At 38.0% G+C, this 65,556-nt stretch overlaps 2 protein-coding genes and 1 long non-coding RNA gene across 4 annotated transcripts; all 3 read left to right on the top strand.

Annotated features, from left to right (window-relative positions):
• The first annotated feature begins 4,822 nt into the window (after positions 1 to 4,822).
• LOC130935840 (centromere protein C-like) lies at positions 4,823 to 9,651 on the top strand. Its single transcript, XM_057865746.1, has 11 exons — positions 4,823 to 4,975; positions 5,336 to 5,544; positions 5,627 to 5,715; positions 5,801 to 5,912; positions 6,020 to 6,180; positions 6,327 to 7,294; positions 7,375 to 7,447; positions 8,046 to 8,134; positions 8,525 to 8,633; positions 8,715 to 8,822; positions 9,268 to 9,651. The coding sequence occupies exons 1-11, from the start codon at positions 4,973 to 4,975 to the stop codon at positions 9,390 to 9,392; spliced, it is 2,046 nt and encodes a 681-aa protein (XP_057721729.1). The 5' UTR covers positions 4,823 to 4,972; the 3' UTR covers positions 9,393 to 9,651.
• An 18,819-nt stretch (positions 9,652 to 28,470) lies between these two features.
• Positions 28,471 to 34,402, top strand: LOC130935580 (U4/U6 small nuclear ribonucleoprotein Prp31 homolog). 2 transcript variants are annotated; one of them, XM_057865382.1, is made up of 8 exons: positions 28,471 to 28,645; positions 28,762 to 28,827; positions 28,912 to 29,068; positions 29,360 to 30,252; positions 30,358 to 30,428; positions 31,229 to 31,331; positions 31,478 to 31,553; positions 33,880 to 34,402. In XM_057865382.1, the coding sequence occupies exons 2-8, from the start codon at positions 28,796 to 28,798 to the stop codon at positions 33,985 to 33,987; spliced, it is 1,440 nt and encodes a 479-aa protein (XP_057721365.1). In that variant the 5' UTR covers positions 28,471 to 28,645; positions 28,762 to 28,795; the 3' UTR covers positions 33,988 to 34,402. The 2 variants fall into 2 exon arrangements, with proteins under 2 accessions (XP_057721365.1, XP_057721364.1); XM_057865381.1 differs by having other exon boundaries at positions 28,931 to 29,068; positions 33,880 to 34,400.
• A 2,614-nt stretch (positions 34,403 to 37,016) lies between these two features.
• LOC130935911 (uncharacterized) lies at positions 37,017 to 40,748 on the top strand. The gene is made up of 3 exons (XR_009067992.1): positions 37,017 to 37,266; positions 39,738 to 39,947; positions 40,373 to 40,748. It is a non-coding gene; the product is annotated as an uncharacterized LOC130935911 (long non-coding RNA).
• Positions 40,749 to 65,556: the final 24,808 nt, after the last annotated feature.

Below are 65,556 nucleotides of genomic sequence, written 5' to 3' on the forward strand. Positions count from 1 at the left end.
AATTAAAGCTCAAGAAACAGATGTGATATAAACGAAGATAATAGTATAATATAATATCATAAGAAACTGGCCACGGCTCGCGGAGTTTAAGCCGGCTAGCCAAATATACAAATAAGAGGAAACTAAAGTTTAAAATAGCTTATACAAGTTTAGTTCTCTCTTAATTACAAGCCTTTAGGCCAAAATAAAATACAAAAGTGAGAGATATATATAAATAAACAAAATAAATCAAAGAGACTCAAAAAGTATCCGGATCCTCTACTTCTGTCACCAACCAAACAACTCACCGAGGTGGGTTGCGACCTGTATCTGAAAACAACAACAGAAATATGGTATGAGAACTGGAGGTTCTCAGTATGGTAACAGTGCCCAGTGATGTAGGATATAAGACCCCGGGACACCAAAGGCCATCCTAGACTCCATATCCATCACAGGAATTTCAGCTTAAAGCATTCTAAACCAAATAAGCATAATAGGTAAAACCTTAACAAAACTTAAGCCATAGCACCATAAAAGAGTAATCTATCTTAGGAGATTTCTACTCTAATCAAACACTGCTGTCCCATAGCCTTCACCAACCGATCCGCCATGCGATCCCATCGCCACCGCCTTCCAAACCTCCTCAATCACAGTAAAAGCACAAGTATATACAATACAAGTAAAACACAAGTAGAATCATATATAGTAAATAATACAAATAGCAATTAGACATGTTATACGGATAGGGAAAACAATATCAAGTCGGCAAAGCATACAAACAGGTAGAAAATGCATATGATGAATGCTTGCCCTACTAGCTGTGATATCACATTGTCGGTTCAACTGCCAACCCGACACATCTCCATGGAGATGTTGCCCTTCGGATTCATGGTGTGGGAACCCCCGAGATATAGTGCTCTGATAACTATCCAGGATTTTGCGCCGGTACGCTCTGATGATCCGAAAGGATTCAAGCAGGATCTATTACCACCGACCTCACATCTAAGCGCAAGCGGGACGAACCACCACCTTTACGCCGCTGCCACTACCTCGACATGCGGGATTAACCACCGTCCCTGCCAGGCGCATAGCGTCTCAAAATCTCAGTAAAAATAATATATCAGTGGTTTTTAGAAAACATTTTCACTATACATGGATCCATCATCTCAATCCGAGTCCCCAACTCATCTCAACCACTGTCCATCCAGAATTCAGTTTTCGAACATCAACAATTCATAATTTCTCATCTCATACATCAATCACTCTTCATATAACATCAAACCATCCTCAACCCACCAGAAACCTAGGCCTTCATTTTCTAAGTTTTCAAAATACTATCATCTAAAACTTCTAAAATATTTTTCAATGTTTTAAATGTCTAAAACTAGGCCCAAGAGTCCTAAAATGGTGTTAGAGAAGCTTACAACCTTGTTAGGAAGATAGAATAGTTGGAATCAAAGTAAAATTTGAGAAACAGGGCGTGTGCGGCCGCACAGGGGTGTGCGCGCGCACGCTTCTGAAAGTTTTACAATGTGTGTATACGCACATGTGTCAAATCTTTACAAAAATCTGTTTACTCGCACAACCTGTGCTAGCACACCCAACAGACTGGCCTTCCCAACGGGTGCGTCCACACAAGCATGTGTGTTCGCACAGGTTGAAATTCTTCCTCTGATGTGCGCACGCACCAGCTGTGCTAGCGCTGCAACCAGTAGGCACATCCCTGCCTGTGCGTGCGCACAGATGTGTGCGTCCGCACAGATCAAAATTTTCACAGGGTTATGCGCCCGCACCAGGCTGTGCGTGCGCACATATCAGAAATCATAAAATTCTGCAACTTTGCATAATTTCAGATTTTTAACACCAATTTTAAATGATTATAACTCCCTCCATAAAATTCCAAATTCTTCAAACTTTATATTGATTTAAAGGGTTTTCAAAGATCTTTAATTATAAATAAATTTCAATCAATTTCAAAAAACGAGGCAAAAGTTATGATCGAACAAAGTTCACTAAAAATCCACTTTTACCAAAAGTTTCCAAATGACCAATTTTCCCAACTATCATATCTCAAACCAATCAAAACAATACCAATCCACTCCAAACTCCCTTTTTCATCAAAATTTACCCTTTGATTCATATCACACCAATCATACCATAATTTCCTTCACATTTCATTATTTCCAACCTCAATTATCAAATACACAACATATCCACCAATCATTATTATCTCACTACCAATTCTCATCATCTACTCAACCATGCTTCCTATTCATCATTAACAATACTCATCCATCCAAATCCATTATATTTCATATTTATCATTTAATCACAACAACACATCAATTCATTGTATTTCAGCAACACAAACAATCATCAACAACTTACAATTTCCAAACTTATCCTATGGGTCACTAGCCTAAGTGTCCATGAATATTATATACTACATAGAGGAAACTGAAACCATACCTTGGCCGATTCCCTATATGCGCCAAAACCCAAGATGAGCACCAACAAGCTCTCACTCCAAACCAAGCTTCAATTCCACTTCAACAAGAACCAATATGTTCCAAAAGCTCCCAAACTCACAACAATCAAACTATATACATATAAATCACCACAAATCAACCTAGGGTTCAACATAAATATAATCTCACAAGGGTTTAAGAGCTCTTACCTTTTCCAATAGATTTGATAGCATAAATCCAAAGTTAAGCAAGGATTAGAGCAAACCTAAACATCCAAAATCACAAAAACCCATTTAACAAAAAATCCTAATAAAATCCGAAATTTTGGAGAGCAGAAATGAGAAGATTTCGTGGTTACCTTACTACTTTCTTGGATGGGTTTTGTAGAGCTCTTCACAAGGAACGCGTAGTCGCGAAAAGAAGATTGAAGTGAATAGTGTTTCTTCTTCCTCTTCTCCCCTTTCTTTGCTGCTGAGTGTGTGTGTTTAATGGTGTGGTGGCTACATGGGTTCATTAAATGAACCCTTATATATGTTGGGCTTGGGTCCAACTTGGGCCCGATCCAACCCGTTAGCGTTTTTAACCCGTTTGGCCCAACTTCGAGCTAAACCTTTAACATTAACGCCCAGTTTTCCATTTCTAATATTTTTCTAAGGTTTTTAACTGTTTCCACTTTTTCTCGTGCGGTACCGGGTAGACTGAACCGGTTCAACTGCCGGTTCGCAGTTTTTCGCGATTTTTCACAGAATATAATTTTGTGACTTAGAAAAACCTACTGAGTCCAAAAATCATATTTAAATCCCCAAATTCTCATCATAACTTTTCGGAATTTAATTTGGGTATTTAAATAATTTTATTCATGAAAAATCCAGTTCTTACATCATGCGCATTAATGACGAGTGAAAGTACGCGCCCAAAAACCCTTCGTTACTTCGCGCTCATTATGAAAAAAAACGTTACTTCTTCTTCTTCTTCTTCTTCTTCTTCTTCTTCTTCTTCTTCTTCTTCTTCTTCTTCTTCTTCTTCTGCTCGCGTTATAGGCTTCACAATTCTCTTCTGCTCGTGTTTTCTTTCTTGTTCTTCTTTTTCTCTACTCGCATTCTTCGTTATGGATCTGGATTGACTTCAACGTAATTAGCTTTGTCGTTCTTCGTCTTCATTTTCTTCTTCGATCTGGACTTCTGAATTGAAACAATGAATGAATCAACTTCAAAATCAGTTGAATGAGTGCGATTTGGATTATTCTTCCGAAACGCATCACAATAATCTTAAACATTGAAGTAAAAGGAAGCCACCGAACCGAATAACATTCATTTGGTGAATCAAAATCACAAAGGTCACCGAACCAAACAATGTCCATGTGGTGAATAAATGGTGATCAACTTTCAATCAACAAGAATAATATTTCTCCATGCAAAAGAAGTACTGAACATAGTAACAACCAATTTCAAAGCCCTAGTTAAACTATCCACTGAACTGAAAAAGAAGAACATACGTGCGCGAATTTGAAAGAAGAAGGAGGAGAAGGAAGATGAGGAGAAATACTATTCTTGCTGATTGAAAGTTGATCACCATTTATTCACCACATGAACATTGTTCGGTTCGGTGGCCTTTGTGATTTTGATTCACCAAATGAATGTTGTTCGGTTCGGTGGCCTCTTTTTACTTTGTTCAATATTTAAGATTATTGTGATAGTATGCAACAATCATTTCCTAGCTGTCTCAACGTAATAACTTCATTCAATTGATTTGAAGTTGAATTATTCATTGTTTGCATTCATAAGTATAGATCGAAGAAGAAAACGAATAAGAAGAACAACGGAGCTTATTACGTTGAATTCAATGCAGATCAATAATAAAAAATGCGAACAGAGAAGAAAAATGCAAACAAAGGAGAACGACGAATTTTATTATATTGAAGAAGAAGAAGAACGAAAACGCAAGAAGAGAATAAGATTTACGTTGGGAAAGATTTACGAGGCGCCTATATAACAAATGTGTAAGGGGGTTGTGGAGGCGCGTCTTATTGAAGTTACTTAGATAGCTTGAATGAAAAAATTACATGGATGTAGAGCTTTTCCCTATATTGTTAACTAGCGAATTTGATTGGACTTATTACTAAAATTCAACGCAATTAAATTTTAAAATTTTTAAACTAGTTTTTTAATCGGTTCACTTACCGGTCTGTTTTTCGGTCAATCGTCTACCCTTTTGAACTTTGTTTGTGTTTGCGAGTTGTTACACTGTTTCGCGCTAGGGTTTGGCGCTTGGGTTCTGCTGCCACTGTTGCTAACTTGCTATCCTGAATCGATCAAATTTTGTGTTTATGAAAGGAAAGAATGAATGAAAATGGAGAAAGAAGGTTCGGTGTGTGAAGTGGAAGATCCTCTTGCCAACTATTGGGGTCTCTGAGTCTCTCCCTCTTTCCGCAAACAACGTCATCTTCTACTGTCACTGCTTCTTCCCCTTCGAAGCCCTACGATCCTAATCACGTTCTTGACTCCATCCACAACCACCTCCGATCCATGGTAAAATTCCACTTCAACTCCTTTCAGCTCCTTTTCATGTTTTTTTTTTTTTTATAATTCTTTTTCGCAAGTTTGGAACTTATTAACTAGGATTGCTTTACTTCCATCTTTTGCTTCTATTGTGTGGTTTTGTTCCAGCTAAGAGTGGCATTTTAGGTGTTTGAGTAAATCCCAAAGTGAATTGCATGCAGGCAATTTTTTTTTGGGCACCTATTTGAAGCATAAATACGGGGTGATGCATAGGCTTCAAATTTTGAGTTCATTGTTTGATTTGAGTCATGTGATAAAAAAAGAAGGGAATTAGAGTAGTTGTAACGGTTTTGCAACAATATTTTTAATTGTTATCCATGCCTCTCACAGGAAATGCAAAATCCTGCTAAACCTGAGGGCAAGTTGGCTGTGATATCTGAAGTTCCAGGACTGTTTGACTCTGAAATCTTGAGTGATATAGCATTTGATGAGGAGAATGACGTTGCTGCTGCTTCTGGAGAGGCTGTAGAGTTTCCTCGAAAACGGAGACCTGCTTTAGGCCTGAAGCGAGCTCGTTTTTCTTTAAAGCCAACTAAAACGTAAATTACCTTTTTCATTCTCCCCCAAATCCTTTTCCTTGCATTTTTTACACTGATTTCTATTTATATTTTTTTTTGACAGTCAATCTGTTGAGAGTTTGATTCCAACTCTGGACCTTGATAAACTGAAAGATCCAGTGGAATTCTTCTTGGCCCATGATCGGCTAGAAAGTAAGTCCCCTTATTTCTGTTCCTGGAACACATTGGATGATGTTTATAAGGTTTGCTCTTACTGGTGTTGCATTTGAATGGATAGATGCGAAAAGAGAGATACAGAAGCAGACAGGTGAGTTTCTTGAGTCAAATCTGTCTGATACTACCACTAAGATGCGACAACGTCGACCAGGACTTTCAGGGAATAATGAGCGGTACAATGCTAATTCTTGAATAATCAGCCTCCATTGCTTTGTTTATGATGTTTGTCATTCTTTTATTTTTTGGTTAGCTAACATTCATCAAATATCATATGGCTCAGGCGGGTCAGATACAAGCATCGTTATCCTAAAGAAACTTTTGACAATAATGATTATGTTCTACCCTCTCAAAAGGCAAGTGAATCTGTCGATCTTGGCCCTGTTGGTGAGAGCACAGATGAAGGTGGAGCTTGTCTTACACCACTGGAAAATGAAGTAACTGGTAAATCAATGATACACTGTAGGGCACGAGTTGTTTTCTTTTTAATCCCTCTTAAGTTGAGTTTTGGCTTTCCCTCCTAGCAGTAGTCCCTTTCCATTTCTCTTATTTTCCAGACTTCAGACATTCATCGATGTATTTTGCTGCAGATTCACCTGTTATTGAAGAGAACAAGATCAATGAAATACTGGATGGATTGCTTCAATGCAATTCTGAAGATCTAGAAGGGGATGAAGCAGTGACTCTTTTGCAGGAGAGGTTACATATCAAACCAATTGTTCTGGAGAAATTATCTATTCCTGACTTCCCAAATAATGACCAAGTTATTGGTATGAAATCTTTGCATGGGAACTCGTCAAATCCAAGGAAGTGGAAACCTTTATCCATCCTTGATAATTTGTTGAAAGGATTTAATAGTAGAACACCTATTAGACAGGGCATAGGATGCCAATTGCAGCAATCAGCTTCACCCACCCCACCAAGAAGTCCATTTGCTCCACTATCTTCCTTGCTGCTTCACCTTTCACACCCAAAGCCATCGGTGGATGCATTTGCAGCTGATGGAATTGATCATTTATCCACAAGAAAGAATTCCCCAATTCCTCTGATAAACCAGGAGCACAAACTTGCTGCTTCTGGGAATCCATCAAATGAACCCTCTGCAAACGTAATTGATGATGGTATTGCCATTAATAAGACAAGTTCACCAGGTGACACTCTCAGGAATGGCTCCTATTCTTCTGGAAAATCCAAGGAAGATTCAATTGGAAGTAGTGAGACACATTCAGTGGAAGACACAGTCAGAGATTGTGCTTGTACACCCCAAAAGTCTGTGGAGGATAATCCAGGGCAACCTGAGTCTGATGCTAATATTGAGTCAAATGGACCTCGTGTTGACATGGACGTGAATACTGGAGCCAGTGGGATGGAAGGTATCATTAGAGATTGTGCTTGTACACCCCAAAAGTCCGTGGAGGATAATCAAAGGCTTCCTGAGTTTGATGTTAATATTGAGTCAAATGGTCCTCATATTGACATGGATGTGGATATTGGAGACAGTGGTATGAATGACATAGTAGGGAGGCCAAATATTGTAACAAATAGGGTTGAGAATGAAGTATGTTTATATTTCAATCTTGATCATCTTAAATTGCTGGCAAATTTTCTAGCTCTGAATTAATCTATCTTATGATACAGGCAGAAAATTTGCAGGCACATGCGGCTGTTGGGCCATCAGATGATTCTAATATTAACATGGCAAATCAACCAGGTATGCATGTTTATTCCATCAGGTTCTTGATATACAAGCACAATGGCTGGTTAATTCTTGGCTGATCCCAAGCTATCTCTATAATGTTTCCCTATTGTTATTTTAGTAAAAGCAATATTTGTGTTGTTATTTTCTTCCGATGAGATCTCTTTGCCTTAGTAATTTAATCAATTCACTTTAAATGAATGCACTTTATATTTTCTTTTCAGCAGTTTGGTACACTAAGCCAATTTTATCTTAAATGCATAAACTTCTTTAGTGATCCCTTGTTTGCTGCATAAAAGATTGTCATGCTTCATCACCATTTAACCTGTGCCTTTTTAGTTTCTTTCTTCTAAAGATCCATAGACTTATCTATTGTTGCCAAATTATTGCTTAATGACCTATTTTTAATTAATGGAAGCTATTTTCCATCAAGCTGCTGCCGTTGAATTTAATCAACGTAGTTGATCTTAGGGGGGATAAGTTATGACTTTTGATTATTTTTGTTGCTTACACTACCCTGATAAATTGTTTTGATTTGAAATCAAGGGAGGACATCATTTAGTATTACCTTTAGCTTTACTGTTGATAGTGCTAAGTCTATTGTATGGTTTAGCAGATCAGTCAGACCCTGCTGGGTTTCTAGCCAATGATCATGATAAAGATTCCAGAAGATCAGATGATGGTCCAGAACAGTGTTTACAGGTTAACAACTTCGCTGCTTTCCATTTAGTCCCCCTGAAGTCTTAGTATTTGAATCTCATTTTAATTATCCTTTATGATCATGTATTAGCAAGGGTAGATAGTAGCCAGTATTCAAACAGTTTCTTGTCTTGAACTAATAATAGGTTGGGCCTTTTTTTTCATTTCCTTGCAAAGCCAAATTGTACTATACAATGAAGACTGTTAATAGGCGGTGTGAAATTGAAAGTTAATTGCAAAAGTTATGGTTTTGAATTGGTTCCCAAGTTAGCATTTGTTGAAAATTAGAATGTACTAGTAGCACTTTTTCTTCATTTTGTTTTGGATTAGGCATAATCTTCATCTTTGTGCGGCTGGCTGCTTGTGGAACTGAATGTCTGTCCCTGTTTACAGGAAAAGACAGATGGTAATTCTATTTTGCCTGATTATGGACAAAGGAGAGTTAGGCGATCGAAAAGACAACATAAAGACAAAAGTCTTTCTCGGAGGCAGAGCCTTGCAGGTTTCTACTACTTGTTGAACTCATCCATTCATTTGCTATAATATTTTGTTTTAGTTAATAACTTATGTTTTATCTTCCCAGCTGCCGGTACATCATGGGAGGCTGGACTAAGGAGGAGCACCAGGATCAGGACAAGGCCTTTGGAATTTTGGAGAGGGGAAAGAATGGTGTATGGTCGTGTACATGATAGTGAGTACAATACTAATACTTATCACGGGAACACACTAGGTGAAATTATAATAAAGCTTCATCCTTTGTTTATTGACGGTGGAAATGTTGCTGTTTTCTGCCGTTACTATTTTGCATTCAAGCCAACAACGTAGTACTCTAAAAATATTTTTCAGTTACAAATGTAACCACTGAACTGGATTGTTTGCTCACTTTCAAACATCTATTTTAAAATTAATGTAAAATGGCATATTGCTTAACATTTTAGTATGCTACTAAATATAGTGATTAGTGATGAGCAAATGGGTCAAAGATTCTGCAGCTAAATATAAGTAAAGAGCTGAGAACTTATTGGATCTATCAATTAGCTTTGATTGTGAGGTGAAGTTGTGAAAATTAGTGTTCTATATGTTCTTGACATGTCCTTGCCATTGTACATTGGGTTGACAGGAATTTCTCTTTGCAGGTTTGGCCACTGTCATTGGTATTAAGTGCATTTCACCGGGAACTGATGGGAAACCCACTATGAAGGTGAAATCTTATGTATCCGATGAATACAAAGAGCTTTTGGAGCTGGCATCTCTGTGTTGAAAGTATATGAGTTTAACCCATTTTATGTTCTTGAACTTCCTAATTTTTCTGTGCTTTTGGAACAAAGTGGAGCATGTATACTATCTAATTTACCCTGCTATTGAAAGAAAGACTTCCCCTTCTCAGGTTCCCCCGCCTCTTCCTTCCCCCTATTGAAACACTCACTGGGAAAACGGTGTGGTTGCTTTAACGAGTGTACTGTATAAATGGATCTTTACTTTTTTTTTTTTTTTTCATTTTGTGGATATGGTTATTTAACACTTTTCCTCCTTATTCTTCCGTTCGGCAACATAACAACTTTAGCATAATTACTTTTTAAACCACCAAACGGATATGCAGCGTGATCTTGCTGCTTTGTTTTTCTTGGTTTGATCGTTTGACAATGATATAGCTATGGCCTTCTTGATACTCCGAACAAGAAGTTATTATAAAGTTGTCTTTATCACAATTATTTGTCAAGAATACATGAGCAGCGAATTATTGTGAAAAAAGAATTTTTGATTAAATGTTTTTACTTTAGAATGAATGAAGGGGAATATTACCTTTTGCAAACCAACCAATATCATAAGATTATGGGTAGAAGAAATTTAAACTGCTATTTTGATGCGGTTTTTAGTTCAGTTATCAAAATTGTGTGTTTTTGGTTCATAAATGGCTTATTGTTAACTACAATGACTAATTTCTTGTTAGAGTTTCAAATGTGCGTGTAAATATGTCAGTAAATTCAATGACTAAGGAGGGTTCTGCTAGGGTTTCTAAGCAAGAAGAAGACTTGGTGCAGCGTAGCACCAAAAAGGTGAAAACGCGTGCTAGCGTTGATCTTAATCAACCAAGCGAGGACATGGAAGTTACTGGTCCTTGTGATGGAAATAAGTCGGGAGCTTCCAAAATCTCGTATAAGGATTCGCTCCTCACCGTGGCGGGTTTTATCATTGAGGATGAGCATATTGACATGGAAGAGGTTAATGAAGACACTCCGGATCCAGAGAATAGATGGTACCAAGATGCGGATAAAGACACCCATGAAGAGGAACCGTTCAATCCTTGTCCCACCATTCCTATTTCGAAGGAAGAGTTCGATGAGTGGTGTAAACCATGGAGATCCGCACTCTATGTCAAGCTTTTGGGCAAAAGAGTTGGCTTAGGATTTATGGAACAACGTTTAAAGAGAGATTGGGGTAAGAAAGGCTCTATTAATGTTATTGATATGGGTCGTGATTATTTTTTGGTTCACTTTGCAGATGCGGAAGACTACTCTCATGCTTTAATGGAAGGTCCTTGGATGATTGCTGGACACTATCTCATTATGCAAAGATGGCGACCTTTTTTCTTGGAATCTGAGAAAGCGGTGAGAAAAATTGCTGCCTGGATTCAGATACCAAACCTTCCTATTGAGCTCTATAACCATAAATTTCTATGGAGAGTTGGGTCTACTATTGGTCACATGCTCAAAATTAACCGGTCAACCTCAATCCATTCAAGAGGACGCTTTGCTAGGATTTGTGTCGAAATTGATCTTGCCAAAAAACTTGTCCCTAGGATCTCGATTCTTGGATCAGAACTCTATATTGAATATGAAGGACTGCACCAAATTTGCTTCTCATGCGGCAAGTATGGTCACAAGTCTGATTTGTGCACTGATGAGTCGGTGGGAAAGACGACAGGCCAAGAAGCCGGTGCGGAAGGAAATACTATCGTTTCCGAAGACCCACCATCCGTCGAGACGGAGAACCAAAATGGAAAGAATCAAGATTCTAGCGGTGATAATCAAGGGAATCAAATTTCTCCTGATTTTAGGCCACGGATGTTAGTTAAACGTAACTTTAGGCGGAAAAAGGGCATGAATAATCAAGGGAAGATTGGAGGCATGATTGGTCAAGATCTACCTAATAATCAAGAAAGAGAATATGAGGAAGATAGGCCCACCAATGCTAATGGCTCACGTTTTATTACTTTGAATGAGGAAGGAATGAATTCTTCGGCCAAGAATTCCATGCAAGAAGAAGCCATTATAGCCTCAAGTGGGCCCGAGTCCTCAAAGGTCTTGATAGTGAATGATAAAAGTTAAATTACCCCAAAAAAAGTCTTACGGGCTGGTGCAGGAAAAAATCCACAAAGTGGTAAAAAGGCCCCTTTAATAAAGTTAGGCCACAAGGACTTGAAAAAGGGTTAAAGTCTAATCCTAAAATAATCATCAAGAATCCTTCCTCCTCTCCTGAAGCTTCCAAGAGCATTGTTACCGTGTCTCTTACGAAAAAGTCTCGTGAAACTAATGATATGAAAAGGGTAGTGATGGAGTATATGCAAAAACTCTAAAGAGAGCAGAATGAGGCTTTTGTTGCTATGAAGCAAATTGTTACAGGTCGTGAGGGTTTTGTGGTGAGGAATAATCCTCTACTGATGAATGCAAGTTCCTCTGACTCTCATATGGAAATAGAGGCTGTGTGGAGTACAGGGAAAGATCTTGATAGGCCCCTAGATGAGAGTATGGTTGATTCTGGTGGTAAAAAAATCAAAGAGAGGGATTTATAATACAAAGCAGTTTTGTATATTTATTAGATGCAAGTCAGGGTATCATACCCAGGTGTAACCGCTGGTGACTTCTCTATTTTTTTGCTTGTTATAATGAATGTCATTTGTTGGAATTGTCAGGGTGCCGGTAGTAAATTTTTCCACTCTCTTATTAGAGACCTCAGAAAAGAATATAGTGCTAATCTCATTATTCTGTTAGAGCCTCAGATCAGTGGGTCGCGTGGCGTTCGAATTAGGAATAATATAGGGTTCGATAGCTCTTTCATTGTTGAAGCTAATGGCAGATCTGGTGGGATCTGGTGCCTCTGGGACTCTGGTACTTAGAAGATTGATGTCCTGGATCATAATAGTCAGATGGTGCATCTCAAGGTTGTTGGTGTTGACTCGACCACCTGGCTCCTATTTGCGGTGTATGGTAGCCCTCATCGCGTTAACAGAAGAATCCTTTAGAGTAATTTGCGATCCTTGGCAGGTAACATTACCATTCCTTGGTGTCTTCTAGGTGATTTCGATGCTACGCTTCATGACTATGAACGAAGGGGAGGCTCTACTAATGTTATTCATAGTGCTTGTCCTGATTTTCAGAGTTGTATCTCAGACTGTGGGCTTATTGATCTGGGTTTTGTGGGTTGGCCGTTTACTTGGAGAAGAGGTAACATTGTTGAGAGATTGAATAGAGGTTTGAGCAATCTGGAGTGGCAATTATCCTTCCCTGAGGGCATCTTAAGGCATTTGCCCAATTTTAATTATGATCACTCTCCTATTTGTCTGCAACCACACGCTGCTTCCTTTCAGAATAGGAATCGGAGGCCTTTTCGTTTTGTTGCGGCTTGGCTGGCGCATCCGTATTTTTCAAATTTGGTTTCTAATTCCTGGGATGTCTCTTCTTCTTGGAACAGTGGTGTTGTCAGCTTTAAAAAATCTTTAAAAGATTGGAATACAAATATTTTTGGGGATATTTTCAAGAGGAAAAGAACTCTCGGTATTGCTTCCAGTTTGGCTACTAGTGTTAATCGTAATTATTTTCTGGAGAACCTTCAGAATCAGCTTTGGGAAGAGTATGAGGAGGTTCTGACTCATGAAGAATTACTTTGGTTTCAAAAATCAAGATGCAAGTGGATTGAATTTGGTGACCGAAACACTAAATTTTTTCATGGCTCAACAATGGTTAGGAGAAGAAGGAATAAAGTAACTTCCCTCATTGATGATTTTGGTAATCTGATCACTGTGCCAAAGTTATTAGAAGACTTAGCTAAGGAATTTTTTGTGGATCTTTATAAGGACTCCCTGCCTGATGTTCCCTTTGTCCTTAGTAATTCTTTCCCTAACGTTAGTAGTGAAGAGCTTAACCAGATCGGCAGCATGATTTCTAATATGGAGATTAAGGAAGTTATTTTTAATATGGGAAGTTTTAAAGCACCGGGAAGAGATGGCCTCTAAGCTATTTTTTTATCAAAGTCAGTGGGATCGTGTTAGAACTGATCTGTGCTCCTTGGTGCAACAAATTTTTGTGGAGCCGGAGAAAGTTGGGAAAAATAATGAAACCCTTATCACCCTTATTCCTAAATCTGACCCGGTTACCAGCCTCAGGCAAATGCGCCCCATCAGTCTTTGTAATGTTACCTATAAAGTGGTTACCAAGATTATTGCTAATCGTCTGCAGAAGCTCATGAACAAGATTGTCCAACCCACCCAATGTAGTTTTGTTCCAGGAAGACAGAGCTCTGACAATATTATTATTGCTCAAGAGGTGATTCATTCAATGAGAAATAAGAAAGGTTCGAAAGGGTGGATGGCAATCAAAATTGATTTGGAGAAGGCTTATGATAGGCTTAAGTGGAGCTTTGTTGAAGACACGCTCAAGGATATTGGTTTCCCTTCACAGATGGTTAATTTTATTCTTCATTGCATTTCTACAGCCAGAATGAGAGTTTTATGGAACGGTGAAGAACTTGATGAATTTACTCCTTCTAGAGGCATTCGCCAAGGAGACCCCATCTCCCTTTATATTTTTGTCCTCTGTATAGAACGACTCTCTCAGCTTATTAATACGGCAGTTGATCATGGCTTCTAGAAACCTATTCGCCTTAAAAGGGATGGGCCTGACTTATCTCATATGTGTTTTGCGGATGATCTTATTCTCTTATCAGAAGCTAGACTTGAACAAGCTGAGATTATTAACAAGTGCTTGGCAGCCTTTTGTGATAGTTCTGGTTAGAGAGTTAGCCAGGAAAAAACTAGAGTTTTCTTCTCCAGGAATGTGGGCAATAATGTGCGCGCCAAAATCAGTAGTGCTCTGTACTTCTCCAGGACGGATGATCTCGGTAAATACTTGGGGGTTCCTCTCCTACATTCCAAAGTTTCGAAGCATACGTTCAATGATATTATTAACAAGTTGAATGCAAGATTAAATTCTTGGAAGGCCTCATCCTTATCCTTAGCTGGCAGAGCGACTCTGGTGAAATATGTTCTTTCTTCTTTACCTACTTATACTATGCAAAATGCTTTGTTACCTGTCTCTACTTGTAATGTTATTGATCGTAAATGCAGGAGTTTTATTTGGGGTGAAACTAACAGCTCCAGAAGGATTCACCTTCTAAGCTGGGATAAAGTTTGCAAGCCTAAAAAGTCAGGAGGGTTAGGTATTCGCCACGCCAGCACTATGAACCACGCTTTCATGGTGAAAGCGGGTTGGGGCCTAGTAGAAAGGAGGGATTCTCTTTGGGCGAAGGTGGTTCGCTGGTGGACGAAATTGTGATACTCACAATATTGTATTCTTTATTTTATATGGAATTATTCTTGTGGCTCTCTGCTATGTGTGGACACAACTCCGTTCAACTAACCAGCAAGTGCACTGGGTCGTCCAAGTAATACCTTACGTGAGTAAGGGTCGATCCCACGGAGATTGTTGGTATGAAGCAAGCTATGGTCACCTTGTAAATCTCAGTTAGGCAGATTAAATGGTTATGGGTTTCGAAAATTAATAATAAATAGAAAATAAAAAGGGATAGAAATACTTATGTAAATCAATAGAGGGAATTTCAGATAGGTGTATGGAGATGTTGTGCTCCTCTTGAAACTCTACTTCACTACTCACTCTTCCTTCAATCCTTCTTATTCCTTTCCATGGCAAGCTGTATGTAGGGCATCACCATCATCAATGGCTACTTTCAATCCTCTCGGGAAAATGGTCCTATGCGCTGTCACTGCACGGCTAATCGTCTGGAGGCATCACCCTTGGTTGATAGCTACATCCCATCCTCTCAGTGAAAATGGTCCAAATGCTCTGTCACAGCACGGCTAATCATCTGTCGGTTCTCAATCAGGTTGGAATAGAATCCATTGATTCTTTTGCGTTTGTCATCACTCCCAGCCTTCAGGAGTTTGAAGCTCGTCACAGTCATTCAATACCGGAATCCTACTCGGAATACCACAAACAAGGTTAGACTTTCCGGATTCCCAGGATCCTACTCGGAATACCACAGACAAGGTTAGACTTTCCGGATCCCCATGAATGCCGCCATCTATCTAGCTTATACCACGAAGATTCTGTTGGGGAATCTAAGAGATATGCGCCCGGCCTAAGGTAGAACGGAAGTGGTTGTCAATCACGCGCGTTCATAGGTGAGAATGATGATGAGTGTCACGGATCATCTCATTCATCAAAGTGTTGTGCAACGTATATCTTGGAATAAGAATAAGAGAGAATTGAATGGAAAGTAATAATAATTGTATTGAAACTTGAGGTACAGCAGAGCTCCACATCCTTAATCTATGGTGTGCAGAAACTCCACCGTTGAAAATACATAAGTGAAAGGTTCGGGCATGGCCGAATGGCCAGCCCCCAAAACGTGATCAATAGTCTCCTAAGATGAAGGATAAAACAAAACTGAGACCAAAGATGTCTAATACAATAGTAAGAGGTTCTATATATACTAGACTAGCTACTAGGGTTTACATGAGTAAGTAATTGATGCATAAATCCACTTCCGGGGCCCACTTGGTGTATGTTTGGGCTGAGCTTGATCTATCCACGAGCTGAGGCTTCTCTTGGAGTTGAACTCCAAGTTATGATGTGTTTTGGGCGTTCAACTCCGGATCATGACGTTTTTCTGGCGTTTAACTCCAGACAGCAGCATGTACTTGGCGTTCAACGCCAAGTTACGTCGTCAATTTACGAATAAAGTATGGACTATTATATATTGCGGGAAAGCTCTGGATGTCTAATTTTCAACGCCGTTGAGAGCGTGCCATTTGGAGTTCTATAGCTTCAGAAAATCCATTTCGAGTGCAGGGAGGTCAGATTCCAACAGCATCAGCAGTCCTTTTGTCAGCCTTTTTCAGAGTTTTGCTCAAGTCCCTCAATTTCAGCCAGAAATTACCTGAAATCACAGAAAAACACACAAACTCATAGTAAAGTCCAGAAATGTGAATTTAACATAAAAACTAATGAAAACATCCCTAAAAGTAGCTTAAACTTACTAAAAACTACCTAAAAACAATGTCAAAAAGCGTATAAATTATCCGCTCATCATTCGCTCAAAATACAATGGAGGAAATGATATTATTCCAAGAGTGGAAAGGAAGTGACAAGAATCAAATTTTTGGAAAGTCATTTGCAAAGTTTGGCCTGAAGTTCAACAGAACCATATCTGGAGAATTGGAGATGGATCTAAAATTAATTTTTGGAACCATAACTGGGTCCCTGAGTTAGGGCCGTTGCTGCAACATGCAAATCAGGTTAGTTGTAATATTGATGAGTCTAGTTTTCTTACGGACTTTCTTTTGGTCACAGGGAACTGGGACGTGGGGAAGCTAGAGACTTGGTTGGCCGAGGATGTTATTAAAAAGATAGTGGCTATTGCACCCCCCTCACCTTGGAAACAAAGTGATCATATTTCTTGGAACCTTTCCTCAGATGGAGCCTTCAACCTGAAGAAGACATACCAAAAGCTCAATGGAGACTCTTCTAGTCAGAATGATAGGTTGTTTAGCTTGGTCTGGTCTTGGAAAGGACCCGAAAGGATGCGGTCTTTTATGTGGCTGACCTCTCATGGTGCTATTTTGACAAATTTGGAAAGAACCCGACGTCACCTTTCCAACACTGCAACCTGTTCGCGTTGCAACACTTGTGACGAATCCATCATTCATGTCCTCCGAGATTGTCAGTTTGCTAGGAGAATCTGGGTTTCGCTTTTACGTAACGTTGGTCTTATGAGTTTCTTCAATCTGAATCTTTATGACTGGTTGATGCTAAATCTTACCTGGAAAGGAGATTGGCCTTGTCTCTTTGGAGTTACTATCTCCTCCCTATGGTATTTTCGTAATAAGTTTATTTTTGATAATGATAATACCCCAGCTTCTGTGCGGCTGGCTCAAGTGAGGGTACGTCATAGTGAGTTCAATAAACTTATCAATAAGTTTCAACATTCTCAATCTAATGCTCCGACAGAAAGTAGATTGGTTCGCTGGTTCCCTCCTATAGAGGGCTGTCTTAAGCTCAATGTGGATGGTTTGTTTAATTTGTTTCTCACTCAAATGGTGCTGCTTGTGGTGGTGCTATTAGAAACCATCTTGGTCACTTTTGAAAGGGTTCACTTGCAATTTGGGGAGCTGCTCTATAATGCAAGCAGAGCTCTGGGGAATTATTCATGGCTTATAAGTTGCGACTGCTAATAATATCACGAACATCACTATGGAGTCAGATTCTATCGCGGCTTTAAACTTCATCAAAAAAGGATGTCCTGATTCCCATCCCTGTGCTTCTCTGGTTGCTGATATCTGCATCTTGGCGGATCGTATTCCTAATATTCAATGGTCCTATACTCTTCGCGAAGCAAATTTGTAGCGGATCATCTTGCTAAAAAAGGACATAAATTACCTTTTGGGGTCCACCTCTTTGATGCTGCTCCTCCTGACATCCTCCATATGTTGGCACATGATTGTTCAGGGTTATAGTTAGTTTTCTTTTTTTTAGGTCCTCGACCTATATATATATATATATATATAAAATGTTTTTTGCACTAAACTCCCGGTGAAATTGAAAGCTAATTATTGTGAAAGCTAAGTGTATTTGGATTAATGTTCGTAAATAGAGGTTTGTATAAAATTAATTTTGTAAAATTCATTTTGATCAAAAGTGAATTGGTTTTAATGTGGTTTATGTTTGGTAATTTTTATTCAAAATGAATTATAGAAAATTAAATATCGTTTTGATTACATTATTTAAAATTATTTTTAGATAAAAAATTACAGAAAAGGACATGAATTTAAATAATTATTTTATGTTATTTCATAATTTTATTTTAGATATTTAAATAAATTTTAATTTTTTTTAATATTCTCAGTACTTTTTAGTATTCTAATAAGATTAACAGAATCGTAATACAAAACAAAAAAATTTCACACAAAAAAGAAATAATAATAACAGTGAAAAAATTCATATAAACAAAAAATAATAAGTCACAAAAAAAAACAAAAATTAATAGAAGTTTTATAAAAAATAATAATATGTATAAGAGAGTATTGAAAAAAATATTATAAAAAAATAAATTTATGAATAATTAAAGACACAATTAGTACATAGAAAATAAATTTCAGTTCAACTTAAAAAAGTGAACGCAAAAGTTGCCAAACATAAAAATAAAGCTTTCAACAGACTCAAATGCGCTTCTCTTTTCCCCAATGCAAAACCAAACCCACCCTAATTCATGAGATGAAAGTTATCTCATATATAATTCCAAGTTCGGACAAAGACAGAGAGGATTGTGTTAGACCCTTGAATGTTAACATAAATTTTTGTCAAATTCTCGTGGAATAGACCAAACACGCGCTAAAGCTAGGTCATTATTTGGAAATAACAAGCTATATTACTCGAGAATAGAATTAAATGACCAAAAATTGATGTATCAATGTTTGAGTGAAGTGCAAAATAAACAAAGGTTTTCACGTTTTTGTAAATAGACGAAGATAAATAAGTTAATTACTTAAGAAAAGATAAATATAAATATATCAGCTGACAGAGAATATAATCTTGTTTGAAAATTTTCTACTAACTCTTTTCTGCAAGTATTGCAATCGGAGACTCTTTCGGAGGAGATTATGAGTTATAGCTTTACAAGTTCGATTTGGAAAGGGTTGGTTCCGCCTAGAATTGAATTGTTTGGTTGGTTTGTTTTAGTCGGTAGAGTGAATACTAAAGAAAGGTTGAGTAGATTAGGCATAACTCGCCAGCGTGATAGTATTTGTGTCTTGTGTAAAAAGGAGATCGAATGTGTTCATCATTTGTTTGTGTTCTGTGAGTTTACGTGGCAGGTGTGGTGCGTCTGGTTGAGATGTTTTTATAGAGATTGGGTTGTCCCAGGAAGCATTAAAGGCTTGTTTAAGAGTTGGAATGGAACACCTAATATAAAAGAGGAGCAGAAGAGATGGTTGACTGGGTTCTTTGCGGTTATTTGGAACGTTTGGTTGGAACACAATAACAGGATTTTCAACAATAAAGAAGTAACTGTTGATGTCATACAGAACAGGACGTTTTTGAACTACAAGGAGTAGACTGGTATTGATCCTACTGGTTGTTGATGGAAATGCTGGAGATGACATAGAATTGTTAATCTTGTGTTTAGATTTGCTTTTGTATCTTTCTGTTTTATGCTCCACTCTCATATGTCGAGCTTCATTTGTTTCAAAAAAAATATATCAGCAACAAAAAGTTCCAGTTTGGAATATGAAAAAATAGGAAAATCTATAAAGGTATTGGATATCATACAATAAGAAAGAAAGATTAGCATTTGTCTGCACGAAACAAAGTGAGAAGATCGAGGTGAAAGTTGTATCAAATTGAATTTTATAACTTGATTTGAATTAAAAGTGAATTAGTATTAACGTGATTTATATATGACATATTTATATCAAAATAAATTATAGTAAAATGAATGTTATTTGGATTATATTATTCAAAATTACGTTTAGGTAAAAATTATTAGAAAAAACATGAATTTATATTACTCAAAATCACATTTTTTCAACACTCTTTTGGTTATAATTAAAAAAAACTTAAATTTATGTGTTAAAATTTAATACTCTTTTAGTTATATTTTTTTTATATTTTTTATTTAATTTAGTCTTCCTAATAAAATGTATAATTTATATTATAAAAAAATAATAATAGTAAACAAAATACATACTAATTCAAGAATTTGTACCGAAAATTATACAAACTAAAAAAAAAGCACTAAAAATTTTATAAAAAAATTATGCATAAATAGAAAAGAAATAAATTCTTTTAATTACTTCTTCAACCACAACAATTGAACGCAACCATTTGTTAGCTTTTAGCAAACGAGAGTTAGAACATAGAATTCTGTTTGCATTTAAGAAAAAAAAATAGCCAAATAAAAGCCAAGACATTTAATCAAATTGAACGTGTTTTTTGTTATTCAAATGCTAACCAAACACATCCTTAATTTTTGGTATACAGAAAAGGTGGGTAAAGAATAGAAGTTAGATAGCTATTATTATGGATAAGTAGTATAAGACAAATGTAATAAATGTCAATGGTCAATTAAATCATGCTATTAAACTTGTGGTATGATGGGATAATTTTTTTTATTGAGATTTAAATCGTCTATGTACAAAAATAGACAAAGTACCCATAAAAAAATGGAATCGTTGACAAGAGTACCTATGAATGAAGAAAACAACTCACATATTCACACAAAATCAATTTTGTGTACAAAAATAACCAAACGTGATCCAATTTTAACTAAGTGTCTTACGTAGATAAGGCAAAAATTTTGGATGGAAGATATTATTGTGGTGGAAATGCTATGTTGTTAGAGTCTTTGACAGTTACCAACTTAAGAAGATGTTCATTTGCTTCCCGTTCTAGAACGTATGGAACTTGAGCTACAAGTTTCATAGTTAGGGTTCTTTTCTAACTCCAACTCTAATTCTTTTTTTTTTCTATAGAATTAAAGTTATAATTACTTTATATGGGTTGATGAAATTGATGGTGGGTGATAAGATTTAGGAAGAAATTTGATCAGAAAACTCAATGAACAGAAATGTGGTGCTTCTAATAAGGATTTGAAGAATATTGTAGGATACAATATAAAAAAAATCTATACATAGTTATGAAGATTAAGAAGATTGAAGGTGAAATCAAAATTATGGGATTTTGGCTTGTAGTTCTGTCATTAGAGTTGTTGCAGCAACTTACACTTCTTTTGTGTGTTTATAATGGTGTTATACAGGTGAGTAGCAGTTTAAGTGTAGGATCTAGGTATAGGTTGGATGCAAATTGAGAAATTATGTGCTAGTGAACATTAATATAACAATAAAATTTTACATGCAAGTAAAATACTTAATCAAGTCTATCTAAGTTGTTATAATAACTTTTTAAATCACGTGCCTCCTTCTTTTTCTCCTTCTCTGTTTTCTCCTCCTCCTCCTTCTTCTTCTCCTCCTCCTTCTTCTTCCCCTCGCGCATGCAGGTCCTCCTCCTCCTCCTCTTTCTAAATTCGTGCACGCAGGTTCTTCTTCTTAATTTTGATTCTTCTTCTTTCTCATTATCGTTATCATCAATAACACCACATTTTGCAAATATCTTTATTAGTTTTGATTTTCTCTGTTGAGTATTGACCAAATTTTTTATTCCTTAAATAATTTTGGTTTATCTCTTACTTTAATAGAGGTTCATTTGTGTAACACCCCAATATTCAAATCTTTATGCTCGAGTTATAAGTCAATGATATTACGGTGGTACGACTCTCAGGTGGATTTTTAATATATAAATATAGGTAATTTTGAAAGGAGTATTAATCGAGAAGCCTGAAAAGAGTAGAAATAAAATCGCGAAGACGTATCACTCATGTATCGACAACGAAAAGTTAAACTGTAAAGCCGAAAGCGATATACGGATAAGGCATAAAGGAGATTAAGAGATAGATAACGGATAGATATATATAACATAAGTAATAGCCACTAGTCGCGACCCGCAAAGTTTAGGCCGGCTAGGGTACAGTATGAAAGTAGTTGACAACAGTATATCCTAATCTCTCCCAAAGGAAACATAAGAGCCTCTATAGGCAAGTTCCAAAAGAGTTCAATACATAATATAATCTTTTCAAAACAAAGGTGGAGAGATTCTAAGCAAAACACAGAGTAGAGAAAATAAATATCTTCGCCGTCTCTCAGACGAACCGCAGCTCACTTCTGAGCACCTGAACCTGTATCTGAAAAACAAGAGATATATACGGAATGAGAACCCCGGGCCCATGGGTTCCCAGTACGGTAAAAGTGCCAAATAAATACAATGCACTGCAATAAAAACTCACTAAGCATCCTAAACTCCTTTTCACCAAGTATCAAGCCTAGATTCTCTCTAATCCATAAATAGGCATCTGTCGTAAGGGGATACTAAATCTAGTTCACGTTACACACGTTTCCCAACTCGCTGATTCTTCCACGAATCAGACTCAGAATCATAAGCAAAGCCATCACCAGTTTTTCGGCCTCAGTAACTCTATATCAATACATCATACCCTCGCCTGGAGCTAGTGAAATCACATCACTGCGTCTACCCAGGGGGCTCAAATTTATCTCATTCAAAAATCATCATCATCATGCAATCGCATCATCAATTCATCTCATCAAGAACAGCCCTAAACATCCACCGACACCAACATGAGGGATCTCTCAGTTGTACAAACACAAGCAATACAGACAAGTAATACACAAATAAGGTACAAGTAGAACAAGTAGCACATAATCAGGTAACATAGCATATATGATGTAGAAATCCAAAACAAATAGGCAAACTCAAACAATTCAAACATATACAAATGATGTATGCCTGCCCTACGGCTGATGATATCATCTGTCGGTTATATAGCCAACCCGACATGTCCTGGTAGCTAACCATTGGACAGAAACACCCCTTACGGAGCAAGTAGGTTTGAGCTACAACCCCCTTGCTATTACCCGCTCAACCCAGAGCCAGTGGAACAACCACTACTGCGGCTACTACCCAGGCGGGTGTTTAAAAGCTCAACCTGGAGCGAGTGGATTCACCACTACTGCCGCTACTACCCAGGCGTCACAATCTCTGACCTGGAGCAAGTGGGACGAACCACAACCCTTGCTACTGCCCAGGTATCTTAAGCATTAACCCGGAATAAGCGGGACGAACCACAACCCTTGCTACTGCCCAGGTATCTCAAACATATATTCATTCAATCTCAATTCATATTATCAATCCTCATTGTTATCAAATCTCAAACATCAACCTGGAGCAAGTGAGACGAACCCCAACCCTTACTACTACCCAGGTATCAGAGTTACATTCATTCAGAACTCCATAATCAACTCATTTATCATAAACATCCTTTTCCGTCTCATACCCAGAGCAAGTGGACAACGCCACTGCCTACTACCCGGGGTTACACATCATATTTCAACATTTTCCATTATTATCCATTTAACACATTCATTCATTAATCATATATGCATTTATATTCAGCCATAATCAATAATGGCTTTGCCGTGACCCGGCAATAACTCAACCATCCGGCTCATGGTCCAATCAAGAACCAGCCATTTATCAATAGATATAGCCCTTCGGCTCATGGCATACACGGTACTTCTACCGTCATCCTCCATATCTCATATAATCATCGTTGATCACCATTGATCATAACTTTTCCCCTTACTTCACTCGCAAGTTACCACATCCCCTAGCTCCTTTCTCATTACTAGGCATATCATAATGATTTAATACATAAGGGGTGAGATCGGAGGCTTAGAAGTATGAGATTTGGCTTTTGAAACTCAAAAATCAACTTTGGCATGAAAACAGGGCCACGCGTACGCGTACTTCACGCGCACGTGTGGATGCCCACAAAGCTCATCGACGCGTATGCGTCATACACGCGGACGCACGGATTGAAACACAGCCAGACGACGCGTACGCGTCAGCCACGCGTACGCGTCGGTGCATTTGCTCCCCAGGCACAAAACTGGCAGAACTCTGGCACAACTCTCGGGAAAATGGCTGGGCATTGGGTGCAGCGCATCGACGCGCACGCGTGGATGGTGCCTTCTTGAAGAACGATGCGTACGCGCCAAGTGCGCCTACGCGTGGAGGGTCATTCTGCTAAAAATTTTCTAAGTCAAAAGCTGCAGAATTCACAGATTCAACCCCTAATCTTCCGACGGACATAACTTTCTCATTTTAAATCGTTTTTCGCCCGTTCTTCGAACGGCATGGACATCCCGGATCCAATTTCACTTCTAAACAAGTTTGGTACAAAACGGAGATCCAGAGTCTAAGTTATATCCCATCAAAGTATGCCCAAAAACCATGTTTTCATACAAAACCACAAGGTGCCCTTTTCAAAACAAGCCATTTTCAACCATTTTTAAAATCAACCAAAACATGCTAGTTTCAACCCTTTTTGAAATCAATCAAAATATACCAAAATCAACATCAAGCCTCCTCAACTCATACATTAACGCTTTGCCACGATTCACAAAACCGCCATATAACCATTTTTACCCATTTCAAACAAATGACTAAATTACAAACACATTAACATGTCATACATCTTTCTTCATCCCAATTTTCAACAATACTATTTTCAATCAATCATCATTACACATAATCAATATTATACTCACTGTCATATGGTTTCACCTACAAATCAACCTTAATCATTTCTCAAGTATATATCACAACATACATATCTCTTATGCATCCTCATACCATCAAGGCATCAAGAATCATGATCACATATATGACCACATAACATACCTCATCTATACAATTTCACCCAAAATTACTAATTTCTACACTTCAACTCCTCAAACCTCATTATTCAATAACCAACCCAATCATTCATATATTGATTATCTGAAATTCATCCAATCACTTGTGTCATCATACAATGCACACATCAACTTACCTTCCTTACCTCTTTCCGGCCTCCGGCCCAAAATTTACGGCCTCCGCCCCAATTTCACAATTTAAATGCATAAACCATAAATCAATACTCATTATCCAATACATCAAATTTTCAATACACCAAGCATACAAGGCCACACAATTCTCAACCCAATCATTAATTCACATTACATACCAACTATGCATATTAGCACCAACCATTTACACAATTCAAACTTAATCCTAGGGGCATCTAGCCTAGGAATTTTCATCACACCACACGGTACTTAAATGAAACTTAAACCGTACCTCTTGTAGCCAAATCAATTGAGCCTCTTCTTTAGAAGTCTCCACTAACCTTAGCCCCAAGCCTCACCAAAGTTCCTCAAGCAACACCAATCTCCCAATTGTGCACCAAGATCATCAAATACACTAACATAATCAATATCACATACATACATCAACCTAGGGCTCATAAAAATGACAAATTACAAGGGTTTGAGCACTTCTTACCTCAGCCCATATGAAGTAGGGATAGAACCCACTTGGAATCCATGTTGGAGTATCCCTAAACACCCAAAATCACAAGATTTCAACACTAACTACCCAAAAACATGTAACAGTGGGAAATTTCGAAAACTGGGCAGAGATGAATGGAATACTCACCACAAAACTTAGATAGAATTGTAGAGGATAAAAAGAGCGATGCGTGGCCGCAAACGGCTCGTCAATCGGAGCTCTGTAGCTCAAGTTATGGTGGTTTGAAGATCAAAGAGAGTTATGTTTTCTCTCTTCTCTTCTCTCTTCTTAATTCAGCGCCCCAACCCTTTTTTTTAGGGTAAAATGAGCTGAAATGCTCATAACTAATGTTTATATATGTTGGGTCTTGGGCCCGCTTAGGCCCGGTTCACTTATTTTTGTCCGTTGGCCCAATTTTGGGCCAAAACCTTTAAGATTAGCGCTCCAAATCGCACTTTAAATATTTCTACCTCCCCTAATCTCATAATTCCTCATTTCTTAATTCTATTTACTCATAATCATTTTTCTCAGCTGCAGTACCAGACAGGTCTCAGCCGGTACTGCCGGTCAAAATTCCACTACGCGCTTTTACGCAGAAAACTATGTCTTCTGACTCGGAAAAAAATTCACTGAATCCAGATATCATATTTAAATCATCAAATTCCAATTGCCAAATCTTTCAACCATATTCGCTCCTACTTAACTCATTATTTACTTAATTTCGGTTAGACCGGGTATTACAATTTGGATACAAAAATGAATTCGATGTGTTTTTGTTAATGATTGAGTCTTTTTGACTATTTATTCAAATCTGAACTAATTGAATGGAATAAAGTGGAATCTAATGCAATTGAATAAAGTGATAATGAATAATTTTATGCTAAAAAATTTGGTCAATACTTATTAGCAACATCAAATAAACCTCAATTAACACAAACATATCGAATTTATTTCTGAATCCAAATGAATCTCAAATAAACTAAAAAAGGAACCGAAATTACTTAATAAAAAATTTGGTCAATACTTATCAGCTTTATCAGGTGAACCTCAATTAACATACAAATGAATCGAAATTAATTCACAAATAAACCGAAATAAACTAAAAAATGAACTGAAATTATTTAATGATGGCACCAAAGAAAATCAGAACCAATAGAGATGTTAGGAAAATGTTGGTGTTATTAGTGATGACGATAACGAAAGAACAGGTGACGTGCGCAAATTTAAAAGAAGGAAGAAGAAACGGAGAAGGAGAAGACGAAGACGAAGATGAAGAAGGATATGTTTTGTGTTACGTTATTGGAACGTGCACGTATACACGCTGGTGTGCTGAAAGTGATTTTTAGTGAATTTGGGCCAACTTAATTAGATCTAGTTAAAAAAATATTTAGATGTATAATTATACGATTAATGTAAATAATGTTCAAATGGAATGAATTGTTAGCATATTATTTCATCTTTATTGAATCTAATTATGAATAATTGCTATATTTGGTTATTAAATTAAGCCCCCGGGCTCCCAATTCAAACTCAATATACATTAGGTTATCAATATGTGGAAGAAAATTGTCCAAGTAAGACACTCAGTTAAGGCTGGATTACATGGATATTTTTGTCACTAACTCCATCTTTTATGAGTATTTTTTTGTGGTTTTGTCCAAAAATATCTTTCGAAAAAACCTAAAAAAATTAATACAAGATCTGTCGTTAAAAGATTAGATTTTTTGTAGGGATTTAAACCGTTAAAAAAGTGAATGTCAATATAGTACAAAATTATCTTAAACCTTTTTGTCTATTTTTTATTTTTTTAGGATAAATCACAAAAAATATATTTGAATAATTTTGTTGTTGATAAAAGTGCATTCGAATTTTTTTATCGACAAAAATACTCTTAAATAATTTAAAAATACGATAAAAATATACAACACTGAATATGTATTCTCAAAAAATACTTTAGAGATTAAATTTTAAAACAATTTTTGCAAGTATTATTAGAAAAATGATATATTTTATCTTTAAAATTTGATGATTTTTTACTAAGTATATATTTTTTGTAATTTTTTGTCAACAATTAATAATATTTTTAAAAAATAAAAAATATTGAGATTAAATTTTTATTTGGTTTTTTTGTGTGTATTTTTTAATTAGTTATTTATACATTCCAATAAAATTTTGCATCAAATACATAAATGGCTTGTTAAATACAAAAGCCATTGAGCCATCAAAAAAAAAAAGCCATTTGTCACTTAAAGGATAATATTATTTTTAGATTTTTTGTTAGATTTTAAAATTATTTAAAGATATTTTTGTCATAATAAACTTTCGAGTGAATTTTTGCCAAAGATAAAATTATTCAAGTGTATGTTTGGTAGTTTACCTAATTAGAAATATATGTTTTAATTTAAAAAGAGATTGACCGCGTTATAACTTATGTGAGTGGTGCAAAGAGGTCTTATCATAAGAATTGTTTGAAGTATTTTTACTTTTTTAAAAGAGGTAATATCAAATTAGTATTCGAAAGATAAATGGTACCTGACTTTTGTTATTGACAAAATAGCTTTTGAAAAATTTTAAAATTTGACAAGACCACCCAACCATGAAAAAAAATGACAAAATGAAAAACACTGATGTAGTTGTCAGAAGAGAGCTTCGATGATGGCCCGATGACGTTTTTGATGACCGTCTTCTTCTTTATGTTCGATTCTTCTTCTTCTTTGACACGCCGCTGCGTTCCCTTCCACTATGATAGCTGAAGAAGAAGATTGCCAGGACATGTTGCTGCGTTCCGAAAAAGAAGAAGACAACAAAAAATGTCACTAGAGCTCTCTGCCATCATCGGAGCTCTCCTCTAATGGTCAAATTAGCATTTTTCGTTCAGTGTGACGTCATTCTTTCACGATCGGGTAATTTTGTTCAATTTTAAAATATTTCCAGAATTATTTTATTAATAATAAAAATTAAGTACCGTTTTGTTATTACTATAATCTTTTAGTACCCATTTGTTATTTATTTCTTTTAAAAATAATAAATTGTATTTTTATTTTATAAATATATATTATTGAAAACGAACATTATTCTAATCGTAAGCAGCCCTCATCAAGAAAATTCTTGAATCGGAGAGCTGAGGAAACTGCGACAGCTTTCGAGAGGAGAGACTGGCTTATTATTAAAAACCAGATCATTTCTAGCAATCCAAATTCTCCATTAAAGGAAGCTACAGAAACAAGACTGTGTTCATCCGTTGCTGCTTCCAACCACAATGGTTTGTTCCCTTCTTTCTGTTCCTTTTTCTAAAGCAATTTAGTTTTTTTTTCTTTTTACTTTGAACACAGTACTAAGATGGCAAATTTAGGTTTTTTCTTTTTCGATTGGTTGCAGGCTACCCTTGCCGATTCTTTTCTTGCTGACCTCGATGAACTCTCTGATAACGAGGCTGAAATTCCGGTGAGTACAATATTCTATTTCTTATCTATCTGAAATAATTTTATTTTATTTTTTTATTTTAAAATTTAAGGATTGATGAACTAGGTGGTGTATCTTCTTTCAGGAGGAGAATGAGGTCGATGCAGCAGATATGGAAGAAGATATTGATGGGGACCTGGCTGACCTAGAGAATCTCAACTATGATGACTTGGATAGTGTTTCCAAGTTGCAGAAAACCCAGAGATACATTGATATTATGCAGGTTAGTTTGTATTCAATAGTTTCTATTATTCTGCAGTTGCCGAATTGGGATATACATTCCTACCTTTATATAGTTGACATTGAATTCTTGATTCTTCTAAGCTTTTTGCTAATTGCAGCTGAAGCTATTGACTTCATCATCCCCCCCAAAAAAATTGTTGTATATGCAATATTGTTGTTTTATTCTCTCCGTTTTCGCCTCCTATCCTTACTTTACACCATCATCTCAGTTTTCCCCCTGATTAAGTATATAAGGCTTGTAACTCGGGTTAACATTATTCTATCGTGGCAGAAAGTGGAAGAAGCCCTTCAAAAGGGTACAGAAGTGTCAATTCAAGGAGTAGATCTAGAAGATGATCCTGAATACCAATTGATTGTTGAATGCAATGCCCTGTCGGTAGACATTGAGAATGAAATTGTGATTATCCACAATTTTATTCGTGATAAGTATCGCTTGAAATTTCCAGAGCTTGAGTCACTGGTTCATCACCCAATTGACTATGCTCGTGTTGTTAAGAAGATAGGAAATGAAATGGATCTTACTCTTGTTGATCTAGAAGGGTTGTTGCCTTCCGCAATTATCATGGTTGTCTCAGTTACAGCGTCAACTACAACTGGCAAGCCTCTACCAGAAGATGTCCTCAGTAAGACAATTGAAGCATGTGATCGAGCTCTTGCTCTTGATTCAGCAAAGAAAAAAGTTCTTGACTTTGTCGAGAGTAGAATGGGGTACATTGCACCTAATCTTTCTACTATAGTTGGGAGTGCTGTTGCAGCTAAACTCATGGGGACAGCTGGTGGTCTAGTAGCTCTAGCAAAGATGCCTGCCTGCAACGTTCAGCTTCTAGGTGCCAAGAAAAAGAATCTTGCTGGGTTTTCCACTGCAACATCTCAGTTTCGCATAGGATACATTGAGCAAACAGAAATATTTCAGACTACTCCTCCTCCTCTTAGGATGCGAGCATGCCGACTCCTGGCTGCAAAGTCTACACTTGCAGCACGAGTAGATTCAATACGTGGGGATCCATCTGGGAAAACTGGGAGGCTCTTCAAGGATGAGATCCACAAAAAAATTGAGAAGTGGCAGGAGCCCCCTCCTGCCAAGCAACCCAAACCGCTTCCTGTTCCTGATTCCGAGCCTAAAAAGAAGAGAGGTGGTCGCCGCCTTAGGAAGATGAAAGAAAGGTTATCATAGTTTTAAAGTGCCTATACTGAATTTTCAGGTTGCTGTGTTTTTAATTTTTTTCCCCCTTTTATATTGGATTCATGACCCTGCAATTCTCATGACAGGTATGCAGTAACAGACATGAGAAAGTTGGCCAACAGGATGCAGTTTGGTGTTCCTGAAGAGAGCTCTTTAGGTAATTTTTACAAAATTTCACATACACAGACAGCACAGTAATCCCGATGTGATTTTTTTGCAATGCAGTATATTTGTTATTTGATAAAAATCTATCTGTCTATTATGCTGTATAAGTTTCTATAGTAATTGGACAGAGAGAATAAAAAGAGAATTAATCCAGGTTTAATTCCAAGTATAGTAGAAGTTTGAAATGAATACTGCTCTAGCCAAATAGCCCAGGAAATGTGACAAGAGCCATAATTAGTTAACTACTAACACAACCTAACCAATTAAGCATAATTACCATATATATGTAGCGAATTCTATGATAGCTATTATTACGGTGGTTGTGGTGGCTATGAAATTTTTGGCAACACTTAAATTCTATGATGGCTATTATTAAGGTCGTATTTTTTTACCATTTGGCAACACTTTTTAATTTGAAAATAAAGAAAAAAGTAAACGTCGTGATCAAATTAAAAAGTATTGCCAAATAGTAAAAGAGTGTAATTTAGTTTTAGCTACAATTTTTAAGAGTAGTTAAATTTTTTATAGCCACCATATCCACCATAATACTATGGTGAAGAGGCCTTTTGGGTGACTAGAATGCAGAGTGGTGATTTTGTGGTGCACAATCTGCCACATTGTTATTTTTAATGACAACACTTTTTAAGCTACAACTATTATAAGTGTTACCTATATATACACATATAGTACAGAATGTAGCATAAAAGTCTATGGAAATTTAGTTTTGTCTGTTTATTTTGTTCTCCAAGTATTTTGACCTTTTGAAAATGATTTGTTGCTTTTGCATTATAGGGGATGGTCTAGGTGAGGGTTATGGAATGCTTGGTCAGGCTGGCAGTGGCAAGCTTCGTGTGTCAGTTGGGCCTAGCAAACTTGCTGCAAAAGTTGCTAAGAGGTTATAGCCCTGTTAGATCCTTCAATTTTATGCATGTAGTTATGTTTCAGTTATTTGATTTTTTTTTGTCAGTAGACACTGGATCATCATTCTATTTATCTAACTGATCAACTATGTTTCTGATGGACTGTTTTTTCATTTATTAGATTCAAGGAAAAGAATTATGGCAGCAGTGGTGCTACATCTGGTTTGACCTCAAGTTTGGCCTTTACACCAGTTCAGGTTAGTGATTTTAGAAAAATATAGAGGTCAACTTATTGCATGAGACGAGTATTTCTAATCTCCTTAAGATATAGAAACAAAACATTTAGGGGCCAATTGGTTTGATAATTTTCATTTCTATTTTCAATAAAAATGAAAATATGATCGGTTACATATTTTAAAAATATTTTAAAAAATGCAAGACAACTGAAAATGGCATTTTCTTGTTTCTGGAATTTTCCCTTGTAAGAGTTGAAAATGTTTTCAACTCAAAAGGAGGTGATTTCATTCTTTCAATGATCATGTGCACTGTTTGAACCTTCGTTACTGCATAGGTGTTCCTTTTTTCTTTTTGTTTTAATCCCTCTGTAATACGTTCTCTATTCTCTCATCAAATGTCAAATCCCTCTTCTTCTTTTTTTCCATCAGGCATATTTTCAACCTTGATTTTGTTTTTATTTGAGGGACTTAAGTACTGCATATTGTCTTAAAAAAGAAAATTCTAATTGACAATTTAGTCATCATTCATCAATTAGAAAAAATAGACATTTTATAAAATTAATTGTTAACTTAAAAAAAATAAATTGATTAACTAAATTCTATACTTAAAAGGAAAAATAGACAAAAGTACACCCGGATTTTCACACGGTGGACAGATGTACTTCTCAATTTTTTAATGAGTCATTTGCACACATCTGTTGTCAATTCTACGAAATAAATATAAGAAAAGGGAATAATGAAATTACTGTTCATCCTCTTCCTTCCAAATATGCATAGCACAGAAGCGATGATGAACTCCAGGCATAACTTGTTGTATAGCCGGAATCAGACCCTGTTCAATTAATATGTCAGTCGTTAATACAACTGAAGTTCCAACCATGTTAACAACAACTAACTGCATACCTTTTGTTGGTCACTAATGAAGTTCCAACCATGAACCTTGTAGTTGCCCAAGTCATTGTGTAAATGCTCCACCACGGGCATAAGCAATTGGAAAAATCTGGTTGTTCGCATCTTGACCTATTGTAGTGAGTAGCTGTCCTCCATAGAAGCCCTTTAAGAATGTGCCATCAAGGCCAATGAAAAGGGTTCATATGGTTCGAAGAAATTAGAGAAGGAAGAGGATGAACAATGATTTCATTATTCCTTTTTCTTATATTTATTTCAACAAATTTCATAATGAATATTCCTATTTTCTACAATGTCACCTCAAATTGGTCACATCATACAATACTGTGACACCTGGCCTCCACTACCGCCGGAAAATTTACTCAGGCCACGGAAGGGTAGAATTGACAATGGAGTTTTATATTCATGTGTGCAAATGACTCATTAAAAAAATTGAGGAGTACATCTGTACTTCGTGTGAAAATTCGAGTGTACTTTTGTCTATTTTTCCCTCAATAAAAATATAATACATTAACTGAAAGATCAATCAAACATATTTCATTATTTTTCTATTTGGAAATAAAATTCATTTTAGCCAACCAATTGCATTTTCAAAAATCTAACAATCTGAAAATGAAAACGATTTTCAGAAAATGAAAATAGCAAATAAAAATCGAAAATATTTCACAAACCAATCGGCTTCTTATTTTCCTTTTGAATACTTAGCATCACTTATCACTGTTCCTGCTGATTTTAACCTTTTATTTTTCATAACTATCTGGAACTTTGTAAATTGCATGAAATGGATATGGAAAGTTATATCCAGCAGAATAGGGCCTAGTTAGTAGTAGTAATTCAGTTTGCCTGTCAGCAAGTATTCTCTTGGTATTGCTACATTTGTTACACTTTAGGTTACTCTTTTCTTGTTAATACCTAATATATTGGTTTTGAATAGATTTTGTGGTAGTTTGGTCAATGAACTTTAGCAAAAGTGTCAGGACTGTTGCCCTTTGGGTTTCATTTATGGTTGCCTAGCTTTTTTTGTTTTTTTTCAGAAATATCCTGAAAGATTGAGTAATGGGGCCATTATGTGATTTTGCTTTGACTTCATTGTTACCATATTCTATTATCATGCATCTATTTGATGTTGGTTGAAGTGAAAGATTCTTAGACACATGCAAATAAATAACACATCTAATCTCTGTAAAATTGAGTCTGAAAGTACTGCACTCTTGTTAGGCCTCCTGCTTGAAAGAAATACCTTTTTTAAACATAATATATTTATATATATCTGACCACTATTTAGCATATGGATGATGGACTATTTGATCTCTTAAACAGCTTCTTAAGCAGAATAACTCGAATATTGTTCATTAATCTTTACTCGAATATAGTTCATTAGTCTTTCTTTCATTGACATTTATTGAAGTTTTAAATTCATGTTCAATATTATTTGCAGGGGATTGAGCTGACAAATCCACAGGCTCACGCACACCACCTTGGTAGTGGAACTCAAAGCACTTACTTCTCTGAAACCGGAACCTTCTCGAAGATCAAGAGGACTTGAAACCCTGCACCTGTACAAACTCTTGCTGTGTCTCTAAATTGTTGCTGCTACACATAACTAGGAACTTATTGATCCTGATGGATGTTAACTAGTTAGTTTCATGTCCAAGCCCAGTTGGGAGAGTTACCATGAATATAAGATGGAATTTGGCTAAATATGGGGAATTCAAATTTTTCTCCCATGCCTAAGGATGTTGCTTCAGTTTTGGGTTTGGAAGGTCATCACTAGAGTAGCATTAGGTCTCTGAAGTACATCATGGGAAGCGTCTTAGTTAAAAGTAATACTTTTTAGTTTGATGTACATTTCCCCCCCAAAATGATATTTGTATGTTATCTGAGTAAAACCATTATTACCTATAAACTATAAAGGTTTAGAATGCTGATAAAATTATTTATGAAAAAACAAAATTAATATTGTATCCATAAAAATGGGTTTGATTTACAAAAATATTAAAACATTAAAATTTTGTTGACTTCATTAAAATTTAACGTTGAGTTTTCAGTGTGTGTTTGGATTACAGTTTGTAAATGGGAGTTTGCATAAAATTGATTTTACAAACTTGATTTTGATTAAAAGTAAGTTTGTGTTAAAGTTATTTATGTTTGGTAATTTTTGTATCAAAATGGATTATAGTAAAATAAATGCTGTTTGGCTTGTACCATTTAAAATCACTTTTAGTCTTTTAGATAAAAAATTACTAAAATGGACATCAACTTAAAATTTTTTTTATATTATCCTATTATTTTGATTTAGATATTTAAATACATTTTATTAGTTAATTTTATAATAAAATTAATATTTACTTACTAAAATAAAAATAACATATAAAAATAGATAAAATATATTTTTAAATAAAAATAAAAATAAAAATTATATATATATATAAAAGAATATTTAATCAAATATGTTACATTTTCTAAGTATTAAATGTTACTTTAGTATTTTTTACATCATACTCTTGTTCTATTATTCTCAATAATCTTATTCTTAATATTAATTTGGAATCCAACGTTTATGATTTTATTATTATCTATGATTAATTTTTTATTTAATTTATCTTTTTTAATAGAATCATAATCTATATTATAAAAAATTACACTAAAAAATAGTATATGAAAATTACAATTATAAAAGAGAATACTGAAAATAAAAAAAATTAAATATTTACTTTATACTGATTGAAACAAATCTAAAAGTTTTTGATGATCTTTTTATATAATATATTTTTAGTATTTTTGGTACTCATTTTTTAGTATGTTATAAACTTATAATTTTTTACTATTATTATTATTTACAGTTAATTTTTTGTTTAATTTACTTTACCTAATAGAATTAATAAATTATATTATAAAAAGATAACAACAAACATAATACACAAAAATCACAAATATAAAAGTATATAATGTCAAACAAATAGTTAAAAAAATAAAATTAATAAATAATAGAAAATAGAACTCATATAAATAGAAATAACAAGAATTTTATGAATACAATAACATATATAAAGGATAAAGTTGGTAAAAGGTAAATAAATTGTTAGTATCTATGACTAAAAGCAAGTTAAGAAAATGCAGAAGCTACAAATAGTTGCTTCTTGTAAACGTGGTTTTGGCAGCAAAATCACTTCTGCGTTCATGAGAAAAAAATTTGTCAAACCAAAAGTTAAAGCTTTCAAAAAATTTAAACGTACTCCTTCCCTTCAAACGGATTTCAAACACACCCTCAAATACATTTTTCTTTATCATCTATCAAGTAGCAGTGTAGCATAATTATCTCACACCTCAATTTACTCGCATTTGTTTTTCTTTCATTTCCTTTTATATCTTTTGTATCTGAGTCTTTGTTCGGTCTCTCTTCACTCACAGACTGCTTGTGAGACACCACATACTGTTGCCCTTTCAGATTTCAAAACCCTTACGTCTTCCATTTCTTTATCTATCTCTATTTCTCTGAGATTCACCCTATTAATCGAATTTTCTTTGATCGAATTTTTGTTTTGTGTGCTTCATTAATTTCTCAATTAACGCTATTCCCACATGAATATGATCAAATCTAGGGTTTTAGCTCTAATTTGTATTTTTCATTGCTATTCTTATTTGTTTCTTTGTGGTTTATTATGTGTTTGTCAATTCGAAGTGAAGCTGCTAAAAAATTTTATAAACATATGAATCTAAGAGTTTAATTTTAACACATTGATAATATAAATTTTTTACTAAGCCTAAATTTTTTACCAAGTCCTCTATTTATATTTGTTTTTTTAATGACCATTTATGCAGACGTAAAATGTAATTTTTTTTGTGATATGATATTATGTAATTAAATATACATGTAAAATTATTTTATACTATTTGTATATCAAAATTAAATTCATGAATCTAATTATATGTCAATATAAAATTATTTATTCTTCATCAAAATTGAACTATTTTTTAAGAGTTTAATTTTGATGTACTAATAATATAAAACGTTTTACCCCGTCATTTCTCTTGAATGATCATTCACGCGATTAATATAAAAATAGTTATTTTTATTAATATGACGTTATGTGATTAGATATATATAAAATAATTTTACACTGACAACGTATTAAAATTAAATTCATTTTTTAATTCTAAAAAAAAACTGAAGAACCAAAACAGGGTGGTTTTATGTCCTTAGGTAATATAAAGAAAATGGTTAAAATAAAAAAGCTGAAAATTTGGAACTCTACTAGAATTGGACTAATTTTGTAGTAATGGAAGAAGATGGTGTAACAATTCAGTATAATAATTAATTAGTGTGTTCTTTTCTGATATGAATTTTTTTTTTTCCTTTGAACATGGTTTCCGAAAAACGGACCGGATTGCCGGGTCGGATGAACGAAAACCAAAAGTTTTGCGATTCAGTCCAACAAATAAAACCGCTAAGTCTGAAACTGCTTAAAACCGTTGAACTGGCCGGCAGGACTGAACCGTGTTTTCACAAAACGACGTCGTTTGTTAGAAAAAGAAAGGGAAAAGTCCTCAGTCCTCTCATCACTCTCAGTTTCTCTTCACTTCACGTCTTCACCCTCAAAAAGAACAGAGCTCTTCCTCTTTCCCCCAAAAAAACCCCTAGCCTCCTCCACCGCCGCCGCCGTCCGTCGCGCCCAAAAGCTTCGTCTGTTCGTCGTGCTCCACCCCCTCTCCTCATTCCCCTGTTCCTCGTCCGTTCTTCTCGCTGCTCAGTCGCGCTTTGCCCGCCGTCTCTCGTCGTGCTCGTCGCCTGGTCGCCGTCGTCCGTCGTGCTCGTCCCTCGAAGGTAATGGCTTCTTGTCTGTCGTGCTCGTCGAAGCTTCTTCGATTTTTTTTCATTTTTTTCAGAAATCATATTGAAATACTGAATGATTAGCTTTAGCTCTGCACACTGCTGTAGTTCTTCGTTTTTTTTTTATTTTTTGTTCAGAAATCATATTAACAATCCTCAATGCTCACTGCTCACTGGTCAGTGGTCACTCCTCATTCCTCAATGTTCAGAAATCATTTTTAGTTCCTCGTTTTTGAATTTTTAATGGCTACTCTGAGTTTGTTTTGTTCAGAAGTCAATTTTTTGTGCTCAATGCTCATGCTCTTGAAGTGTTGTTCTGTTTTTGTTTTTAAGGCCGTGCTTGAAAGAGGTGATTGATTTTTTACTCTGATTGCATGTCAATTGAACTCTACGCTATGAGAAACGTGTGTTTGTTTATTAAAACTTAAAAAGGAGAATAGGACTTGTAATTGTAATAATCTTAAGGAGAGCAACGAGAAGTTTTTATTTTGCAATGTAAAGGGTCTCTATGCATTTGGTATCTTTGATGACCAGAGGTATGCAATAGCAATCCACGATCTATCTATATTTTGTTTGATCTAAATTCCAGAATAAATTATTACTATTTGAGCATGCAAATACTTCATTTTAATTACTGAGACTTCCTTTTATGATTTACGTTGGCAACTTTGTTGAAGTAAGACAAATGCAATGCCATGGGTGTTGAAAAGTTGTAGAAAATTGAAAAAATTTCCAATAGTAATATAACAAGTAACTAATGAAACCTTTGCACATTAAAAAATGTTAAACTTTGCAATAGAATATGCTTATGAACTAATGGCAATTGATGCACTTCTTTTATTGTGCTGCATGGTTGTGACTTGGGAGCTCTTTGATGTTATCTCTATTCGTAGGAATTTGCATTATATGTAAAGATAAGTTATTGGAGTAGAATCCTGTTCTCATTTTCTTGATTCAGCTCATCTCAAAGACAAGTTACTGCACTCGTAGTCAAGAATAAACTATTTGTTTCCAACATAGGTGATTGTAGGGCAATATTATGTATTGTTGGTAATCCCATTGATATAATGCTTTAAATTTGGATAACATTTTAAGGTTTATATTAGACTATAATTATGTTTTAGTATGTTTATCTATAATTATGTGTTAGTGTGTTTATCATTTAAGCGTTTGTCGTTGGCCAATGGATTGCCGCATGTACAAGGCGAGATTCGAACCCCCGACACTTGTTTAAGCGAACGAATGAGCTGACTACTCGACCAATTCAAGTTGGTTGACCGGTTTGATTTTTAAAACCTTGGATTTGAGGAATAATAAAATTTATAGAAAAATCCAAGGGTTGGATTGTATGGTGCATAAATCGGACATTCTTATTTGTGTTATAATAATTTTTTTTATTTGTACAGCAAATCAGCACATTTAATTTTTTTTTCAAACTTGTATGTTTAAAAAAATTTAAAATAAAAAGAATCTGACCTTTAGATTTGCATGATAAAAAAAATTTTGAGAGTCACAAATTTGTGATTTCTACATTAAAAAAAACCCACCAAGTTGTTCAACGAAAAAAAAAAAAAACCACACTTAACATTGGTGGAAAATACTAGTGGAAGGGGAACACCAGAATTAAAAAGTGCTAGAATTGCTGCTCCCTTGATCAGTTCTCCACTTCTTCCTCCGACCCTCATTTCTCTCCAGTCTTCAGAATTCAGAACCGTGCTCTTCAGCAAACTCTCAATCTACTTCATCCTTTTCTCTTCTGTTCTGTTGTTCTTCCTTTCTTCCCTTCTCTCTGCCTGCTGACCCGTCAGTCCGCCTACTTACGCGTCCCCTCACTCCGCCGCTGCCTCCCTTCCTTCCGCTCACTTGTTCGTATTCCTAACTTATCTCCTTCGCTTTTTCTTTTTCCTGCCTTGCGAGTTGCTTGTGTTCTTACCTTGCTTTTGTAATTTTTCATTATTGTTTCAGACTATCTGTTGCTTAATTGCTTCGTTCTTTTTGGTGCTTTTGTAAACATAAACACTTAATCTGTAATTTTGTAATTTTCTTTTTCTTCTTTTGCTTCTGTTGGTGGCATGATTTGGCATGTTAACTTGTTCTTGTTGTTGCTCTTACGTTATGATATTATTGAGACTTGTGATATTTGATTTTATATTTGTATTTGTTTTTTAGACCTGTGCTACATTTTGAGACCATGAGAGAATGATACTTTGGTTGATGGTGTTGAAGCTTTAATTTTTGTGTATTTTTGGATTTACATGAGACTAAATATTGAATTGAATGCAAACACTCAACCATCCTTCTCCGTCTTTTTCGATGGGGGATTTTGGAATTCTCATTGTCAACAATAAACCAACAACAGTATCATCCCATGACTTTCACTTGCCTTATGAATTTTTTATTTTTAAGTTTTTTTTTTCCTTTAAATTTAAGTTGGACTAGCTAAGACTTTAAAAAACTTAATGCAGAGGCTCAAGAGGCAAAAAGCACTGCAGCAACTAAAAGGAAAACGATAATCCCTAGCAAGTAGGAAGAAGAAACGGGTTGTGATGAATCGGAAATTAGGAGGAGGAAGGCAGCCCACAGGGACTCCATCGCTGGCTTGGTCCTGTCTTGTCGTCGTCTGCTCTCTTCTTGGTGGTGCCTCTATTGTCCATAATATCTACAAACCCAATCTTGTAAGCTTCTTTCTTTACTTTAACAATCTATGTATGTTGTCATTTGTGAATGCTTCATATTTGTCATAATACATAAGGACTTTGTTTACTTGCTTGAAACCTATACTAAATAAAATTATCTATCCACATTTTAGACCACGGCTGACTAACCAATTTACTATAACAGCAACAAAGCCTTATTCCACTAGATAGGGTCGAGTACGTGGATAAAACGAGCTACTGTGCGCCATCTGCCTATCATATATCATGTTTACAATCAAATGTGCTAACCATTGATGGAATAACACTCTTTACAAAATATACATACTATATATATAGATATCCTTTGATTTATTTACTATTCAAAGTACAGGAGGGTGAATTTTAGAGGATCTAGATCTATTTGTTGTAGTGTTGTTAAATCTTCTTTTTTTATCCCTATGTAGACATTACCTCCGGTTGATGAAATTGGTGGGACCAAGCAGAAACTAGATGAGAAAGAATGATCATCTCTCTCTGTCGATTCTGCTATATTGGTATGAAGATGACCGAAATTTTTGGGCCCAAAGTTGCTTTTTGTGCCAGTAAGCCTGAGATACAATTGTTCTCTTTATATTGTTTCTTTTTTTTTTTAATTGTATTAGTTTGATGGAGAAGCTTCATTTATCTTAATCTTGTTTCTAAGGAGCGTGGATTAATGTGTTAAGGATGAGCACTGCTCTGCCCTGACCATAAAGCAAGGAAGTTTACAGGAGCATTACAATGTATTTTAGAGCCTGATCTATATTTAAAAAGAAATAAGCATTCTTCTTGTTTTGATTCTTTTGAATTCTTCTCTGTATGTATTGAGAATTAAGTTTCTGTGGAGTGTTTCTAATTTTGTATCTCCATCTTTGCCACATATATCTAAAATAAAAAGAAAGAAGAAGGATATATAAATAACATAATACTGTGCAATTTCATACTTTAAGTGGATACCCCACATGTAGAGTCTATCCGAAATGGACAATAGGAATCTTTAATTTCATTCCATGAATTCGTTCTAACAGAGAATAGCTCCAAATAGGTTACAACTAACCATTCATAGAGACCTTACTCCCTGCAGTGACTATGTAGTCATCATTGCACATGTCGTACCTTAACCATCATGAAGTTGTAGCGGCTCGTAATCGCCTCTCCGAGGAGAAGTTGAGAGAACAATAGGGTATGATAAGGTATTCTGAGCACCGGTTGATGGATTCCTCAAGATGAAGATGAGACGTGTGTTTTTTCATCATGAAGTTTAAAAATAATATGAAGTCCTTGCATGAACATGGAATCTTAGTGTAGGCATGTTGATAAGGTAGAGGAAGTTAATGATGAGTAATTCATGTGTTTACATCTACCCATTTCCCTCATGGTTATGGGTGGTTGTAGCTAGATCAAAATCTGCATTTGAGACTCGGGTGTTTGAGATCAGAGAAAGCCATTTCTTATATAAGATCCTGAATCGGACAAGAGATTTATCAGAGAGCATTGCAGGTTCTTATTGTTCTCCAAAATAGTAGCCAAAGACTCTCTGGCACTATTTTGGCCCTTTATATGTTACCACGATTTGCTGCGGTTTAATTCCATCACGGACTGAGAACAAGATATTGTGCAAAATGAAGGAACCCCAGAAATGGGGTTCTGCTGCATTGCATATTTTATTTTGAAACATAAGAACCCATTTTAAGGGTAAATTTCATAGATAAATTGAGAGAGAAAATTACACAGATGTCCTAAAGTGAAATTGGTTGCATGGTTGTCTCGATTGCATATCGAATTAATTGGATTCGAATTAACAGGAGCAGTACTACATTGAAATGAATAGATTCAAACATGTCCGAATTCATGCACTCCATGATAAATCGAAGCAAAAGGATTCGATTTATGGGATAAGTTAGGCAGTAATAAATCGATATAATATGTTTTGATTTACTACAGAGAGTGCTCCAAGTAAATCGAATCAAATTGATTCGAATTACTATCATTAAGTGTTTATTTTTTGTGGAATTACTATTTAGATAGTGCTCCAAATAAATCATATTGTGGAATACAAAATTAATAAATTTATTTATTTAATTTAAATTAAAAATACATATACTCAAAATTTTTCTCTTAATTCATTTATCTATGAAATTTGCCCCAATTTTAAATTAGTAAACTTTAGCATTTATGTTTATAATTTAAGATTTAGAATTAAAAGTTTATGATTTAGAATTTAAAATTTAAGATAAACAAAATAATTTTAAAAAAGACTAAAATTGGTTGAAAAAATTAGTGTTACGGCCCGGCCCAGGCAGCTCGCGGGTCGACCCGACCCATTGAGTACCCGACCCGAACGGTCGGCCACGCGTAATCCACTATGCGACCCGGACACGCGTCCTTGACAGCTCTCCATAGCAGCTGCAGGGAAGCTTCGAGGAAAATGGGCCTGTCTTTGCAGGGCCCACCTCTGACACGGTATAAATGGGGAAGGACCTGCCCTTCCCCCAAGGTACGTCACCTTTCCTCCTATCATTTTTCCCGCCTGCACATTATCTGACTAGGGCGTCGGAGTGTCTTTGCAGGTGGCACCCCCCTTTTCCCCTTCACAACGAGAACTCGTCCACACGGTAAATCCGAGCCCAGTACGACCGCAATCGAGGCGTTCTCACCCCTCCCAACCACCAACCGACCTGTCTGGCAACCGACTACCGAACATTGACGCCGTCTGTGGGGACGCCTCAATGGATGTTGTGCCGGGTCCCGGAGAACAAGGCCGAGGAGCCGGAGCAGAAGGGACGGCCTCTGTCGCCTCACTAAGAGGACGACGAAGGTCCCCCCGACAACACATTGAACAGCACACAAGGACGCGGCCTTTTGGAGGGACAGGCGGCGACAGCGCCATAATAATGCAAGAGCTGCGCCACAGGGTCCAGAACCTGGAACGACAACTGGCCGAACAGGAGCGCGACGGGCGAACCACTGATCCCAGTTACACACCATCCCATGAAAGCCAAGAGAGGGACTCCCACCGAAGCCGACTACGACGCGCCTCCGCATCCCGGACGGAAGCGGAAAGCACGCGTGAAGAATCCCCGATTCCGAGGAGACGACATGACACGATCATCTACTCCCGAGGTAGGGAAACGCGCCGCACGGCACGAGATCGCGAGGACGAGGAAGGGAGGTCCGAGAAGACACGACAACCCGTGATAATGGGCATTACCCCATTCCACCGATCCATTCTAGAAGTCCGGTTGCCGAAGCACTTCGACAAACCAACGGACATGAGGTATGATGGAACTCAGGATCCCCTAGAACACCTCACGGCCTTCGAAGCGAGGATGAATCTAGAGGGAGTAGGGGACGAGGTGAGGTGCCGAGCCTTCCCGGTAACCTTAGCGGGACCCGCGATCAGATGGTTCAACGGCCTACCGCAGGGATCCATTCACGGGTTCTCGGACATCAGTCATGCGTTCCTAGCCCAGTTTACAACACGAATAGCAAAGGCAAAGCACCCGATCAACCTTCTGGGGGTAACCCAGAGACAGGGAGAGTCAACTAGGAAATACCTGGACCGGTTCAACGATGAATGCTTGGAAATTGACGGCCTAACCGATTCGGTGGCCAGCCTTTGCCTGACGAACGGCCTCCTCAACGAAAACTTTCGAAAGCACCTTACCACGAAGCCAGTTTGGACGATGCACGAGATCCAGACGGTAGCCAAAGAGTATATAAACGACGAGGAAGTCAGCCGAGTCGTGGCTGCCAATAAACGGCAGTCCGGCTACAACCAATTTCGGTAGCAGGGTAACGGAGAAAGATTGAAGGAACAAACCAGGGAGGAAGTGCCAAGCAAGACACCCAGGTCGTTCCCCCGGGTCGGAAAATTCACCAACTACACCCCGCTCACTCTCCCCATCATGGAAGTTTATCAACAAATAGCCGAGAAGGGAATCCTGCCGAAGCCCCGGCCACTCAAGGACCGTACAGGAGGAAACAAGAACTTCTATTGTGACTACCACAAGGGTTACGGTCACCAAACGCAGGACTGCTTTGACCTGAAGGATGCGTTAGAGCAAGCAATAAGGGAAGGCAAACTAGCAGCGTTCTCTCATCTTATCAGAGAGCCGAGGAGACGCTATCGCGACCAAGATGAAGAAGGCAAAACCCGTTCGGCAAAGCGGCGACAAGAGCCAGAAGATAGAGACCACGACCTCACTGTGGTGAACGTGGTGACGGCCAAAAACACCGCGCCAAAATCCCGATCGGCGCACAAGAAGGATGCAAAGGTCTTGGCGGTCTCCTCCTCTTTGGTGAGAAACTCTAAAAAGCCTCCATCCATTTCGTTCGGCCCGGAAGACCAATGGTTCGACGACGCCCCAGAAAATCCTCCCATGGTCATTACGGCCAGAGTGGGAACCGGTCTCGTCAAGCGTATCCTTGTCGATACTGGGGCTGATTCAAACATCATGTTCCGCAACGTATTTGACGCACTGGGGCTAAGGGACGCCGATCTGACGACTCACCAGCACGGGGTCATCGGATTGGGCGACCACTTCATCAAACCTGACGGAGTAATATCCCTACCGATCTCAGTAGGACAAACTCAAGGTCGAAGGTCGGCAATGGCCGAGTTCGTGATCCTCCGAGATTCCACCGCCTACAATATCATCTTGGGAAGGAAGACGATAAATGACGTTGAAGCGATAATCAACACGAAGCTGCTAGTCATGAAGTTCGTTACCGATGATGGATCTATAGGGTCCATAAGAGGGGATCTCGAGACGGCGGTCGCCTGCGACAACGCCAGCCTCTCCCTAAGGAAGAAATCGAAAGAGGCGTCCAGCGTGTTCCTGGCTGATCTGGACGCCAGAGTAGATGACAAACCCAGACCGGAACCGGAAGGAAACCTGGAAAAATTCATGATCGGCGACACGGAGGAGAAATTCACGTTCGTCAACAAGAACTTCCCACATGAGTTAAAGGAGCCCTTGGTCGAAATGATAAGGGCCAATGGGGATTTGTTTGCCTGGACTCCTGCCGACATGCCGGGCATAGACCCGAAAATCATGTCACATCATCTGGCCGTCAGATCGGAAGCACGCCCGGTAGCACAACGGAGGAGAAAAATGTCGACAGAAAGGGCAGAGGAGGTGGCCAGGCAGACGGCCAGCCTCCTTGAAGCAGGTTTCATACGAGAAGTAGACTACTCGACGTGGCTCTCGAATGTAGTACTAGTGAAAAAGCACAGCGGCAAGTGGAGAATGTGTGTGGACTACTCTAACCTTAACAAGGCATGCCCTAAGGATTGTTTTCCCCTCCCTAACATAGACGCGCTCGTCGACGCTGCGGCGGGCTACCGTTACCTAAGCTTCATGGACGCCTACTCCGGTTACAACCAAATACCGATGCACCGTCCAGATGAAGACAAGACGGCGTTCATAACGCCGGGGGGCACCTTCTGCTACAAGGTGATGCCGTTCGGCCTGAAAAATACAGGGGCAACATATCAGAGGCTGATGAACAAGATATTCCACGACCTTATAGGCAGGACAGTGGAAGTCTATGTCGACGACATCCTCGCGAAAACGATGCGACCCGACGACCTCCTTAGGGATCTGGCAAACGTATTCGCGTCTCTCCGGCAACACGGCATGAGACTGAATCCACTCAAATGCGCCTTCGCCATGGAAGCCGGCAAGTTCCTAGGATTTATGATAACTCAGAGAGGAGTAGAAGCCAACCCGGAAAAGTGCCAAGCGATACTCCAGATGAAGAGCCCAAGCTGTATCAAGGACGTCCAAAGGCTGGCAGGGCGGCTGACCTCATTATCCCAGTTTCTCGGGACATCGGCAACAAAGGCCCTACCGTTTTTTAACCTCATGAAGAAGGGGATGGCGTTCGAGTGGACGCCCGCATGTGAGGAAGCCTTTCAGCACTTCAAGGAAATTCTGGCGACTCCACCTGTACTTGGGAAGCCAAAGGACGGGGAGCCGTTATACCTATACCTCGCCATAACAGGAGAAGCCCTGGCCACAGTTCTGGTGCGGGAAGAAGGGAGGGCTCAACAACCAATCTATTTCATAAGTAGGGCCCTGCAAGGGGCAGAGTTAAGGTACAGCAAACTGGAAAAGCTGGCTCTAGCACTCTTGACCTCCTCACGAAGGCTGAAGCAATACTTCCAAAGTCACCAGGTTGTCGTAAGAACAGACCAGGGAATCCGGCAAGTACTCCAAAATCCCGACTTGGCGGGAAGAATGATGACGTGGTCCATCGAACTTTCCCAATACGACATACGATACGAACCCCGGCAAGCCATCAAGGCGCAGGCGATGGCAGATTTCCTAGTAGAAGTAACGGGGGATCCAACCGAAGAGATGAGCACACGGTGGAAGCTCCACGTGGACGGAGCCTCCAACCAGACGTTCGGGGGCGCCGGGATCATCCTGGAAAGCCCGGTTGGGGTAGTATACGAGCAGTCGATCAGGTTTGAATTTTCCATTTCGAACAACCAGGCAGAATACGAAGCCCTTATAGGAGGCTTAACCCTAGCAGCGGAAGTCGGAGCAACAAACCTGGAAATATGCAGCGATTCTCAGGTCGTAACTTCCCAGGTAAACGGGAGCTACCAAGCCAAAGACTCGTTATTACAAAAGTACTTGGAAAAAGTCAAAAACTTAAGCCAAAAATTTGAGGAGGTCACGGTCCACCACGTTCCTAGAGAAAGGAACACACGGGCAGATCTCCTATCGAAGTTGGCCAGCACTAAACCGGGAGAAGGTAACCGGTCTCTCATCCAAGGTATGACGAAAGAGCTAGCGGTCGCCCTACACGTGTCAACGCTGGGCTCTTCATGGCTAGACCCTATCACCAGCTTCCTAGAAAATGGCAAACTCCCGGACGACGAAAAGAACGCGGCGAAACTGAGAAGGGAAGCAGCCAAATACGCGGTCATCCAAGGACAGCTATTCAAGAAAGGACTCAACCAACCCCTGCTGAAGTGCTTACATCCCGACCAGACGGACTACGTCCTTAGGGAAGTCCATGAAGGCTGCTGCGGACACCACATAGGAGGTAAGGCCCTGGCAAGAAAATTAATTCGAGCCGGATACTATTGGCCATCAATGATGGCAGACTCCAAGGAGTTCGTAAAAAAATGTGTGAAGTATCAAGAGAACGCCAATTTCCACAAGGCACCGGCCTCCGAGTTAAGCCTGTTAACGTCCTCCCAGCCATTCACTCAATGGGGAGTCGACCTTTTGGGACCCTTCCCAGTCGGTCCAGGGCAAGTCAAATATCTCATAGTCGCCATTGATTACTACACCAAATGGATAGAAGCCGAACCGCTGGCTAGCATATCCTCATCCAATTGCAAGAAATTCATGTGGAGGCAGGTGATAACACGATTCGGGATTCCAGAAGTCGTCATCTCGGACAACGGCACGCAGTTTACCGACAAGAAGTTCACGGAATTCCTCATCGGCCTGGGTATAAGACAGAGGTTCTCCTCGGTAGAGCACCCCCAGACAAACGGACAGGTGGAGTCCGCAAACAAGATTATCCTTTTAGGGCTGAAGAAGCGATTGGACGATAAGAAGGGTGCTTGGGCCGACGAATTAGCCTCGGTCCTCTGGTCTTACCGAACAACTGAATAGTCCTCCACTAAGGAGACTCCTTTCCGTCTAACATATGGGTTAGAGGCGGTAATACCCGTAGAGATCGGGGAACCGAGCCCCCGGTTACTTTTGAAAGGAGTGGGGGAAGCCGTGGAAAAGGACCTGATGGATGAAGCCAGAGAAAGAGCCCATTTGACAGAGATAGCGCTAAAACAAAGAATGGCCCTACGCTACAACACCAAAGTGCTCAAAAGGGAATTCGAGCCGAACGATCTCGTCCTAAGGCGAAACGACATCGGCCTACCGACCCCTGGAGCAGGCAAGCTGGCGGCAAACTAGGAAGGCCCCTATAGAATCAAAGAAGCAATGGGAAAAGGCGCTTTCAAGTTAGAGAGGCTAAATGGTAAGGAAGTCCCAAGAACATGGAACGCGAACAACTTGAGAAGGTTCTACTCCTGACACGCGGGGCGACACGCCGACCAACCAAGCTAAGTGGTTAAAATGCGGATTTAAACTTTCCATTATGACCTACAGGTCCCTTATGCAATTACCGAATAAGATATACTTGCGCAGCTTTTCTCTTTTGTTTTTCTCTTTTCCAGACAGCACGCTCTATCACAACCCGACAACGATGCACGGCCCCGGGACTGATCACCCCGGGAGCCCATCAAATACCGCGATAACGAACGACTACGCAAAAAGGCCACTACTCGTTAATATAAACGGCAACTATAAACCAATAATGGTTAATAGAAACGATGGCACAACCAAACGAATAAGGAAGAGTTAACTACGTTAAAACGGGCAAACGACTAAATAGTCAAATTGTTCATAAAAGCCAAAATAAAACGGATAAACTACAAAAGTTTTAGACAGAGAGTTCATTTCTTGGGGATGTCAACAATCTTGCCATCTTTAATGACCGTGAAAACACCGATCGCCGACGTGTCGAACTCGGGGGCAACAATTTTAACCTGAGCTTTAAGGGCCTCCTCGGTCGCCAAAATCGCACCCTTCCCTTGCTTGACGACGTCTTTATACTTTGCCTTCCATGTTGCCAGTTCAGCCTCCGCGATTTGCTTCTCTTTCTCGATTTCGGCCACCCGTTACTGTGCCGCACCGACCTGACTCTCCAAAGCCATTTCACGCTCGACAAGACGTGAAACCGTGGCGTCCGACTCTTCCAATTTCTTCTCAGCGGTTGTGGCCTTCTTTTCGGCAGCGGTAGCTTTCTTCTCGGCGGCGTCAAGCTTCTCTTCAGATTGGGTCAGCTGCTCCCGGAGAGTCTCAACTTCACTTTTGAGCTCATTATTAGCCTTCCCAGCAGATTCCAACCTCCTGCGGAGGGATTCCATCCCAGACAATTTGAACTCGGCTTTCTGAGCTATCACTGCGCCGCGGAGGAGGGTACGATACATCCACCTCGCCTGCCCGGCAAGTGATGACTCATGAAAATATTCTTCAGTACCGGGAATCAACTGGGAATCTATAAAGTTCCCGGCGTCAAAATTCCTCTCCATGACAGTAAGGACCCCTTCAGGACTGGACGACGCCTTCCTCTTCCTCTTGAAGCTAGGGACCTCTTCCACCTCGTCATCGGCATCTGGGTTAGACGTCGAACCCCCAGTGCCGACCACCTCACGGAAAGGGGAAGCATGAACGGCCTTGTCGCTTTCGATCGTGGCACCTTGAGCCGAGGTGCCGGTCTCGTCGACCGCAGCCCCTTGCTCGGAAGCAACCTTGTCCTCCGGAGGAGCAGTAGGCTTCTCGGCAGCAGATTTCTCATTACCTTCCTCGTCATCACTTGCACACAAGAAGGTTTGGAACAAGTTAGGAAGACCCGTTACCTCGGCAGACATCCCCACTGTAAAAAAGAGAAAGAGAGGAAGTGAAGTCGGTTAGTTGCAACAAATTATTAACAAAAGCAAGAAGAGGCAAAAACAAGCAGAAGCTTCTCACAAATATAATTACGACCGGCCTCCCGATCACCCATAAGGAGGTGAGGATTCACATGATTCCTCCCAAAGACTGCCATCAACACGTCGGCAATCTTCCTATCCACCGCAGACATGCCCTTGTAAGTCACCTTGACGAAGGTATTGGACCCTGCCCCGAAGCTCCAATAGGTCGGGATAAGGCGTACCCCCTCCAACGATAACCAAAAGGGATGACGACCTTTGACAGGGCGGACCTTGAAATATTTGTCCTTAAATCCATGATAGGAGTCCTCAAACAAACCAAAAATCCTTCGACCTTGGGCAGACCGGAAGGACATGAACCCCTTTTTATGTTTCCCCTCCTTCGAAGGGTTTGTAAGATTGAAGAAGAAAAGAAAAACATCTACAGACACCGGCAGATCAAGGTATTCACAAACCATCTCGAAACAGCGGATTGAGGCCCAGCTGTTTGGATGCAACTGCGACGGCGCCACGGAAACCCGACCTAAAAGCGCCATTTGGAAGGCAGAAAATGGAATGCGAACCCCAACTTGAGTAAACATGGATTTGTAGAACCAAATCCAGTTGGCAACTCGGGGATGGTTGAAATTGATCTCGTACAATCGCTCGTGAGGAGCCGGGACAAAGACGTCATAATTGGCTTCCTCATCGGTTCCTCCACACAAGTACTCGGCTTGTCGGAACTCGGTGAGCTCCTCCTCACCCATTTGGTTAGGCGAGTCCTTCACATCGAAAACGACCCAAGCGTAGGGATCGTACGCCGCGGGAGAAGGGGAAGCCCGGGAGGTCGTGCGAGCCATACCTACATGGGGGGACCATCCAGTCAGTCTAAGAGATCGGTTGCTCAGGCCGAATACGGACACTACCCCCACTACTCCCCAACTAAGGCCAAACACAATTAAAACGCGAAAAGTCCAGGGAAAATCTACCCTGGAATGGTACCCCCCTAACACATCTAACCACAATTGAAGGGCTACGCAACAACAACAAAAACAGGCAACAAGCATGCAAGAACAAATCATAAAAGGAAAAAAGTTCAAAAATTACCTGAATTAGTGGAAGGAGTATGAAACTGCAGATAAGAAAGGATGCAACAGGGGAGGCGTACGAAGGCACCACAATGAGATGTTCTGAAACTTGGGGGCAAGAAGAATGCAGAAGTGAGAGGTATGAAGAAATGCAGAAGCACGAAACTAGTTGTTTAAAAACGGTCTTCCAGGAAGCGCGAAAAACCTGGGGGTAGAATGGTCTTTGCAAACAGGGTTTTTCACCCCATTATGAGCATTTAATGCTCGGCGCAAGGAACGATGCGATGAAACGGTTGTTTAGGCAACCAAGGGACACGCGCGTTGGGGGCGTATTCTTCCCACGAGCGGCCGACCTGACGAGAACAAATGAGATGCGAGACGACACGCCATTGATAGCTCCCACGACTACCACTGGCGCGTGGGGGCACTGTTACGGCCTGGCCCAGGCAGCTCGCGGGTCGACCCGACCCATTGAGTACCCGACCCGAACGGTCGGCCACGCGTAATCCACTATGCGACCCGGACACGCGTCCTTGACAGCTCTCCATAGCAGCTGCAGGGAAGCTTCGAGGAAAATGGGCCTGTCTTTGCAGGGCCCACCTCTGACACGGTATAAATGGGGAAGGACCTGCCCTTCCCCCAAGGTACGTCACCTTTCCTCCTATCATTTTCCCCGCCTGCACATTATCTGACTAGGGCGTCGGAGTGTCTTTGCAGGTGGCACCCCCCTTTTTCCCTTCACAACGAGAACTCGTCCACACGGTAAATCCGAGCCCAGTACGACCGCAATCGAGGCGTTCTCACCCCTCCCAACCACCAACCGACCTGTCTGGCAACCGACTACCGAACAATTAGTTACCTAACATTATTCTTTATTATTACTAGCAACTAAACATGCACTAACCTGTTCAGCCGCTTTTCTATTATTTTTAAAAAAATAATTTTTATATTTTAATTTTAAAAAATATTTATCTGACATTAATAATTAAGAAAATCAAACAATAAATTATTTAAAAATAAAAATAAAAAATTATTTAACATATAAAATATATAAAATAAATAAATTTGAATTAAATTAAGTAAAATTCGAAATTAATATGTTGCTATTACATATAACAAAATCAAGATGAGAATTTATAAATATTATTTACAAAGTAGTTATTTATAAATGTTATTAATTAATTTATTTTTTTAATTTTATTTAATTTGAAACAAATATAAAAAAATTTTAAATCCAAAACTTTCTAGCTCTATGAATAATTCTCATTATTAAAGTTGTTGTTGTTGTTGTTAGTAGGATGCTAGCAAATTGGGGTTGATGGATGTTAACTAATTAGTTTCATCTCCAAGTCCAATTGAGAGAGTTATCATGTATACGAAGCAAGTTAAAAAATTTGCAGACAAACTGTTTATTTTCTGCATCTACTTTTTTTGTAAGAACAAACAAATAACTCAATAAAATAAGTATCTTCTAAGAGAAATATAAGAAAATATAAAAATTTATTGACCATAAATATAGAAACTTTGTGTTGATAAACATCAAAAGTTTTTAGAAAAAATTATATTTACAAACTTTTTAAGAAAAATATAGGAAGCAAAAATAGAAATTTTATAATAATAGACAAATAACTTGTGTGTTATTCAAATTATGTTTTAGCATTATTCAATATGGATTTTTGTGTTTTTTAACTAAAGTTTCTATGTCATAATTAAAAATTTTATACAATTCGTAATTTTAACTAAAATTTATGTATTTTTTTACTAACGATAAATTTGAAACAAATAGAATTAAAAGAGATGAAGCTTTGAAAAGAATAGGAGAATTTGGAAGTAAGAGATTAAAAAAATAAAAAAGAAAATCAACAAAAAGTGAAGAATTGGAAAAAAAATGACAAGAGAAAATGATGGGGAAAAAGAGAAAAGAAAAATAACCCTTGATTTTATAGTGTCCCCAAAAAAAAACTAATTATCCTCCTCAATTTAATTTTAAATTTTCAATAAAATTTGAAATTCAAAGTCAAATAAAACGGGGCAAAATCTACCTAAAATAAAAAGAAACAGAGATATGCAACAAACAAGGCACTGAGTTTCTTTAGGTATTATTCAATTGGATTAATCTCTAATTATTAGAAAAAATGAATAATTTTTTTTTATTTTTAGTGTATTTAACAAAATTTTAGTAAAAAAATACTAACAAAATAAAAAAATAGTTTTTTAAAAAATACAATTCATATTTTTTAAAAGATTTTTTATTTAAAAATATATTTTTAACATAATTAATAAAAAAATTTTTTATATCAGATATTTAAATATAAAATAATTTTTTTAAAGATTAAAAATTATTTGAAAAAAATATATTTGTAGAAGCTCAAACAAATCCTATATATAAGTAACAAACACAGTGAACTGCAAACAAATTCTGGATTCTGCAGTTTGCTTTTCACCTGATATTTGAGAATAACATAACTTGAGTGTGAGATATGGGTGACATTGATGGATGGGCAAACATTCATCGTGACATCTTGAAGGAAATTGCGGAGCACTTGTATTCGTACGATGATTTCATCTAACTTAGTTTAGTTTGCAAGCAATGGAGCTTGAAACTTCCAGAGATCTACAGCCAGATTCCGTGGCTGGGCTGCTGATACCTGAAGAATCTTTCAATACTCATATTTATGAAGATGAGGAGATCTACCATGTCATGCAGTTACCTATTGCTAATGAAGTGCTACTTGATATTCAGTCTCTTGATGAAGACGAGATCCACCATCTCAAGCTACCAGAGATGTAGAATAAATTGATCTGTGGTTCTTTTGATGGATGGTTGATCGTCCTAGATATATACCAAGCTTCGATGTATATTTTAAATGCATTTACAAAGGTCCATTTAGATCTTCCTCCAATATATATCATATATATTATATATTAATAAAATTTGAGTGTTCCACGAAGATACTTTATTAAATTAGGGTGTTTATTTGTTGAACATATTTGGGGTAAGTATTGTTTTGGTTCCTAACCTTTAGGGGAAAGGAAGAGAGGGAAGGGTGGAGGGGGGATGGCGCCGGCGAAGTTTAGAGCCGTCGTTGCCGTCGGAAATCAGAGCTCGCGAGGGAGAGAGGAGACGCAAGCCAGGGAGAGAGCTCGCATCGCGCTCCGCCATTGTCGCCGCTGTACCTCGCTGCCTCACCTTCGCTGCCTCGCCGCTGCGCCTCCCCGTTTCTGCTTCTTGCTTCAGCTTCTGCTTCTTGCTTCGGCCTCTGCTTTCTGCTTCTTCTTGCTTCAGCTTTTGCTTTTTGCTTTTGCTTCTGCTTGAGCTTCTACTTCTTTTTCTTCTGCTTTTGTGTCTACTTCTCTTTCTGTTTTTGCTTCTAACTTTTCCGGATATAATTGACTACAATCCTAACAATTATGGCTTTGAATATACTATTCGGGAATTGGATTTGGATGATTACCGGGATTCGAGCATTTCCATAAATAGGATCTATGTTTGGAAAGTTATTATAAATTCATGTCCTAGCAATGACAATGAAGATTTTATAGCAGTGGCTATACATGGACCTAGTTGTACATTAGCCTTTTATAAACCAAATTATTACAGATGGTTAGATCTTTCAACTGGAAAATTGTCGTTTCGTGATGTCGTATTTTTTGGAGAGAAGATATACACAGTAGAACAATATGGCAAGCTATACGAATTTGATACAAATACAAAGTCAAGGCCTGTAGGTGGTATTCATGAAGCCAAACCTCCCTCTGATGCTGCGGTAGGTCCTTTCCAGCTTAAATATTTGGTTGGGTGTGCTAATGGAAGTTTATTGATGCTGGTGAGACATTTTACTCCTGAATTATTTTCTCATACTTACAAATTTGATATATATAAATTGAAGAAGAATGAAAAAGAATGGTCCAAACTAGATAGTTTGGAAAATTACTACTGATGATTGGACTCAACTCTTCTGTTCAAATGCTTCTTGCAAGTATTCAAACCAAAGGAAATCAAATCTACTTTACAGATAACCTACTAAAATTGAAAGCAGTGGACTATGCGGAACATCAAGATATTGTCATCTTCGACTTGGACGATGGAAGTTGTCAAAGACTATTATCCGATGTAAAGTTCATGTGTCCTCCTATCTGGTGTCATTCTAGCTCATTTCTTTAGTTTTTTCCTTGGAACTTTTTTTTAAAGATTATTTGCAAAGTGTTTGTTCTTCCTTAACCAATTAACTAATTCTTAAGAACAGCATGGTCTAAATATTGGTGGCAAAAGGCAAGAAAAAAGAAAATAAACACCAGAGGGAATTTCCAAGGTTGGAGTTTATATCAAGGTGAGAATGTATTGTGGAAGAACCGAAGAAGAGAAGCATTTCCTTGTGTATGGTATTTTTATGACAAAGATATGGTGGATTCTATGTTTATTATCTATTGTGTGGATTTTTGTTTTTGTTACTGTGGACAATAGAACTCAGCCAGTAGTGACAGAGGAGTTGATTGGTTAGTTATGATGAAATTAGCTGCTGGTTCACTTAGTTTGTTGCAGCTAGATATTTAAGAGTTAAGAGTTAGAGTTAATTAGCTTAACTTGAGTTAGAAGTTAACCAGAGTTTGCTAACCATAGTTAGATGTGTAACTAAATCACTTGAGGTTCATCGTTAATTTCATTATTCTCTCATCTTCTGATTTTTGCATGCTCTAACCGTTTCTCTCTCAACTCTACTCTATCACCATCATCAACTCTGCACTTAGAGCATGAGTTTTCACAGTTACAGTTGGAGCGTTGTTTATGCACAACTGAAATTGATTATGACTTTCGAGCGTACCGACATCCCCTCTGAGTCTGACACACCTTCAGAGTACTCTGATGAGTAGGAGGCCCAATAGGAGGATGCCCATCATGAGGAGATTCAGACACCTGCACCTGACAGTAGAGCAGTTGGCGATGATCCTTCTCACCCGGCTATGCTAACATTTAAGTGTGGGGAGGTCGAAAAAGTTATTTTGGGTAAACCATTCTATTCCAAACACTCCTGCTTTTATTTTGTTTTATTTTGAATACTTTCATTCTTATTTTATTGCACTTTTGGATTCTTGTATATATTAGTTATTTTGGATACTTTTTAGTTTGTTACATTTTACACTTTTGTTTGTATATACCTTAGATTTTTAGTTTGATAGTATATATATATATATATATATATATATATATATATATATATATATATATATATATATATATATATATATATAGTTATTTTGGTTTATTAGTTGTGATTGGAAAAAATGCGCATAATTGAGCTTAGTTTATTCCGTTGCATATGAGAAATTAAATTGGTTGAAAATAGGAAATAAACTAAGGATTTTTTAACTTTTCACAATCACACCATATCATTTAGGGTATATATAATAAATGTTGGTCAATTTGATGAAATTTTCAAGAAATTATTTTTTCTTAAAAAGGGCATTAAGATTCAAATTAATTTGAGTTAAAACTTTTTGAAACTTGCATGATGTATATATATAGTTTGGAATATGGTTTTGAGCTAAGTTGAGTCTAATTATATGGTTACATCACTTAACCATGATTTTGATTCTTATGTGGTTTCTTCACTATGATTGCAATCTTTGGTTTGTTCCATTCTATATGTCCATTATTTAGTGTATATTTATGCATTTATATGATTGAGGCCATCATTTGATTATAGCTCACTTATCCCAAATAGCCTACCATTTTATTTGCCTTTGTTTGCCACTTTGAGACTGTTTAATTTCCTTTTATTCCTTATATTACCACATCACTAGCCTTAAGTAAAAAAACAAATAATTGTTCTATTTGAATTTTTGGTTAGTTTAAGATAGTGAGTGCCTGTTAACTAAGTGTGAGAAATGTGGGAACTTTGGTTGATGAGAATATATTTTATTTTTATTGAGAAAGTATTAAGAATTTGGGTGTATACTCATGTGAAAGTATAGAAACCATATGCATTGATATCCTTTGTATATATTATGCTTTCATACATATAAAAAAAAAGAAAAAAAAGAAAAAAAGAAAAAAAGAGAAATAAATAAATAGGGGACAAAATTATCCCAATGTGAAGTTCAATAAAAAGATCAATGCATATGTGTTGATATTGGAATTGATACATGAGTATATGTATATATGTAAAAGTGAGATCTTGGGTAGTTAAGTTTGATTTTAGAATTGTATAGAATGTGTGTATGTGTTAGGTGAGAACTTAGGTTAGTCAAATATTCAAATGATAGCTCACTTGGCCATACATGTATCCTCACCCTTACTTTAGCCCCATTACAACCTTCAAAAGTCCCCATGATATTTGCATATGTACACTAAATATTTGTTGATTGGTTAGATGAAGAACAAACTCTAGAAAGCATAATTAGAGGAAATTTGAGCGGATTAACCCTAAACACTTGAGCGACTAGAGTGCATATATACATCCAGTGAGGGTTCAATTGCTCTATTCCATATTTCCATCTTTGATCATTGCTTATCTTGCAAGTTTGTTAACTCTTTTGAATAACTCAATTCAATTGTGAATTTGGTTTTAGTATGATTATTTTAGCCCTTGATTGTGCATATATGATTTCTTGGGAATTTGACCTACTTTGACCACATATATATATATATATATATATATATATATATATATATAGTAATTAGAATAGCTAGATGCATGTAGGTAGCTTGCATTTAGATAGTTGCATTGAGAACATGCTTAGTTTAAGTGTGGGGAGGTTTGATAAACCCCAATTTTGTAGTTTATCTTGTGTTGAATTTAGAGAATTTTATTAACTTATTCCACATTTATTCAATGAAATAGCATGGTTTCATGAATTTCTCCTAATTGTGCTTAATGATTAAAAACATGCTTTTTATGCTTTTAATTAGTTAAATTTTATTCCACTCGATACTTTGATATGTTTGTTAGTGATTTATGGTTTAAGAGGTAAGGAATGGATCAAAGCAGTGAAGAGAAAAGTATGCAAGATGGAGAATTCATGAAAAATAAGGATTTGAAAGATTCAAGGCAACGCGTACGCGTGAAGAAACTCGTCAAAGCGACGCGTACGCATGACTGACTCGTACGCGTGATAAGAAAAGTTGCCATGTGACGTGTACGCGTGACAAGCGGCACGTGACCTCATTAAAGACAAAACGCTGATGACGATTTCTGAGCCATCCAAGCCCAAATCCAACTCATTTTCTGAAGTATTTGAGGCATAAATCAAGAAGGAGAAAGGGGGAGCAATTAAGTAGTGTAAGAAACATGCTTTAGGATAGTTCTAGAGAGAGAAGCTCCCTCTTCTCTCTAGAAATAAGGATTCTTAGTTTAATTGTCTCTTAGATTTAGGTTTAATTACTTGTTTTGATTTAGTTTCCTTTACTTTTTCTTGTTGATTTACTTCAATCTTCTTAGTTTCTCTTGTTAATTTCTCTTTTATGCCTCTTTTTAGTTTATGAACACTTTTGTTAATTTCAATTTCACTTAATGTAATTTGATGTTTTATGTTCTTTTCTTACTTGTTTGAGTTATTGTTATTGATTTCTTGCATTGGGTAGTTTTAGATTTTATATTTCTTGTAATTTTACCATACTTTTCTTTTATGCTTTTCAAGTGTTTGACAAAATGTTTTGTTGGACTTTAGAGTAGATTTTGTGCATTCTTGGCATGGAAAGAGAAATTAGATACTCTTGAGTCATTAATACCCAATTGAGATTGGTGATCTAGAGTTGTTGATTGGTCTTGTGTCCATTAACATTACTTATGGATTGGGATTAACTAAACTTATTTGACTTTCTCCCGATGTTGGAGATGACGAAATAGGATTAGCTGTTGATAACTATTGTATTATAATTAATAATTAGGATAGAAAGTCTTGATTCTTAATCCTTGCCATGAATGTCTCTTTTTATTAATTGTTATCTTTAGTCGTTGATTTACTTTATTGTCTGCTTTAACTTTCTTGTCATTTAGATTATAGTTATATGCAAACCACTCCATGAATCTCATAACCAATGATACGCATATCTCACTACAATTCCTTTGAGAGACAACCTGAGATCTAATTCTCTTGGTATTTTTATTGATTTGCACTTGTGACAAACAAAACTAAACTTTGATTGAGGGTTGTTTGTCGGTTTGGAACTATACTTGCAACGAAACGATTTCTTTTATAGAGAAGAAATTTCGAACTGACGATTTTCTTCTTTCAAATTTTTGGCGCCGTCGCTGGAAAATTACAATGGTGTTGCATTGTTATTGGTCAGAGATGGGCATCCTCATGCTGGGCCGAGATGCTGGGCACCCATGAGATGCTGGTAGTAGTCATATACCAAGCGATCATGATAATTCAGCATTTGAACAATGATTTGATTCCTTCAATGCCTGTTTGAGTGTTTGTAAAGAATCATAAACCCTTCTTATGCATATTGATGTACAGTCAATTAGATACCAAGATTTTTTATTGGCTCAACTCTACTTAGATTACCATGTAATGATTAATATAATGCAATTAGTATTAGTGATTATATAATATATGACTATGGCAAAAGAAAAAACTATAGAATTATGTTATATTCTGTTAAATAATACGCGGTGGGTTGCCTTTTGTTGTGAAATTTAAATCAAATTGATTATCAAAACCTTGATTTTCTGCATTGAATATAGGAATTTACCACTTCAACGATGCACTCATGCGAGGTTTAGTATTAATCTCACTCGAAGTCATATACATCATGTTCTACCTCTTGATTTTGTATTAAGCACATATTTAAGAGGACATATATATTGAACCAAAATATATATTTTGCAAGGGCAATATATACACAGATGTTTGAGAGTGTTTTCAAACAGCAACAAATAAATTAAAGAATAAATGACCATTTGTACCCATGATAGATGAAAACGCTGACATTTGTACCCATGATAGCCTGAAACTAAAGTTATACCCATGATAGATGCCCTCCGTATGACAAAAGTGTCCTGACTTAGATTTGAGTTTGGTTCGTGGGAATCCGATCCTAGGTGGCACTCCCTCCCTTATTTTCAACCCCTCTCTCTCTCACTCACACTCTCTCTCTCTCTCTCTCTCTCTCTCTCTCTCTCTCTTCACTCCCAAATACCCAAGAAGAAGAAAGGCCAGACCTTTTTCCTTGCTGATTTTACTGCCGCCAAAACCGACTACCAAGATCCCATCGTGCTCCCCACCGGTCCGCGCCAGCGCACCGCCGAGGAGCTCGACCGCGACCGCAACCGTCTTGGCGGAGGCTTTAGGAACTACGGCGGTGACCGCGCCAACAGAAGCTCCGGTGGTGGTGATGACTCCTCCAATTCGAGGTGGGGTTCCTCTAGGGTGGGAGACCTAGGCTTGTTTTACAACCTCGAACAACGCCTGTGAACAATGAGAGCTAGGAGGGTGCTGGTAATGGTAATGTAGTGAAACCAAAGGGTCCAAGCCCATTCGGCGAGGCAAGACCGAGGGAGGAGGTGCTGGCGGAGAAGGGGCAGGATTGGAAGAAGATTGATGAGCAGCTTGAGAGCATGAAGATCAAGTCTCCAACCAAGTATGGGTTGTGTTTTTTTTTTCTTCCTACATATGTATTGCTGCATATTCTTCCTCTTCCTCCTTCTTGATTATCTTCTCGCATTGTTTTTTCAAACCTCCACATGGGTTGTTGCATCAGCAAATCCCATACCCAAAAGCAAAATCTATATCACCAAAATAATCAAACCCCCAACAATACCTTACACCATCTCTCCCCAACTCAAATCTTAACCAACAAATACCACAGCGGCAACCACCACCAGTGTTAGAGGAAGAGTATGTGAAAGAGGTCCTATCAGAAATACCCATTGCCAAATGAAATCAAGTTCCAAATTTGAAGTCAGAATCGGACACCCTTTTGTCTCCTCTTCAAAACCCTAATGAAAAAATCGAATCAAAGAACCCACATCCCATTCCCAACCCCATTATCATCAACAAAAAAGAAGGTGAAGTCTCAGAGGTAGTGTCTCAGCTCTCAGAAGAACCATGCAGTATTAGCGGAAGCTTCTTCACCGCTACCATAGTTACGGAGAAGAGAGAAGAATAAGTAACCAGCAAAAGAAGCATCAGGGAGGGAACAACAACAATGATAAAGAATCATAAGTGGAACAGCAACAGATCCCCGTCGAGGAAGCGCCCTCACACCTGTGATGGCAATGTCACCTCCGGGAGGGAGCATAGTGTTGAGGAAGAAGGGGCCAGAGTGGGTATTGGAGAGTGAAGAGAGAGAGAGAGAGAGAGAGAGAGAGAGAGAGAGAGAGTGTGTGTGTGTGTGTGCCACTTTTGTCACACAGAGGGCATCTATCATGGGTATAACTTTAGTTTCAGGCTATCATGAGTATAAATATCAGCATTTTCATCTATCATGGGTACAAATGGTCATTTATTCATAAATTAAATAAGTGTTTGCAGATGTTATCTCTTTTAGTTGAAGGCCAAGGATAGAATCCTTTAGTCTGTAATTTGTATTGATCACAATGTTCCTTAGTTACCTACCAAATTTTGAAAGAATGAATTTTTCCTCATCCATCCAACACCTACATTAAGCTTTGTTACCTATGTTTATAACGTCGTGGAAAGTTGCACCAAGTCATGCTTTATCTTCTAAGAAAAATATCCTTATTATTTAAAAACTTTAATTTGATTGAGTTACAAAAATTGCTTGATCGTATAATAATATTAAAAATTAATAGTTACTTACGCTAAAATATAGTATTAAATATTCGTACAAAATTGTGTTACACAGTGTAAAATATTAAAACTATTTTCCCTGCTTTCTTTTATTTATTTACTAGTATTATCCACGAATTTATATTTTAATTTGACATAATAAATTAAAAATAATATTTTATAATTATAAATTTTTGAGTTTAGTGTAACACTATCATTGTTATTATATAATAAACGTATTGAATATGCTATTTTATTTTTATTCAAAATAAAATACAAATTAAATTATTTGAAGTTTATAATATTCTTAAACTATACAAAAAAAAATCTAAAAAAATAAGAACATATATTACTGTAACAATATTATGTTAATTTTACACTAAACTTTATATCAAATGACTAATGGAAAATTTATCAAAAATCTAGTATTTTACTAACCTCATTAGAAAAGCAATTAGCATATGATATTATGTTTTTTTTTTACACATTTCATTTTAAGTTTGAAAATAGAGTTATAGATAAATTAGTTATATCTACAGTAAATATTTGAACAAAAGTATAAATCATAACATGTTATTAAAATAAAAATACTATTTTTCTTACCTAAATATTATTAAAAACTTCTTTAAACACAACATTTGTTGTTGATAACTTTAGATTTTTGTCCAAAATTAGAACCTTGAGACCAATGCGACTCTTAACTCTTGACAAAGTAATGTAAAGTTGTTCATGGATGAACACTGATTTTGACAAGTAAAATCCTATATGTAATAATGATTAACCCTGACTCTTGTTGATGGTTATTGCAAAATACACTGTTAATAAAAATTGTCTCTGTTGGAATTTAAATGGCAATTCTGAATTTAAAGGGATCAAGTTTATCCTTAAAATGTATATTTTATCGTGAATATTTTTACCGATCATTACCGTTGCTTAATTTATATTGTTGTCAAGTTCGTTAACTATTAACCTTGTCTCATTGCATAAAAAATAACAAATGACCAAAAATATATTAACTAAGAACAAATGAGATAAAATATACTATATTAAATGTTAGTTAATCTAATTAAAAATAATATTATATGTTCGGTAGGTCGGGTACCGGACGGTTCGGAGGGATCCTCGGGTTGATAAGGTGGGGTCTGGCCTGGTTCCAGGTTGCGGGGCTGAATATGGAGTAGCCGACGTCCCGAGTTCTTCGCGTGGAGGGGGTGTCACCTACAAAGACACTTCGACGCTCTAGTCAATCGTGGCGCAGGCGAGAGATGGAGGTAAATTGATATGTGTGACATACCTTAGGGGAGGGGTAGGACTCTCCCCTTATATATCGTGTCAGAAGTGGGTCCCGCAAGGGCAGACCCACCTTCCTCGAAGCTTCCCCATACAGCTAGAGTAGGGAGCTGTCAAGGACGCGTGTCTGGGTTGGTGATTGAGCGCCTCGCACCCGACTGTTCGGGTCGGGTGGCCTATGGGTCGGGTCGACCCGTGTGATATTTGGGCCAGGCCATAACAGTGCCCTCAACGCGCCAACAATGACTGTGAGGGCCATTGATGGCATGTTATATCCTCTCTTATGGGTTGTCGCTAGGTCGGTCACTCGTGGAGAGGACGTGCCTCTTTTGCGCGTGTCTGTTCATTGCTGGGGATAACTGTTCGTCGCCTCGTTCTTTGCGTTGGACATTTAATGCTAATAATGGGTTGTTTCAAACCCTGCGAGTAAAGACTCTTTTGCCCTTGCCCTTTGTGCTTATTGAGTTGGTTTTCTAACTCCCCCATCCCCAGTTTTGTATTCTATTTTCTCCTCAGTGCCTAGCTCTTTCCTACTTTCATCTTCTCTTTTCAAATTTCCTATTGCGATTCCTGCATCCTTGCGTATTCACTCCTTTTCACTCCCTTTCGAGTCATCACAATCAATCCTGGTAAGCATTCATCCCTCGCCTTCTGTTTCATGTTCATTTTATCTTCATCATCTATGCTCCTATATGCATGTTGCTCTACTGATTTGACTTGCATGTTGGCTGCCGTTAGCGTTAGATAGGTACATTAGGGGGTTACCGTTCTAGGGCATTAGTTTTAGGCTTTAATTAGGATTTGCTTCGGCCATGCTTGGTTTCAGTTGTTGAATATGCTAAAAGTAGTTTCTGGGCCCTTTTCGAACTCCTGACCTCGTAGACTAACCGAGAGGTGCCCCCACTGTAGGTATGCCTCGTATCGTCTCACGAGCTTCCTCCTCAAGCACGGGTTACGACCGGTATGCTTGGGTGACCTCCGACGTGAAGGACTCCCCGAACCAGATGGGTGAGGAGGAGCTTACAGAGTTCCGTCAAGCCGAGTACTTGTGCGGCGGGACTAATGAGGAAGCTAATTACGATGTTTTTGTCCCCGCCCCTCATGAGCGGATATACGAACTCAACCCCCACTCCCCCCGAATTGCCGACTGGATATGGTTCTACAAGGCAATGTTTGTTCAACTGGGGTTCGCATTCCTTTCTCTCCTTTTCAGATGGCATTGCTTAACCGGTGTTCTGTAGCACTGTCACAATTGCATCCGAACAGCTGGGCTTCCATCCGCTGCTTCGAGATGGTGTGCGAGTACCTTGACCTGCCGGTTTCTGTAGATGCGTTTCTTTTTCTTCTTACCCTTACGAATCCTTCCAAAGAGGGAAAAGCGAGAAAGGGGTTTATGTCCTTCCGGTCTGCCCATGGTCGGAGGATCTTTGGCTTGTTCGAGGACTCTTATCACGGGTTCAAGGAGAAGTACTTCAAGGTGCACCCGGTCAAAGGTCGCCATCCCTTCTGGTTGTCGTTGGAAGGGCAGCGCCTCATCCCGACATATTGGAGTTTCGGGGCGGGGTCCAATACCTTTATTAAGGTAACGTACAAGGGGATGTCCTCTGTGGACAAAAAGATTACCGACGTGTTGTTGGCTGTATTTGAAAAAAATCACGTGAATCCCCACCTCCTTATGGGTGACCGGAAGGTCGCTAGATATTATGTTTATGAGTAGCTTTGCCTTGTGTCTCTTATGATATTATTGCTTCTGATTTGTTATGCGGCTTTCACGACTAACCTATTTCATTATTTTGCTGCAGTGGGAATGTCTGCCGAGGTGACTGGTCTCGAGAATTTATATAACACCTTTTTGGCAGACGACAGCGATGAGGAGACGGCCGACGGCAAGACGGCTGGCGGGGATCAGGGGGGTCAATCCGAAAATATCGAGAATCCGGTGGTGCCTCCTCCTCGTGATGTCGAGATGTCGGCCCAAAGCGCTGATGGGGCGCGTTTTTCTCCCATCCCAGATGATGTCGTCGGGGGCTCGGTTTCCAATCCACACCTCAAGGAGGATGATGTGAAAGTTATCCACAATCCCAAGAGGAAGAAGTCGTCCTCCAGTTCTGAGGGGGCTCTCACCGTGATGGAGAGGAATTTTGACGCCGGGAACTTTATAAACTCTTAGTTGCTTCCCGGTACGGAGGATTATTTCCAGGGCTCGTATCTTCTCCGGCAGGCGAGGTGGATGTACCGTTCTCTCCTTCGCGGTGCCGCCATAGCCAGGAAGGCCGAGTTTGAGCTGTCGGGGATGCAATCAGTGCAGAGAAAGCTCGAGTCCTCTGTTAAAGCCAACAATCAATTTAAGGCGCAAGCTGAAACACTTCGGGAGCAGGTGTCCAAGGCAGAGGAGAAGCTTAAAACTGCCGAGGAGAAGGCCAAACCTGCTGAAGAAAAGTTGAAGACTTCTGATGCGGCCATTTTCTGGCTAACCGAGTGGGAATTGGCCCTTGAGAGTCAACTTAATGTAGCGCAGGGTCGAGTGGGTGCCTTGGAGAAGGAACGTAATGAGGCCGTCTCGTCGGCTAAGGCTACCCAAACCGAAGTTAAGGAACTTAAGAAAAATACAAAGAGACCGTGAAATAGGGGAAGAGCACTATCCTGATGACTGAAGAGGCCCTTAAAGCCCAAGTGAAGATCGTGGCCCCTGATTTTGACACGTCGGCAATCGGAGTCTTTAAAACCATCAAGGATGGCAAGACCGTCGATATGCCGAAGAAGTGATCTCTGTACTTGTGAATTTTGTAATTTTGTTTTTGCGGGTCTCGTTGTGTAGTTTAATGAACTTTGTTGTTGTGCATGTTGGATCCTGTAACTTTGAACTGCTTTCGTAGCCGCCTGGTCGGCTTATGGTTACTGTTTTTCCCCGCTAACTTGGTTGTACATTTTGGTTCTATTTTATTACCGTTTTGTTGGTAATTTGGCGAAGCCAAGTCGTGGCTTCATTGTC

Source organism: Arachis stenosperma, chromosome 6, assembly GCF_014773155.1.
Source record: "Arachis stenosperma cultivar V10309 chromosome 6, arast.V10309.gnm1.PFL2, whole genome shotgun sequence".
Classification (NCBI taxonomy): Eukaryota; Viridiplantae; Streptophyta; class Magnoliopsida; order Fabales; family Fabaceae; genus Arachis; species Arachis stenosperma.

Excerpts from the sequence above, each read along its gene's own strand:
- LOC130935840 (XM_057865746.1), top strand. Across the intron at positions 5,545-5,626 it reads TCTTTAAAGCCAACTAAAAC|TCAATCTGTTGAGAGTTTGA; the intron begins GTAAATTACCTT and ends TTTTTTTGACAG. Across the intron at positions 8,634-8,714 it reads TCGGAGGCAGAGCCTTGCAG|CTGCCGGTACATCATGGGAG; the intron begins GTTTCTACTACT and ends TTATCTTCCCAG.
- LOC130935580 (XM_057865381.1), top strand. Across the intron at positions 30,253-30,357 it reads CTTAGGAAGATGAAAGAAAG|GTATGCAGTAACAGACATGA; the intron begins GTTATCATAGTT and ends TTCTCATGACAG. Across the intron at positions 31,554-33,879 it reads TGGCCTTTACACCAGTTCAG|GGGATTGAGCTGACAAATCC; the intron begins GTTAGTGATTTT and ends TATTATTTGCAG.